At 40.2% G+C, this 71,322-nt stretch overlaps 5 protein-coding genes and 1 long non-coding RNA gene across 8 annotated transcripts; 5 read left to right on the forward strand and 1 right to left on the reverse strand.

Annotated features, from left to right (window-relative positions):
* Window positions 1-708: 708 nt before the first annotated feature.
* Window positions 709-18,988, reverse strand: LOC119499040. Its single transcript, XR_005209235.1, has 3 exons — window positions 18,881-18,988; window positions 14,230-14,232; window positions 709-719 (listed from the first exon to the last, which is right to left on the reverse strand). It is a non-coding gene; the product is annotated as an uncharacterized LOC119499040 (long non-coding RNA).
* amotl2b (angiomotin like 2b) lies at window positions 2,916-10,581 on the forward strand. The gene is made up of 10 exons (XM_037788183.1): window positions 2,916-3,142; window positions 3,723-4,520; window positions 5,028-5,187; window positions 6,567-6,711; window positions 6,816-6,905; window positions 7,553-7,848; window positions 7,937-8,112; window positions 8,219-8,517; window positions 8,656-8,787; window positions 9,261-10,581. The coding sequence occupies exons 2-10, from the start codon at window positions 3,805-3,807 to the stop codon at window positions 9,344-9,346; spliced, it is 2,100 nt and encodes a 699-aa protein (XP_037644111.1). The 5' UTR covers window positions 2,916-3,142; window positions 3,723-3,804; the 3' UTR covers window positions 9,347-10,581.
* LOC119499004 (zinc finger protein 436-like) lies at window positions 18,011-22,083 on the forward strand. Its single transcript, XM_037788185.1, has 5 exons — window positions 18,011-18,480; window positions 19,793-19,832; window positions 19,913-20,006; window positions 20,091-20,340; window positions 20,561-22,083. Exons 1-5 carry the CDS (start codon window positions 18,181-18,183, stop codon window positions 21,866-21,868), a joined length of 1,992 nt encoding a protein of 663 aa, XP_037644113.1. The 5' UTR covers window positions 18,011-18,180; the 3' UTR covers window positions 21,869-22,083.
* A 1,643-nt stretch (window positions 22,084-23,726) lies between these two features.
* Window positions 23,727-29,312, forward strand: LOC119499000 (zinc finger and BTB domain-containing protein 24-like). Its single transcript, XM_037788182.1, has 5 exons — window positions 23,727-24,395; window positions 25,955-26,054; window positions 26,139-26,241; window positions 26,323-26,587; window positions 26,935-29,312. Exons 1-5 carry the CDS (start codon window positions 24,117-24,119, stop codon window positions 28,333-28,335), a joined length of 2,148 nt encoding a protein of 715 aa, XP_037644110.1. The 5' UTR covers window positions 23,727-24,116; the 3' UTR covers window positions 28,336-29,312.
* Window positions 29,313-30,679: 1,367 nt separating this feature from the next.
* On the forward strand, window positions 30,680-38,129 carry LOC119499002 (zinc finger protein 649-like). Its single transcript, XM_037788184.1, has 5 exons — window positions 30,680-31,118; window positions 33,670-33,769; window positions 34,713-34,815; window positions 34,899-35,163; window positions 36,618-38,129. Exons 1-5 carry the CDS (start codon window positions 30,840-30,842, stop codon window positions 37,914-37,916), a joined length of 2,046 nt encoding a protein of 681 aa, XP_037644112.1. The 5' UTR covers window positions 30,680-30,839; the 3' UTR covers window positions 37,917-38,129.
* Window positions 38,130-41,234: 3,105 nt separating this feature from the next.
* Window positions 41,235-52,692, forward strand: LOC119498998 (gastrula zinc finger protein XlCGF66.1-like). 3 transcript variants are annotated; one of them, XM_037788178.1, is made up of 7 exons: window positions 41,235-41,490; window positions 43,307-43,604; window positions 45,132-45,176; window positions 47,060-47,147; window positions 47,288-47,414; window positions 47,504-47,753; window positions 49,887-52,692. In XM_037788178.1, exons 1-7 carry the CDS (start codon window positions 41,312-41,314, stop codon window positions 51,243-51,245), a joined length of 2,346 nt encoding a protein of 781 aa, XP_037644106.1. In that variant the 5' UTR covers window positions 41,235-41,311; the 3' UTR covers window positions 51,246-52,692. The 3 variants fall into 3 exon arrangements, with proteins under 3 accessions (XP_037644106.1, XP_037644107.1, XP_037644108.1); XM_037788180.1 differs by having other exon boundaries at window positions 41,356-41,490; window positions 43,312-43,604; XM_037788179.1 differs by lacking the exon at window positions 45,132-45,176 and having other exon boundaries at window positions 41,240-41,490.
* The last annotated feature ends 18,630 nt before the right edge of the window (window positions 52,693-71,322 follow it).

Genomic DNA, 71,322 nt, shown 5'->3' on the forward strand with positions numbered 1-71,322 from the left:
GCGCTGATCAAATATGAATCAATATTCTGTTACTGTAATGCCTATTTCTCACCTTAAATGTGTTCAGAAACATCTTGTAGTGCACGGTTTAGCTGTAAAATGAGAAATTTTGCTCCGGCTGGTGAGCGGTGCTTGGTATTTCCTCAACCGATCTCAACATGGCTGCCAGGTCACAAACTTTCTCATTAGATTACTTGTCTCTTGCACTACTTGTCAGGATATAATGACCGTTTTATAAAAATAACTTGCTCCAATTTTACCCCCTGCAGCTTTAACTGTCAATACATGTTGTGATTCTGTCTCTCAGCGGGAGGACGACCCCTGCATGTTTGAGATTTGTGCCCATGTGTGGCGTTCTCCAGGCTCTGCTATGCACCATGTAGTGTGATGTCGGGTACAAAGAGCCACTGTATTTGTAGTAATGGGGCACACGCAGACCTCAGATTCCAGTGGACAGCTGCCACACACACACACACACACACACACACACACTTAAGGCATGCACAGTCTCAACACACTTTCACAGACAAGAAGAGTCTTTACTTATCCATAGTGTCCTGCGGTGAATGCAAGAAGCTGGAATTCCTCCAGGACAGCAAAATTACAAGCAACCAAATTTTTCAAGGTGCAGAGGTCAGAGCTGTGGAGCTCTGTCTTCCTCTATCAGTCATACATAACACACACAACACATTAGAGACACACCTAATTAAGTGCATTTACTAGTAGTACAATTTTGAGGTACTTTACTTGAGTACTGTATGTCCATGTTATGCCTCTTTATAGCTACTTCTACTACTACTACCACTTTTGAGAGAGAAATATTGTAGTTTTTACTCCACTACATTTCACAATGTAGCTATATTTAAGATTTGACATGCGAAACGTGGTCAGTTTATAAAATATGAAACATGTTTCATATCAGAAAGTGTATGAAACCAATGACCAAAATAGTCATACATTCAGTCTCTGTGTTACTTGTGGATGGAAATATAGTGAAAATAAATTATTCCCCTTTTTGCCTGGGACCCCCTCAAGGACCCCTGGGGGTCTCCAGACCCCACTTTGAAACCACTGGATTAAACACCAGCAGTTTATAGAATAGATCAAATTAGTTCCACCTTGGTATCATTAAAGTCAAAGTTTTAATAATAAAGATAACACTTTATTTTACCTAATTGTACTTTTGTTATGTCTGTATATGTATATGCATTTGTATATGCTTATATGTGGTGACGCATGTGTACAGAGCATGTGTGTATGTCTGTATACACTTGCTTGTGTATGCATGTTTTTACACATTTATGTATATATATGTTTTTATCACCTTGTTCTACCATTTTACTACTTTATTATTATTAATTGTTGATATTTAACTTGTTTTTGCTTTATTTATCTGCTTTTGTTGTCTTGTGAAGCACTTTGTAACATCTGTTTTGAAAAGTGCTATATAGATACATTTATTATTATTATTTATTATTTTAGGTCAGCATTTCTATTTTGTTACTTTATACCACATAAAGATAAATTATTGTATATTATTGTAAATTATGTTTATTTAATATTGCTTACTGTTACTTTCCAGATTAAGATTTTACATGCAAAACATATTGTCAGTTTATAAAATTATCAAATATGAATAGATGTATCAATCATTAAGGCCCAATTATGTAATCATAAAGGTTTGACAGGGGTAATTTTGCATATTGAGGACTTAAACATGATTTTACTGATACTTCTGTACGTCTACTTGAGTCACAGATTGAATACAGACTTAATTTCTGACAGTGTATTCCAGCTTAATTAGGCTAAATGATCTGAATACTTCTTTCACCACTGAATGAGTTCATCAGAGAAACAAAAAATAGTGCAAGAAGAAGCACCAAAGCTGCCTCTGAAAAACGTACGTAACGTGCGTAAAAAGGGTGGAAAAAAACTAGACCCCCAGATTTTATAAAATGGTAAAGTGTAATTCAAGAAGTAAAAGCTGTGGAAAAGGGAACTCACAAAATAAGGAATATGGAGGATGTTTTTGAGAAGAGCTGGAGTCTAACAGAAGGAAACATATAGCTACATGGGTTAACATGCATGCACATATACATATGCTTGGAGGTGACCTGACCTTAAGGAGGATGCATTTGTGCCAATGTAAATAATATTACTATATATTTCCTTTTTATTTTCTATTAACCTATTTGTTGATTTCATTTATTATTACTCTCGCATTTTTGTATTATTATTATTTTTTTTTTGTTATCTGTGTTTTTTTTTGTTTGCTTTGTTTTTTTGTTTTTTTTAACTCTATTCTTTCTTTTTGTCATTTTTATTATTATTGTTATTTATTTTTCTTGGATTTTGATTTTATTTTCTATTAACTTATTTGTTGATTTCATTTATTATTACTCTCGTATTTTTGTATTATTATTGTTTGTTTTTTTATGTGTTTTTTTGTTGTTTTTTTGTTTGCTTTGTTGTTGTTATGTTTTTAACTCTACTCTTTCTTTTTGTAATTATTATTATTGCTATTTCTTTTCTTGGTTTTGCTTTAGTTTTGCATGTTGAGGTTGTTTTCTCTATAGTATGGGTTTGTCTGTAAAGCTCATCTACTTAAAAGTTGGTTTATAGACTGTTGTAATTACAAACAGTGGATTGTATGAAAACAGCCCTGAAAAAATGGAAAAAATAAAGTATAAAAAAAAAAAAACGTGCTTAAAGTCTCTACTAGGAAGGAGATTCTGTGCCAGAAAAACCAGACAGATAATTCCCTGTTTCTCTGAGCATTGATGCATCTATTCTCAAAGCTCAATGCCCCTGTCCTAAACCTCCTTTTAACTCCTCATTGGTAACACTAAAGCTCACTGCAGCCTCCTCCTCCTCCTCCTCCTCCCTCCAGTGTGGTTTTACGCTTTTGATCCCAGAGGGACCTCGCGTTTTACATTCCTGACATACCGACCTCAGTAGTCCCTCCTCGGTTACTTATTATCACCGCCTGCTCTCCACACAACCAGTTCACAGCGAGAGGACCGGGGGGGAGCAACATGAGACACGTTTGACTCTGAAAAACTCATGGAAATAGTGGATTTACTCTGAATTGTTTCACTTCGACATCGAGAACAACGTTTGGATACGATGAGAGCGTGAGCTGGTAAGAAGAGCGTCTCTTTTTCTTTCCTTTGGCACAATGGACAAAAAAACGAGCACAAACATGAATAAAGTAGCTTCACTTCATTTCTGGCTCAAACTGTTGAGATTATAGTGTGTTGTGAGGGAATTAAAAGCTATTTACTGTGTTTTAAAAGACGACAACTGTGCTATAAAGAGCAGAGATGTAAAGTTATTTTACAATGTGTTTTTTTTTGTGCGCTTTTGCTCCCCCGTGAGATTGGAATTTTTGGCGCATGCATTTTTTTTTGCCTGCTGTGGAAAATGTGTCCACATCTCTGTGTTGTCGCTGTTGGGGAAGAAGACTCAAGGCTACACTGTTATCATATTATACTCCAGTTGAAACATTAATGAGACATTTATTTTGATATATAAAAAGGTATAATGTTTACATCATATTAAAGTCAGTGTTTCCAGTGTTGTTGTTGTTGTTGTTGTTGTTGTTGATGATGATGCCTACATGCCTCTTTCTTCTGGATGTGACTTTATTAATATTTAACTTTAATCAGTTGTCTTGTATTAAATATGTTTTGACTTTATTCTCTCATTCTGCTCTGTTCCAGGTTCACAGCTGATTTATTTAAATATTTTAAAAATAAAAAAAAGAGCTCAACAGGTCTTTTAGAGAAGATAACAAACAAAAGCATGATGTCGTCCACTGAAGAGCCGTCTGGCACGGTCCTGCACAGGCTCATCCAGGAGCAGCTGCGCTATGGAAACCCCACAGACACCCGCACCTTATTAGCCATCCAGCAGCAGGCCCTGCGTGGAGGCAGTGGAAGCAACAGTGGACCCAGCAGTGGAGGTGACATGGGCAGGAGCCCACGATCCTCCTTGGAGAGCCTCACCCAGGAAGACCCTCAGTTCCCTCAGCTCTCTGCCAGGCAGGAGCCCCAAGGCCAGGAGCACCAGGGTGACTACCACCACTCAGAGAGTGGCTACCAACTCTACCAGCTGCACGGGGAGGAGCTGCCCACGTACGAGCAGGCCAAGGTGCACTCTCAGTATCTGGCCTCTCACTGGGTCCCCATGGGCCCCGTCAGGCAGCTCCACGAGGGGCTCCTGCATGAGGGTGCCTTCCACGAAGAGGCCGATCTGATGGAGCTGAAGTGTGGCCATGTGCGGTCGCTCAGTGAGCATCGCATGCAGATATCTCTGGAGAGGACCGATGCAGTGGCCAAAGCAGGGGCCATCAAGTGCAACAGTTACCCCGAGCTTCCTTACTACACACCGCAAGGCCTCCAAAGCACGAGGCAAAGCCTGGACAAGCGCAGCCCGCCTCCAGAGTACTCAGCCCCCATCCAGAGCCAAGGATTTATCACTCACCAGGTCCAGGAGCAGGTTCAAGCCCAGCAGCACAGGTACAAACACAACTTAAGAGGATATAATCATGTGTGTGCATGTTTTTCTAAAGCGATTACATCATGTTCTGTGGTGTAGTTTCTGTATTAGAGCCAGACTGGCGATCATCTTCCAGGACTCGTCATTGTGTTTCACATGCGTAAACACATACTTATCAATGTGAGTCACACCATACGGATATGCTTTTTGAAATACTTAGACGAGAACAGGTCCAGCCCTGTAGGTGTTTGTAATGCCTGGCATAGTGGAACAGGATAGTTTCACATGCTTGTGGATGCTTTCACACAAAAGTATGTTCCTCATATAGGCTTTTACATTCTTTACGTCCACTGGAGTCGACTTGTCTGCTCGCTGATAGACGGGGATAGAATGATATTTCAGATGCCTCGCTCTAAAATAAAGTTCTCACACCTTTTAACTTGGAACTGGCCGCCCCTATCTTTCAATTCAGCCACAAATTCAAATGCACAATTAAGTTATGAGTTTGTTTTTACTCTCTCCGATAGGTATGTCCAGCAAGCTGAAGTCCCCTGCTACAGCGCGTTCACCAGCCTGCCACCTGCTGGTTTGGAGGAGCCCAACCAGGTGGAGCTGCTGCTGATGGAGAACGAGAGGCTGAGGCAAGAGCTGGAGGCACACAGGGAGAAGACCGGCCGAATTCAGAAGGTACGGAGAGGATGTCCATGAGAGAAAATCTTAAACTCAAGCTAGCTTTACATTTCATTTAGGGGAGTTTCACTTTACCCACAAAACTCAACACAAAACAAAGGTGTTGTCACAACATCCGCGACTCAATTTCAGAGGGGAATACTCTAAAGTTATTTAGTCGCTGACCACATTGCATACATCATCCTCCCGTCTCAGCCACCTGTCTACGAAACACAACCCCAGTCGACAGTTGTCTCCCCCGACGTCCAGCTCCAGGCACGCTCCCTCATCTGGACGGGACAGATGAGATCAGCAGCTGCTACCTTCCATACCACAGAGGCACAAACAGAGGTCGCAGCCTGCTACTGTGTTTACACACTCCTTTCATTGTGGAGCTGACCTTGTGGAGGCCAGAGAGCGTGTGTGTGTGTGTGTGTGTGTGTGCGCGCTTTAGTTCCAGGGAGGCCATAGATTTTCGCCGTAATCTAGGCTTGTCAGGAAGCAGTCGATCGGGTTGTGACCCGCACACACAGCTGATGGGGGGTGGGGGTCCGTGGCAGGTGGTGGGCTGCTGTGTCAAAAGTGAAAGGTCTCTTTTGTTGTTTTAGAACCAAACGGCACCTTTTTCTACTGTTCTTTTGCCTTTCGTGATCGACTCTCGAACCAAACAGGCCCTAAAATAAATGAGCATATTTTCTTGATCAACATGGCGGAACAACAGCTTCATAGACATTCGACACCTCAGCCGATCTTTGTGAAATCCACTCCGCTCTCTGCTGGAGTTATGTCACATGGCCGTTGCCTTGTCTCAGCCTTAAAGAATGATAATTGCCGGGGTTGGAAAGTTTTCTCCGTCAGGCCGCAGCCCTGAGTAAACATGCCTGTGTGACTGCTATAATGGTGGGTTTCTCTTTGCCGTTTCCACAACCCAGGCACAGGCATGCACACCTTCCCTCCGCTGGCAGCCTTCCCAGACCTCTCTGTGTGTGTGTGTGTGTGTGTGTTAACTTGTGCTTTGCGGTGTGTTGTGTACGTGCGCGCTCCTGTGCGCTCACACACCTGGAACTAGAGCTATCAGCCCTCAGGAATGTAGATATAAATCAGTCTCACAGGGAGTGGTGCGGGTTGAATTCCTTCTCAGAATTATACCACACACACACACACACACACACATACTGAGTGTACTGTACACACACAGGCGCATATGTACCCATATCGTACTTATATGTATATCTATGTGCTGTAACAACATGAATCAACATTCCAGCTCCTCCCTGGCATGTCAAGTAGGTTAACCAAAAATTCCTCTTCTCCTCTTCTGTGCTCCTCTCGCTCTCTCTCTTTCTTTCTTTCTCTCTCTCTCTCCAATCCTCCTCTTCTTCTCTTCCCCTTTTCAGTTGGAGCAGGAGATCCAGCGTATTTCGGAGGCCTATGAGACACTGATGCAAGGCAGCTGTAAGAGGGAAAACCTGGAGCAGACACTGAGGAGGAGGCTGGTGGCTGAGATCAGGAGGCTGCAGGATTTCAACAGAGACCTTAGAGGTATGGACACACAGACATACTCAATAGAGAATTGAAATACCATAATAACAGATCCAGACATATTTCACAATGTAGTCTAACTCCAAAACTTTGTTGCATTACAGAAAACTTGGAAAATGCCAGAACGCATGTCGCAAAAGAAGTAGAAGCAGCCGACCATAACCAGCACATCATGGCGAAACTCCTCGAACAAAGTAAGTATGCCACTCAGTTCGGCTACACTCCTCTCCTCCTTTGTAATCAACATGCTTGATTGGATCGGATCACAGCATAGCATGGGGCCCTTTTTGTAGCTAAGGGCATCCTGCATGCAGGAATTTCACTTGCATAACCTCGGCTTATTTGGTGAGAAGGCTTAATAACGGGGAATTCAATCCACGCACGCTCTTTGCAAAAAGGGAAATGAGCGAACCTCTAAATCACAGAGCAGCAGTGGAAGTGGTGGAAATGAGGTTCCCCCCACCTGTTGTTAGTGTGATTTATGTTGTCTGTTTAAGGAACTGGACTCAAGCAGAGAGCTGGTGTTTGTATGGCCTTGATGAGGAATGCTCTGTGCTATGTGGGTCAAAGGGATAGGGCGGCTTTATCCCCCTTCCTCCTCCTCCTCCTCCTCCTTCCTCTCAGCATTCCAGGAGTGCTTCGCTAAATGAAGAACACCGGCCACCACCGGCAACTCTGGTACTTATTACTGTGGTTGGCCTCAGGAGGGAGAAATTAGGGATTGACGCTCATATGTGTGTTTGAGAAAGAACCTTGGAATGATTTCATCTCATAGTGTCCAAACTACTCCTGAGATCATGTCCACATTCATTAAACACCTTTTTCTTTTCCTTTCCTTCAGATGAGGAGCAGAACCTAGAGCGAGAGCGCGCGGAGCGAGAGCTGGAGCGACTGAGATCCGCGGCGGAGGAGCAGAACTCCAGGGCGAAGCGGCTCGAGGAGGCTCTGGACACAGCTCGCGGACGAGGTCGCCAGCTCGAGGAGGAGCTGAGGAGGAAGAGGGCTTACGTGGAGAAGGTGGAGAGACTTCAGAGTGCGCTGGCTCAGCTGCAGTCCACCTGTGAGAAGAGGGAGACCCTAGAGATGAAGCTGAGGACGCGACTAGAGCAGGAGCTGAGGAGTATGAGGGCGCAGCAGGTAAATATCCTGTCCTAGGAAAACCATCAAAAAGCCTGATTCTGATTCTGTACTGTAGTGTTTACAATCCTCTCTCTGTCCACCTCAGAGGCAGTCTCAGCCACCGGGAGTGACCATGAGCTCCCTTCAAGAGCGTCTACGTGAGCGCGAGGAGCGAATCCTGGCCCTCGAGGCCGACATGGTGCGCTGGGAGCAGAAGTACCTGGAGGAGAGCACCATGAGGCAGTTTGCGATGGAGGTGGCTGCCACCGCTGCCGCCCAGAGGTAAAGATTTTTAGCTTGACATTTTCCCAGAACATCCTACGGACACCAATTTTTCTAGCTCATTTGAACTTGAATTAAACCCAGGACGTTATCTTTTCCCTTGCAGAGACACCACCATCATTAACCACTCGCCTTGCCACTCCTCTAACAACAGCTTCAACGATGACCTGCCGGTTGCCGACTACAGGAACCAGGAGATGGAGAACAGGATCCGCGCCCTTTACGCTCAGATCTTGGAAAAGGACGCTGTGATCAAGATCCTCAACCAGCGGCTGCATCAGGACCAAGGGCGGAAGGACGAGAAAAGTCCCCGCACGAACCTACTGAACACAGCGGGGGCGCCTCTCCGACCGGCCTCTTCCACCCCCTCCATCAGCACCGCCATGAGCAATGCAAGGACTAGTGGTGAGGAACTTAATGTTGCCTTTTTAAAATAACTGGTACTAAGCAAATACACTTCTGATCTAGTGCAAGTTGCTAAAAAGAAAGATTTTTAATGGAAGAGAGTTGAGAGCACTGCTGACAGATACTTTTGTCCTTCAGGTAAGAGTCTTTCAGATGATCTGACGTTGCCGAACCGTCAGTTCTCCGCTCAGTCTGAACCTGGAACGCTAGAACGACAGGTGGAGGGAACGAAAGCCAAAGAGGCTGCCAGCACAACTAAGCTCAACAGTGGTGAGTGATATATCGAATATGCCCGAGTGCGTTTGTTTACAAGGAGCCGATAATCCATCCAATAACGCTGTCAGTATGAAACTCGAATGATAAATGATTTGCACACATGAATAAACAAGCCTCCACGAGCTCAGACAAAACACACACATTTAAGTATACGCTTCATGAAAGGAGTTTTGGACCTCGGCTTCATGGATGCTCAGATTGATTAACCATGCTGCTGCTGAACCAGCCAATCAGATAGCATCCGTCCAGGTCATGGTTCATAATGTGGGCTTTGAGGAATGTGCATGGTTGGGAAATAATGTGGATCTGTTGACTGAGCATATTCACCAGACTGATGTGTTTTGAGTGTGGAAAATCTCTGTTATCCTTTAGTCGTTGATAGCTGAGCTGTATCTGGGACATTTTTCCACTGTTTTAGCCTTAAAGCATTTATATAATTATTCATTTTCTTCTTCTTTTTTTTCCAGACAAGGCAGCGCCTAAGAAGTTGCTCTTAAACCCTTTCGGAGGCCTGGATGAGCTGGAGTCAGAGGCAGTGGAAATCTTCATTTAAAAGAAGGTGGATTTTGAATGAAAAAAAAAAAAACAATTCTGAGAATCTGTGAAGAGTGCAAGTCTTTGAATAGAGAGTGGATTAAATATTGGATGCAAGAATGTCGTGGAAAGAGGCCAACGCACGAAAAAAAAGGACTGTTTTCACATTTTTTAGAGCCAGAGCTGTGCTCCGACTCACTCCCTCTCACTGAGCCGGACAGCTGCAGGCAGTCTGCCCGGCTCGGAGAGAAAAGATGAATCTTCTGAGGTACTTGGACAGTATTGTGGATTGTAATAGGGCAACATGTTCTCAGAGAGTGTATGCCAAAATATTTATATAAATATATATATATAATTGCTGCTTTTCCCCCCCTTTGTTACCCCCGTTATCTCCTCTCCCAACCCAGTGAATTAAGAAGCTACATATTTATCTTATCTGGTTTCCACATTCCCCAAATATTAACTTAAGCCTCATGCTCTTCTAGATAAATATTCATTAAAAGGTTATCTATGTGACCTCCTCTCCCAAAAAACAATATCTGAGTAACCTCATTCCCATCACATGAATCTTATTTGTTTGGAAGACTTCCCTTTTTGTTCAATAATTTAAGCTTATAACACATGAAACACTGCTGATGTAAATGCTCTCACGGTCCATATTATCTCTTCAGGCCGAGCAGCCGGTTCTGCAAAGGCTCCTCAGAGGTGTGTGAGCAGTGAGATGCATAATATATAAAAAGACAAACTGATGGTGTTTGTAATGTTGGAAGAGTGTCGCATCAAGATTCATCATCTGTTTTTTGTCTGATGACTTTTTCCTTCTCAAAGTATGTTTGCATGTGTGATGATTACCGTATGTGAGTGTGTTTCCTGATGCGGTGGTTCTGCTGGTTCAGGCCACCATTGTGGGATAAAAGTTGAAAACTACATCCGTGTTTTTTTGTTTACTGTGAGCTTTGAACTAACAAACAGGTTAATTATTATTATTATTATTATTATTATTATTATTATTATTAATATTATTATTATATATTTTCTACAGATGTTTGTATTGTTATTTTAGATAGTGCTTTGAGCAGGACGCCAAAGAGTTTTATGTATGTTTGTTGTAAGTTATGTGCCGACAATCACGGTCATGTCAAGCTGTACACAACCAAACAGACATTTCTGTGAACTTCAAAACAATATGAAGGTTTTTACAGTTGAATTCATGCAACATTTCATAAAGCAATAAAATATTCTAATATACATTAAGTGGCTTGTTGACTTGTGAATTGCTTCAATCTATCTAGCTATTTTCTATTAGCTGACATCTCAAATATGCTCGTAATTGTTAAAGTTATTGTGGTAAACGTTGTGTTCCTGTTCCACTCCCTCCTCCCTCTCACGTTGTCACCCTATCTCCTCATTCCTGTCCTCTCGTTCCACCACAGAGAAGAGTGCTCTTCATTAATGAATACCAGAGCTGCATTCTTTTGGGTTCAACTTTCTCGGGTGGCCTGCTCTCTTGTTCTCTTCTTGCCATGAAGAGCGTGCTTGACATAGATCACATTCTCGTAGGGACACGTAACCCTAGAAGTGACAAAGACAGGTTTCTCCCAGATTAGCCTCTAATGCCTTTTGAAATTCCCCTGCTGCGCCTCCATCAACCTCTGCTAAACATGTGCTGCATTCCTAAATGCTTTTATTGCCTATGATTGAACTCACACACCCACAGAGGTGTTTATGCACTATTTCTGGACGTGCCATTGGATGTGAAGATGAGAGAATGGAGTGCTTTGTCATGTGGTGTCTGTTTCAGGATGGATCTTTCTCTCTAACACACACAACAGAGCCACAGATATTGACGTGTTCCAGTTTAGGGCGGTTGAGCAGCGATGACAATGAGACTTCACAATGCAGCAGGACAAAGAGAATGACAATGAACATTGTGGCGTCATCAGTGTCCACTCACATGTTTCACCAGTCGTCCTGCTGCGTTCAACATGTGTGTGTGAAATATAAAATATGGCTGTGGTAGAGAAGATTTCACAATAATGATAATGATAACAATGATAAATGTGGCGCAATAAGTAGTGAGACTCCTTCAACCTAGAGGAGCTGGGTTACATTTTTGGTTCGGTTTGCACACGTCACACTAAACTTCTTGTACTCGCTTGCTTTATTCACCAAATGTTTTCAGCCATCTTGGTTGTTTTGGTTTATTGTTGACAGTGACAGTGTGACAGTGTGTAGGATTTTGTGACATCTAGTGGTGTGGTTGCAGATTGCAACCAACTGAGTACCCCTCCGCTCACTCCTCCCTTTCCAAGACTGAGGTAATGTGAGCTGCCGAGTGCAAAACTGTGGTAACGCCGTTCGCCTCGCTCAGAGGCCATCCTTACCATAATAACACTACTTTAGGAGCAACGGAAGTCAAACGGTGGCTGGCGGTACCACGGTTTTGCACTCTGTGTCTCACGTTAGCGCAGTTTCACAAGCGTGTCGGAGAACTACGGTGGCCTTCAGGTAACGTAAAAACATGAAAGACTCTCTAGAGTCAGTGTTTGGTTTGTCCGTTCTGGGCTACTGTAGAAACATGGCGGACACTGTGAAGAGGACTATGTAGATATGAAGGGCTCATTCTAAGCTAACAAAACACAACTATTCTTAGTTTCAGGTGATTATACACCAATGAAAACATAGTTATAAATATTATATTCTGCTAATAGATCCCCTGAAATATTACACACTGTTCCTTTAATATATTTGTAAAGTGCAACAGTACCATTTCCTAACAAGGCACCCTTTATAAAGAAGCTTTAAGTTGAAACTCGTGTCTTTAAGTTAGACAAATTACCAATAGCTCCAATATATAAGCCATTAATAAGAACAAACTTTGGGTTGCCAGGTAGTGAAAACTAGAAAAGACTAGAAATAGGCTGTAGATGTTCACACCAAAACCCATTTATCAACAACTTATTAACCCTCACATCTGCACACTATATATTAAACCCCTTTATTTATGACTTATTAACATTGAAGACATGACGGCTTATTAGAAAATGAGGAATCATTGGCATTGATTCATTAATTACCAACATTTATAACTAGATTATTTTCAATTAGAAAGAATAAACACTAGACAATGGGATTTTTTTGCACAATGTGGCTACCCCAAATTAACTCTTAATAATGCTTAGAACTGATAAGCTGATTAATCATTGATTAAGTAATTAATCACAACCTATAAACCCTTCATAAAGAGAAATACTGTCTTTTCCTGCAGAGCTTGGTTTATGCGAGCGACTGACAGTGTGCTATTTTTCTGGTTCCTTTTGATCTTAAACATCTGTCAATAAGACTTTAAAGGAACAGTGTGTAACATTTTGGGAGATCTATTAGCAGAAATGGAATATAATATTCATAACTATGTTTTCATTAGTGTATGATCACCTGAAACTAAGAATCATGTTTTTGTTAGCTTAGAATAGGGAGCAGGTCTCCTCACAGAGTCCGCCATGTTGCTCCGCCATGTTTCTACAGTAACCTAGAACGGACAAACCAAACACCTTAAGGATGGCCTCTTAGGGAGGAGAACAGCGTTACCGCGGTTTTGCACTCGGCGGCTCACGTTACCGCAGTCTTGGAAAGGGAGGAGTGAGCGGAGGCGTACTCAGTTGGTTGCAATCTGCAACCACACCACTAGATGTCACCAAATCCGACACACAGTACCTTTAAGGTGTGCAAGCCATATGCTGTACATCAAAGCAGAGCTGTTTTTTACATTTCTAAACTGTTCTGACAGCTCCTGATTTAAAGTAATTGAGTGGTATTGTGATACATAATCTTTTAATATTATCCATTAACGTCAATTTTCTGTGCCAGCTTTGACACATTTTCCATTTCTTATTCACACCTGCGCAATCAAAGGTTGAATGCATCCTGCGGTAGTGTGGTTTGATAATTGGATGGGGGAATATGTTAAAACACCTGAGCATGCCTGGACTTGGGCAGAGAGGATATGAGCTGGTGAGATAGCGCGGATGCTTTTGACAGAGAGGCTTGTATGGGAAAACACAGAGCAGGAACTGGTGGTATGCGAGATGCCATCAATCTTATTTATGAACTGAGAGCTCTTATCTGGCGTGCTGACTGACAACATTGTGAAGCCTCGCCAACATTCCTGTGAGAATGTGAAAGGCAGCTGACATGTTTCGACTGCAGCTCTCTCTCTCTTTTCCCAGAATTGATATGATGAAGGAGGAACAGAACGTGAACGGGAGTCAGAGGTCAAATTCCTGTAATGCAAAAAATATCCAAGAAAATTTCATTTTTGACACTTTTTGGAAGAGTTTTCCCTCCGTTTTCTGGCTCAGTCACGAGGGGACTTAATATTGATCATAATCGCTGTGAAAGGATAATAACCGTGGAAATGATCTTCTCACACTGGGTGTTTGTGTGCACTGACGGGTTTATTGCCCCGTCCTAATGTTTTCAGTTTAACAGCACATTCCTACTAAGCATCAGCCTTTGAAGTCTCAGCACATTCAGCAAATATGCTGATGGTGAATGATGATATCAAAGTAAGAGAGTGAGGGGAGAGGTTTTAGGAATGTAGATTGTCCTCGACTTACATTGGTATGGTAATTAACATGACCTTATTCTACCAAACGCTCATTAAAGCAGCAGTGGGTAGAATTAGAGCAAATATGATTAAAAAAAGTTATTTTTATAAAATGATCACTACATCCTGACAGTAGTGCATGAGACAGGTAATCTGAAAGCAATCATGTACCTCTGTGTCCTCCGGTGTCCTCCGGTGCTCCTAATGGCATCTGCAAGATTTCACAGTGGGGAGGAAAACAACCAATCAGAGCCGAGCTGGAGCCTGTTGTCTCTGAGCAGCTGTCAATCACTCACAAACTCCGATCACACGGTCAAACTAGGCAGCGCTGATCAAATATGAATCAACATTCTGTTACTGTGACACTTATTTCTCACCTCAAATGTTTTCAGAAACATCTTTGTATTGTTTAGCTGTACAATGAGAAAGTTTGCGACCCGGCAGCCATGTTGAGATCAGTTGAGGAAATACTAAGCACCGCCCACCAGCCGGAGCAAACTTTCTCATTTTAAAGCCAAACAGTACACTACAAGATGTTTCTGAAAACATTTAAGGTGAGAAATAGGCATTACAGTAACAGAATATTGATTCATATTTGATCAGCGCTGTCTAGTTTGACCGTTTGTTCAGAGTTTGCGAGCAATTGACAGCTGCCTCCGTTGAATGAACAGCCAATAAGAACGCTCTCTCTCTGAAATGACCTGTGATTGGTCAAAGTCTCCTATCACGGGCTAGATTTTCTAAAGCCTGAAAACAGAGCCATGAGGAGGTACAGAATTCTAGTTTTCTCTCAGAACACTTGAATTACAATATGCTGAAAGATTATTATGGTATTTTGCCCAATGATGCCAAACACATTCTGCCTACTGCAGGTTTTAAAAAAGAAAAACTATAATTCAGATTTCTGTGGACTAAATAATAGCTACTCATACCACAAACATGTACAAACAAACACAATGATAGATATGGCAGCGTGATGAGCTATTGATGGACTGGCCTCCTCAGGGCAGATATACACAGCTCTGATTAATGGACACGTGGAAGAACTTGTCAGATATGCAGGAAGCAGACATCCTCTAAACACCCAGCGGGAAAGTAAGTCAATCCACACAAAAAGCCCTCTTTCTCTTGTCGTATGTTTTTGGACATTAGTGATACACGTGTCATGCCCAGAGGGACCCAGGAGTGTAACTTGTCACCACCTGCTACACAGGCCTGCTGCAAAGGCTGCAGTTGTGAGTGACATTCCTGTTTGTTCAGGGGCCACATGTTTAAAACCACAGACATGACCCTGAGCACATATTTCAGCCACACGTCCCTGCTGCCAGTGGTAGAATGTAACTAAGTACATTTAGGAAGTACAGATTCAAGGTACTTGCACTTTACTTGAGTATTTCCATTTTATGCTACTTTATACTTCTACTCCACTACATTTGTCTGGCAGCTTTAGTTACTTGTTACTTTCTATCCAGTGAAAACTATGTATCTCCAGATGTGTTGATTTTGAACGTTTGTGATAAAGTGAAGGACGTAGTGTTCCTTTATGGGTTGAGATATTTCTTCTACTTTTTAAGCTAAATAAACTACTTAAAAACCCTCTTGGATCAGCTGGAAAAAAATGCATGCAAGACGGCTATTTTTTTTTAGCTCATGAAAACATCTACAGCAGCAAAACGCATCATTCATATGAATGCAGCACTAATATTAATAATAAAAAATATATAATAGTAAACAATGACAGTGAACATTTTACTGCACAATGAGTACTTTTACTTTTCATACTTTTTGCTGATAATACTTACATATTTTTACTTAAGTAAGGTATTGAATGCAGGACTTTTACTTATAGTGGAGTGTTTTCACAGTGTGGTATTAGTACTTTTACTGAAGTAAAGGATCTGAATACTACTTCCACCACTGCCTGCTGCTGTGGACTTGAAGTGAAAAGTCAGTATTATAAGATGTAATGTCAGGCCAGGATGTCCACTGGTTTTTAAAAGAAAGCAGGTGTGCTAAAGTTTACAGCTGCTCTACACAAAAAGGCTTTTTAAAAGGTAAATATCATTTCACAGATGTTTCAAAACAATTAGGAAACGGACATTACTGGACATGTACAAGATGCACAATGTGGAAATAAATGGGCATGTTTTGGACTCCTGACAAGTGCCCCTACAGACATTAAATAGCTAAAAGACAGAATTCAATTACACTTGCAGATCCTCTGAGACACAAAACACGAGACATGCACTGTAGCTACAGTATGTGCTCCACCTCCTGGAAAACATGTGTTCTTTGACTTGGGGGGGGGGATTAGATCTGTTAACTGCTTTACGAAGACACACACAGGTCATGTTTTGGGAATGTGTGACTGGGGAACTGGGTTGGTGTGTGTTTTAAATGTAGGTTACAACTGCTTCTGTAGTTAGGTGATACACAGGTAACTCATTATGCTCTCTGATACAATACTTTATACTTTATAGAAAAGCCTTTCATATATATGCATGGTTCCAAATACCATAGTCTAGAAAATAAGGTAATATAAAAGGATAATATTAACAAAAGCACACAAAAAAAGGAAATCCTACCAGTTACCCAAATGAAAACTGAGAAGGGATTTTCAATATCACTATAATAGCCAACTGGCATGTCAGTCATGAAACTAAACTTGTGAAGCTCAACGCTGCCTCTTGCTGGCTACTTCTGGGAAGTTCCTACATGTTTGTAGCTACGTGTCTGCACTTGGCCATTATTAGTCTGTTTTGAAACTTATATGGGTTATAAATCAGTGCTTGAAGTGGAAAAACACAAGTGCCAGTACTCCCCTTATTCATATGTCGGCGTGTTTATCGGCCGGTATCAGCAATCTCTTGTTCCTTGTTTATTTATTTATTATTATTTTTATGCATGTTATACTGTGCCAGTCATAGTCAGTTGTGATTGTATTGCTATTATTATACTTGGGCTATGCATCTTCTAGCTATAGTAGGCCTTTAATACTCTAATAACATTTCTACTGGAACATTTTAGAGTTAAGTTGGCGTGTTTGTACCCATAGTGTTAATACATAAGTGCTTTCCTGTGTTATTTGTAGTCTTTTGTATCTCTCTATAATACATTAGGATGCCTATAGCCTGGAATCAACATCAGCTAGACAGACAGACAGGTACTAGGGTGAATTAGCCTAATGTGGGACATTTTTTTGCATTTCAGACTTCTGGATTATATTGCAATGTGAAGCCAATATATTAAATCTACACCAGTACCACTCTGAAATCTCCAAGATGTGTCCTAATCAAACCAAACAAGAAAATGCAGATATCACACTCATAAAAGAAAATGGTAGGCATATTAGTACTCTAATGCCAAGATGTCCGAAATGTGGGACACTGCAAAGTTTGTTAAAAAGGCCTCAATCATCTTAATTAATGTAACACTCAAGGCTAAATGTGCTATCCAACGTTCAGTAATTTTACCGCTTACAATGTTATTGCTGTTACAAAACCTAGGCTTATGTCATTTCATTCATTCATTTCAAAATGTATTTCGAACATGTATAATACAAAAAATAAATAAATAAATAAATAAAGAAAAAGAGAATGATCATACCAACAAGTGGACAGTCAGAAACAAGTTACATACAATGAAAAGCATAAGAAAAATAAATTGTCAAACACTTGATGCCTTGATTTACATATTCGAAAAGGAGTGAGAAGAAGTATAAACTTATTTAAAACTCCATACATTTCCATAAATCAATTATTAATTATTAACCAGCTCCCTTATTGAGCCATACATATACTCTAATTAAATGTTCCTAAATTCCTATAATTATTATTATTTATAATTATAATTATTTATAATCATTCTAACTATAATTATTACCTTTAATCTGTGTCATACAGAAATATAAATTAACTACTGATATAATTATCCTTATCAAAATATAAATGTGTTATCAATCCAGAATACCAATTAATTACTTATAATAAACCTGCTTCATCCCAGTAAAACTTTATTATGACTCACGCAACACTAGCCGGTGTACGCCCAACAACAAACCGAGCGTACCTCTCCGGTTAAGCCCCGCCCATTCTGTCGCCACCACGTGACCACTACCGTAGCAACAACAGCTAGCTAAGTTACCCTCGCGCTGTCGTTAAGGCTGGAAGTTAAGCTCGTCTGTGTTGTACTCTTGACGCATATTAACGACCTCGTTCAGAGCTGTAAGGACATCATTCAGCTCCAGCATGTGCTCCGTGGTCGGGTGTGTTTCGGGTCCTCACGGTGCTCAACGGTTCAGGTTACCGGAGGATCCTGAGAGGAGACTGGAGTGGGTTCAGTTCCTGGCTGCAGTCAACAAGCAGCGGTTCAAAGAGGCGTCCTGGACTGACATTACAATATGTAGCGAGCACTTCAAAGAGGACTGCTTTGAGAAGGTGTTATATTCTTCAGGTGTGACTGTGAAGGTCCAGAGCAGGTTAAACCCCAGTGCTGTCCCATCACTGTGTCTCCAGTCAGAGACACATCTGGAGAGACCAACACATGTGGTGAGTGTGCTCATAGGCTCAACTAAACATCATCACTATCATCATCATCATCACCTGATGCTGCTTCCTCACATATAACAGTACCTCTGATCTGAGGTTGTTTGTTTTGTTTTTACACTGAAAGCAACATTTGATGTATTTACATCATCAACATCTGGTTACTAACAAAACTACATACATAAATGAAAATTAATAATTATAAAATGAACAGGTCAGGTTAAAGGGACTGTTTGTAAGAATCAGAAATGCTTGTTAACTGCGACACCTGTGGCCGTTAAGTTAACGAAAGTCAGCGTCGGGTTCGCGCTTGTGCTCGCTCTATATAGACGTGAACGAGCATCGCTCAACACAGTGAGGCGACACACGTCAGCTAAAACCACAATATCACTCTATATTTCACCTGCTTGGCAGTAATGTTAGCTGACCAGACGAAGGTCTCTCCATGAATCACTGCTGATCCTAGTGTTGGCTTTTCCTGCCTCAGCCTCCCGGCCGCGGCCGGATGGAAACAGGGGGGACACCGGAGTTTTGGGTTACCTCTGTTGGTCTGGAGGAGTTGCAGCAGTTATTTCTGCACAAACGTCCACTGTACATTCACTAGATATTCTCAGAGCTAAACTAACTCTTCTGCAGTGTGTAGTGTGCGCGCATAAACGTGAGGTGGAGCGAGCTGAGCGAGAACGAACGCGGTGTGTGAGTGAAGGCAAGCAGGCAGAGGAGCAGAGTGCAGCAGAGACTCCGGCCCTGGAGACCAAAGCTACGATCTCCCCCGCGTCTTCCGACCGCGGCCAACACTGTTTAACAGACGGGCTTCACTAGATATAACTATAGCGGTTTTGGTGCTTCCGTGTAGTTTGTGTTGGAGTCTTGTCTGAACAGCGTAGCCACACGCGAGCTCGCATGGGACACCGAACCGGATTGATTTATATGGATAAGAAGTTACAAACATTCCCTTTAATGAATCTGTTTGAGTCATTTTATAAGGAAAAAAGGTCAAACTTCTCTGATTGCAGCTTCTTAAATGTGAATATTCCCTGGTTTTTTTACTCCTCTATGACAGTAAACTGAATATCTTTGAGTTGTGGACAAAACAAGACATTTGAGGACGTCATCTTGGGCTTTGGGAACAACTGATTGATATTTCCCTATTTTCCTGGCGTTTTATAGACCAAACAACTAATCCATTAATCCAGTCAGATTAATCAACAATGAAAATCATTTTTAGTTGCAGCCCTACCAAACTCAGTTTTTAATGTATTGTTTGTTGCTTTTGGTTACAACTACAAGCTTTTACTTTTGTTACTTTGTGTAGGAGCCTGAGGAAACAACAGAAGTTGATCAGACTTCAATGGGTAAAAAATGTTTAATTATAAAATAAAAAATGAAGGAAAGTGAAGTGAAATTTTCTGACACTTTAAACTTAATTTTGCAGCTGCCCAAGGAAGCCCAGTCCCTTTAGATGCTTTTATATCTGTACCCGGCCAGATGCAACCAAAAAATATAAATTTTGATTTGATCCGAGAAAAGTAAGTTTTCTTAACTTTTTGCTTACTTTGGCTAAGTTTTACACCACGTTGGTGTTTTAATATCTCATTTACATTAATTTTCAGAGCTGGACTTCTGCACATGAAAGGGAAGTACGTCGTGAACGAAAAATGCCTGTTCCAGTTGTTCAGCCACAAGTGCCCGTCATGTGGCTCTAAAGTGAAGATGGAGAAGGTCACCTATGGGGTGCTCATCATCTTGAACCAACAGTGCCCTCAGTGTGACTACAGAAACCAGTGGAAAAGCCAAATCAACGCCAGTGTCCCAGGAGATGGAGATCAACACCTGACAGAAGTAAAAACAGAGACCCAACAGGTAGGACTTTAACAGTCAGAATCGTGCATTGCAGAAAATGTCTATAAGAAAACCATACACACACACACACACACACACACACACACACACACACACACACACACACACAACACTGTTCAGTATTATCTATGCCATATTTTTTTAGCTGTAATATTTATAACAGGCTGCCGTACAGACTTAAAAGTGTTTAATTTGACTCTTTCTTATCATTGTTTCACAGGCAGTGCCAACTGGGTTCACGGGGGTCCCTGAGATTGTTGCTGTTATTGATGAGGAGATGGATGATCCCATGGATGAATTGAGTGATCAGGGGGTCATGGATTCAGATGAGGACTGGAAGCCAAAGAAGGGTTCCTTTCATGCTAGAATGCTTAAAAAGATACCCGATACCGAAAGCAAAGATGAAGATGGTAACGATGATCCTCCACTTGCCCGCCGACATGGTCAGCTCTGCACAGAGTGTGGAAAGTTTTTCAATAATCAGTGGCCTCACACATGCGAGCACAAAATTAAACCCTATTCTTGCAATATTTGCGGTAAGAGATGCGTCAGTGAGAACGCTCTTAGAACTCACAGCCGAATCCACGATGAAAACTATGAGTTTCGGTGCAAATACTGTGAAGTTAAGTTCAAAAGAAAGGCGGACAAAATGACTCACCAGCAGATCCACCTAACTCAAAAGAAACCCTTTAAATGTCCCGACTGTTCGGAGACGTTTGCCACAAATCAGCAACGCAAAATCCACCTGGACGATCACAGAGGCCCTCAACAGTTAAAATGTCACATCTGCGGGGTTGAATTCCTCTGGCCACTTTGTCTCCAGAGACACTTATCTGTGCACACAGGAGCGAGGCCGTTTAAGTGTTCAGTGTGCCAGCGTGGCTTCAGCCAGGGAAGCCACCTGAAATCACACATGCGTCTGCACACAGGAGAGAGGCCTTTTAAGTGTCAGCACTGTGACGAACGCTTCAATCACAACGTGAGCTTGAAGAGTCACGTCCAGCGTTACCACTCATCGAGCTCCGGACGTGAAGAGAAGAAAGAAAATGAAAGTGACACCGGTGATGCTCGGGAGAATGGGAACAAGAGAGGTTCAGTTTCAGGGCTTGACAATGTAGAGGAAGAACATGATAAAGAAGAGGAGGTGCAGAAGGAGAGGAAAGATATGCCAAAATGTAAAAAGAGAAGCACAGGTAGACCCAAAGGAAGGCCGAAGAGCTATGAATCGGGCAACTCAGTGGAAGGCCAGTGTTCAAACACCAAGACTGTAAAACAACAGTCAAAGAGAACAAAACGCAGCGATGAGGAAAGTGAGGATGAGCCGAGTGACACTTACACATCCTTTGATTCAGCAGAAGAGGAAGAGGAGAGCTGCAAGAAGGCGATGAAGAACACAGCGAGATCAAGGGGAAGACCAAAACATTGTGATAGTGATTCTGATTTTGACCCAGCAGAAAGAAAGAAAAAGAGGTACAGCTCAGGGAAGCGTAGGGGAAAACCAAGGAATAATGTTAAAAAAGAGTCTTAAAGGTGCTGTTGATAACAGTCAGCCACTAGATGTATTCACTTCACAACAAGTGGATACACAACCTGCAGATTTTTTGTTCGAGAGTCAGACACGTGATACCAACGTTGTTGTATTATTGTCTCACAAGTCTTGTTAGAAGTGGGATCCAAATGTTGGATATCTTCCACAGAGATAAACAAAACATTAATTTTGGACCCGTCAAGATTTTTTAAATGATTAAGTCACAATCATATTTTTTTTTTAGGAAAAAAACGCTACTTTTATTCGGCACCTTTCTAAAGGGTCTGTGGATGTATTCTTTTTTTATTTGTATTATTATTTGCCTACATTAAAATGTTATCAATAAGACCTTTTAAAATGAACGGAGCTAAAGAATTAATTTGGCTTTAATAATTGTGAAGAGAAAGGAGCCACATAAAGTGGATTTTTTATACAGAACTGGACTGTTTTCCTAGAAAATGACATAATATGACAGGAAATGCATATCCACCTAAAGGCCAGGGTGCAGGTCAAATGAAATTGCCTTTTACCGTTAAGAGAAGCTGTTGCTTTGATTTCCAAATACTTTTGAATCATGTTACCTGATGTGTCTATTATGGGATTAGGGGTGTCGCTATATACTGGTATTGATATCATGTTAATAATACATATATGATAGTATTGTGTAAATAATCCAGCACCTCTTAAACCACGCTTTTGTACAGTTATGGTAACAGACTCTCTCTCTCTGTCCACCTCCTTACACTTGTATTTTGAGTGTAATTCATTTGCCAAAAACACACAATAAACAGAGTTAAAGATTAATTTGACTGCTTTAATTATTATTATTAGGGCCCGAGCACGAAAGTGCCAGGACCCAACGGTGTCCTGGCACGAAGTGCAAGGAACCTATTGTTTTTGTCGGTATTATTATTTTTCTGCTGCAAGAACGCGTTTTTGACGACCTTAGCCATCCCCAAAACTCACCAAAATTGGAACATGCGTCGGGAGTGGCGAAAATTGCAATGTTCTGTAGTGATTGGGAACGGGCGTCGCCAGCGGGCTCTATAGCGCCCCCTAACGCGTCGAAATCTAAAGTTGATCCGATATTCATGAAATTTGGTATGCATATCCCACTCATCATTTGAAACATATTCCTCATTGGATTTCATTAGCTCCGCCCACCCAGAAGTCGGCCATATTGGATTTCATGTCATTTTTAGCGTTTTATAGGCCGCGTACTTTAACGAACTCCTCCTACAGATTTGATCTGATCGACTTGAAATTTGGTCAGGACCATCTTAAGACCTTGAAGATGAAAAGTTATTAAAATGATGAGTGTTCACTTAACGACCGGACCGTAGCGTGGCGGCCATTTTGAGCCATTCGCCATGAAACAGGCAGTTATTGTAACTCGACTGTACATAGTCCGATCTGCCCCAAATCTCTCAGGTATGATGGTGGTCCAGTACTGATGACATGTATATGAAAAATTATACTCATAGCCCCGCCCCAAGACGTTAGCCCCGCCCCCTTTCATAACTCATGATCCGTTTGTCGTAGAGTCTTGCGGGAGGTGTCATATCACTCAGCAGAGAGTGCCTGTTTCATTGGTGAAGGTTATGCCCGCCCCCTACACATTAGCCACGCCCCCCTTCATAACTCGTGAACCGCTTGTCGTAGAGCCTTGCAGCAGGCGTCGTGGCGCTCGTCAGAGTTTCGGCTTCACGGTGCCCGGCCGCGTCGGTCGGCGTCCCGCCAGCATCCCCGACGCGCAAGTAGGGGCGAGGGCCCGTTCATCGCTGCTTGCAGCTTTAATTATTTTCAAATTTTCTATGGATATCACAATGAACCAAGCCAACTTTCCTGCACTCCCTTAATGAATCTCAACAGTACAGCACCATCATATCCAATATTAACAACAAAAAAGACTTTATTATAATATGATGTATATAACATAAACACAACCTCTGACATTATAACATTATGGTTTTTTTTTTGTACCTCAATTAATGAGCACGAGTTCATTAAAGAAAGCATGGTAAAATGAACGGTAACTCCCTCAAGCAAGACAAGCCGGGATACGCCTGGTGCCAAACTACGCGAACCCCCGCCGTTAAACCCCGCCCACTCAGTCAACCGCCAACACTGAGCAGAGGCGGCTAGCCGTTTGTTAGCTTCTGATCACAGGAGTCCACACCGAGCTCCGTCTTCCTGTCCCCGTAAACATCAAACTGTCTCAACCTGGAGGACAGACTTTAACTCCAGGATGTGCTCCGTGGTCGGGTGTTACTCGGGTCGTCTCGGTGCTCAGCGGTTCAGGCTACCGGAGGACCCGGAGAGGAGGCTGGAGTGGGTTCAGTTCCTCCTGGAAGTCAACGAGCAGCGACTCAGAGAATCCTCCTGGACTGACATCACCGTCTGTAGACATCACTTCACCGAGGACTGCTTCGTTAACCTGACTCCGACCGGCCCGGTCCAGCTCAGGTCCGGTGCTGTCCCTTCAGTGTGTGTCAAGACAGAACCAGACGAACCGGAACCGGGTCAGGTGAGGCCAGAACAGATGTGTTGATTCTGCTTAATGACATCTTATGTTTACTGCTCTTTAGTACTCAATACACAAGTTACTCATTCCTGACCTGATGTTGACACCATGTCTTCTTTCAGGTGTGTTTGTTTTGATACACACGTCAGGCTGAGTGGACGGAGTTAACTCTCACTGCACTATTTTTATTGACACATGTGTTTTAAAGGGCCATTAATAGCTCATTAAATAAATACACAATTCAAATGAATCATTTAAATGTAGGCCATAGTACGAATATGATTGTCAAATAAAGCAAATGTTATATTTTACGGATGACAATTTGCTAGAAGTTAAAGGGACTGTTTGTAAGAATCAGAAATGTCTTGTTAACAGCGACACCTGTGGCCGTTAAGTCAACGAAAGTCAGCGTCCCATGTGTCTCGCGCTAACTGAATGTGAGCGAGCATCCGTCAAAACAGTGAGGCGACACACGTCAGCTAAAACCACAATATCACTCTATATTTCAGCTGCTTGGCAGTAATGTTAGCTGACCAGACGAAGGTCTCTCCGTGAATCAATGCTGATCCTAGTGTTGGCTTTTCCTGCTTCAGCCTCTCGACCGCGGCCGGAGGGAGACACCGGCATCCGGTCGGAGACGATAACGTTTCTCGCTGCGGAGCTCCGTCACTTCACAAGACACGGGAAACCTCTGTTGGTCTGGAGGAGCTGCAGCAGTTATTTCTGCACAAACGTCCACTGTACATTCACTAGATATTCTCAGAGATAAACTAACTCTTCTGCAGTGTGGAGTGTGCGCGCATGCACGTGTAAAGGTGGAGCGAGCTGAGCGAGAACGAGCGCGGTGTGTGAATGAAGGCAGGCAAGCAGAGGAGCAGAGAAGCAGAGTACAGCAGAGACTCCGGCCCTGAAGACCAAAGCTATAGTCTCCCTCGTGTCCTCCGACCGCGGCCAACACTGTTTTGCAAGACGGGCTTCACTAGATATAACTTTACGGTTTTGGTGCTTCCGTGTAGTTTGTGTTGGAGTCTGAGTCTGAACAGCGTAGCCACACGCGAACGAGCATGGGACACCGACCCGGGTGATTTATACGTGTAAGAAGTTACAAACAGTCCCTTTAAATGGTGTTTAATATTTATTAAAGTAATGACACTAATAAACCACGGTTATATCAGCGTGGCAATTTAAACAACATTAATTAACATTACAAGTTATTTTTCAAGAGCTTTGATTTTATTACCCCTATAAACATATATGCTAGGTGTTTATACTGTAGGTATTCACACTTTTCTTCATTACAAATAACTGATTTATCCAATCAGAAACACATATTAAGAGTCATAACAGGAGTGCTATATGCAGCATGTAGATGCAGGCATATTGAGACATTCACCATTAATATGGACAGTAAACTTAAATTTATTTTCATATAGAATAAATCATGTAGTACTGTCAGGTGCTTTCAATTGAAACGTCAACCAAACACAACTTTTGGTGTATTGTATATACGTCTTGTTACGATGCTGCAACCACAAGTTTTTACTTTTTGTTACTTTGTGTAGGAATATGAAGAAACCACAGAAATTACTTTTCAATATGACGAATTTAAATCGTGTGGTAGTCCATCTTCCTATTCTGGAGAATCAGGACTAACTTCAACAGGTGAGAAGCTTGACATTGTATATTGTATAGTCACTCAAATGTATTCTTTTCATGTGAATAATAAACATTCAATTGAATTTGCAGCTGCCCAAGAAAGCCCAGCGCCAAGTGACGGTTCAGATGGTTTCATGTCAGATTATGGTCAGATGCTTCAAAAAGTTGAGAACATTGATATGATCAGGAAAAAGTAAGTTGATCTTTTTCTTAACAGTTGTACTTTGATCACACCAGGTTCGCTTTTTAAAGCATGTTTTTCCTCATATTTCAGAGCCGCACTTCTGCAGATGAAAGGGAAGTACGTTGTGAACGAAAAACGTCTCCTCCAGTTGTTCAGCCACAAGTGCCCGAAATGTGGCTCTAAAGTAAAGACGGAGAAGGTCACCTGTGGGGTGCTCCTCGTCTTGAACCAACAGTGCCTTCAGTGTGACTACAGAAACCAGTGGAAAAGCCAACGCAACGCCAGTGTCCCAACAGATGAAGATCAACACCTGACAGAAGTAGTAGAAGTAGAAGTAACTCCAGAGACCCAACAGGTGAGACTTTAATAGTTAGACATACTACAACATATCCAGACACGATGCTATCTTAAGAGTTGTGCATCCAAGAAAGCTTCTCAAATGGGAGGTTTTGCTGCTTATTGTTGTCATATATAATTGTAAACTAAATGTCTTTGGACTTTTGGTCAGACAAAATAAGACATTTTAAGACATCTCCTTGGACTCTGGGCGGTTATGATTGATTTTCTATACTATTTGTTGACATTTCACATAGACTAAATAATTACTTGATTAATCACCTCTTTGTTTGTTTGGCTGTAATATTCATCCTGTCCAGACTTTCACATTACTCATATCCATTCTTGTCATTATATCTTTGACAGACGGCGTCAACAGATGACAACGGCAGCTCTATCGCAGGCATGCCTGAGATGGTTGCTGTTAGTGATGACGAGAGTGATCCCGTGGATGAAACGGAGGAATCAAATAACGAAGGTGGCACGGATTCAGACGAGGATTGGAATCCAGCGGGGGAGGTTTTACTGGCGGACGAGCTTCTTGATGAATCTGAGGAGGAAACCGACGATGAAGAGGAAGAGGAAGAAGAAGAAGAAGAAGATGGTGATCTTCCACTTAATCCCAAACACGGTCAGCTCTGCACAGAGTGTGGAAAGTTTTTCAATAATCAGAGGCCTCACACATGTGAGCACAAAATTAAACCCTATTCTTGCAATATTTGCGGTAAGCGATGTGTCACTGAGATCGCTCTGAATACTCACAGCAGAATCCACGATGAAAACTATGAGTATCCGTGCAAATACTGTGAAGTTACATTCAAAACAAAAGTGGACAAAATTACTCACCAGCAGATCCACCTAGCTCAAGGGAAACCCTACAAATGTCCCGACTGTTCAGAGACATTTGCCACAAATAAGCAACGCAGAATCCACCTGAAGGATCACAGAGGCGCCGTACCGTTGAAATGTCCCATCTGTGGGATTGACTTTACCTATACCACTTCTATTCAGAGACACATGGCCGTGCACACAGGAGTGAAGCCGTATAAGTGTGCAGTGTGCCAGCGTGGCTTCACCCAGGCAGGCCACCTGAAATCCCACATGCGTATGCACACAGGGGAAAGGCCTTTTAAGTGTCAGCGCTGTGACAAAAGCTTCAATCACAACGTGAGCTTGAAGAGTCACGTCCAGCGTTACCACTCATCGAGCTCTGGACATGAACGGAAGAAGGGTAAAATAAACAAAACTGTAAGTGATGCTCAGGAGAATGGGAACAAGAGAGGCCCAGACTCTGGGCTTGACAACGTAGAGGAAGAACGTGATAAAGAAGAGAAGGTGCAGAAGGAGATGAAAGATATGCCAAAATGTAAAAAGAGAAGCACAGGTAGACCCATAGGAAGGCCGAAGAGAAATTCAGCAGACGACAAAGGGGAAACACGACGCCGGCGTTCAAACACTAAGACTGCAAAACTTAAGGTGCAGATGTTAAAGAGAACACGCTGCAGTGATGAAGAAAGCGAGGACGAGCACGTGGAAAGTGACATGTCCTTTGACCTGACTGAGGAGGAGGAAGAGGAGAATAGTGAGAAAGTGACATCGAGCACAAGCAGAGCAAGAAGAAAGGCAAACAATTCTGACAGTGACTCTGATTTTGACCCAGAAGAAAGAAAGAAAAGGAGGTACAGCAGCCAGAACAGGGGTAAAAGCTCAGGGAAGCGTAGGGGAAGACCAAGAAAGAATCAAGTCGATCAAGACGCTGAACATTGAAGAAAAAAAAAGTGAGCATTTATTAAAAGAAAAACAATTTAGAGTGTCCTACAGAAGTGGACTGTTTTCCATGACATATTTGAACATTTGAAGAGAAACTAAACATGCTCACTTAGGCTCGGGTCCTTTCAAACTTCATTAAGACATGATGTCACTTTGATTTCAAGCTGCGTTTGAGTGCTGTTCACTGTTGTATATACTATGGAATCAAACTGAATACATTAGATCAAAGGGGAATAATGGACATTTTTTTAAAAATTATATTTTGGAGGCCTTATGACATGATGGCAAAAATACTGCAGCTTGCTCACGTAAGCGCATATTGTGAAGGTGCGCCAGGAAACCACAAGGTGGCAGCGTTATCGCGGTAAACAGTAACGGCCTGTCAGTGGCAATATGAGTGGAGTGTTGAATTTCAACAACATTTGCAATATAAATAAACAAGCTGTCACTTTCTGAATCTATTTTATGTTGACAAGAAACACTTAGAAGACCGGGAAACTGTGTCATACCATATTGCCACTGACAGGCCGTTACTGTTTACCTTGATGACGCTGCCACCTTGTGGTTTCCAAGCGTGCCCTCGCAATATGCGCGTACATGAGCAAGTTGGAGTATTTTTTTTCCATCATGTTATACAGCCTCCAGAATAATATCAATGTTTTGAAATTGGCCGTTGTTCCCCTTTAAACTGTGTTGCTGTTAAGTGCCTGTTTTCCTGTGTGTTGTAAATGTTCAATAATTCCTGTTATATGCTTTATTTGAAGACAATACAGTGTTTTAATTGGAAAGAAAATGTCTCTACTTTCGGTCTTTATATTATTCTGATACTTGTGTTATAAATGGCAGATTATCAAAATTCTATAAAACTAATTGTGGCAACTAAATGGATTGACTAGATGGATCATTAATTGTATTACATTTACATCTGTGCTTTTCCTACTGTGACGTCAAGATATAAATTATTTTGTGAAGAAGGCCTATTGCTTCTGTGTTCGACATTCAAATGACACTTAAAAAGTTTGAGGGGATTTTGAATAGTGCTTTATCACAGACAACAACTGGCAACACAGAAACAGGCAATGCAAAATACATAACTATATAAAGAATAGATAAACAGTAAGGTACAAATAAGGTGCAATCCACATACTGTACAGTACAACAATGCCCAAAACAGGTTAACAGTATGGATGATAATATGGTGGGGTTGTATATAAAGTGCTCCAGGGATGATGTATTTTTGTAGGCCAACTGTCTGAGGTAGTTAGTGTAAGCTTCCACCATGTACACAATACTTTAACAGTTAATGTGTCAGTATTTCTGAATCTCTCACACTATTTCAGTCCCGCCTCAAGACCCATCTCTTCTCCTCTGCCTACTCTTAGCCCCCACACTTACCCATATGTGTGTGGGTGTGTGTGTGTGTGTACATCATTTAATTGAAATTGCGTTCCTGGACCTCCTCGGCAACCTTTGTGTACAAAATGTAAGAAGTGTTAATGTAAGTAATAATAACCACAAAGGATAATTTCAAATTCAAATAAGCTTTACTGGCATGAATGTTCAAGTTACATTATTGCCAAAGCGAAATTACATATTAATGAATATTTACATTTCACAAGAAATAATAACAAAATAATCACAATCTCAATATACCAAATACATTTTAAATATACATTCTTTTACAGATGTAACGTTAGTTAATCAGAAACATGTTCGGAGCTTGTAGCACCTCTTATTGTATGGCAACAGTCGACATGCAGCTCTGAAAAAAATTAAGAGACCACTTCAAAATTATCAGTTTCTCTGGTTTTACTATTTATTGGTATGTGTTGGAGTAAAATTTAAATTTTAGTTTTATTCTATAAACTACTGACAACATTTCTCCCTAATTTCAAATAAAAATATTGTCATTTAGAGCATTTATTTGCAGAAAATGACATCTGGTCAAAATAACAAAAAAGATGCAGTGTTTTCAGATCTCGAATAATGCAAAGAAAACAAGTTCATATTCATTTTTAAACAACACAATACTAATGTTTTAACTTAGGAAGAGTTCAGAAATCAATATTTGGTGGAATAACCTTGATTTACAATCACAGATCAATCATAGAATAAATCAAACATTTTAATTTTACTCAAACACATACCAATAAATAGTAAAACCAGAGAAACTGATAATTTTGAAGTGGTCTCTTAATTTTTTCCAGAGCTATATTTTGCAGCTATTATTGCACATAGTAGTAGGTGAAGCCAGAATATGAGGTGCTTTGACATCTTATATTTCATATTGGGCCTAAAGCCGGGATACGCCGTGTAACAAACCACGCGAACCCCGCCATTAAACCCCGCCCACCCTGTCACCACCACCACAGCTACTAGCTAAACTAACCGTTAGCTTGTCACTGATGTTGGAGATCAGTCGACCCAGAAGCTTCATCCTCTTCCAGCTCGTTTATAAACATTAAACTGTCTCAACCTGGAGGACAGACTTTAGCTCCAGGATGTGCTCCGTGGTCGGGTGTTACTCGGGTCGTCTCGGTGCTCAGCGGTTCAGGCTACCGGAGGACCCGGAGAGGAGGCTGGAGTGGGTTCAGTTCCTCCTGGAAGTCAACGAGCAGCGACTCAGAGAATCCTCCTGGACTGACATCACCGTCTGTAGACATCACTTCACCGAGGACTGCTTCGTTAACCTGACTCCGACCGGCCCGGTCCAGCTCAGGTCCGGTGCTGTCCCTTCAGTGTGTGTCAAGACAGAACCAGACGAACCGGAACCGGGTCAGGTGAGGCCAGAACAGATGTGTTGATTCTGCTTAATGACATCTTATGTTTACTGCTCTTTAGTACTCAATACACAAGTTACCCATTCCTGCTTACACAGCAGATCAACCACAGACTGATGTTGACACCATAGCTTCTTTAGGGTTTGTTTGTTTTCATACACTCATCAGGCCGAGTGGACGGAGTTAACTCTCACTTTGTGTAACACTGTTTTTTTAATTGACAAAGGTATTGTAAATTGCACATTAATTGCTTATTAAATAAATATATAATTCAAATTAAGCATTTAAAAGTAGGCCAGAGTCACAGTACAGTGCATTTAACAGTGTTAAATGGGGTTTATTTCTTTATTATTATTATTATAATTAATATTACTATTATAATTAATATTACTATTATTATTAATATTATCAATATTATTAAATAGTATTATTATTATTATTAATAATAATAATAATAATAATAATAATAATAATAATACTAAAGATAAATAAACCCCATTTAACACTGTTAAATGCACTGTACTGTGACTCTGGCCTACTTTTAAATTATTATATATATAATATATTATTATTATATATAAATTAATAATAATAATACTACTACTAATACTACTACTACTACTACTAATAATAATAATTTATTAATTACACACTACTAAACCAGGGTTATATCAATATTATTATTATTATTATTATTATAATTAATATTACTATTATTATTAATATTATCAATATTATTAAATAGTATTATTATTAATAATAATAATAATAATACTAAAGATAAATAAACCCCATTTAACACTGTTAAATGCACTGCATTATTATTATTATTATAATTAATATTACTATTATTATTAATATTATCAATATTATTAAATAGTATTATTATTATTATTAATAATAATAATAATAATAATAATAATAATAATAATACTAAAGATAAATAAACCCCATTTAACACTGTTAAATGCACTGTACTGTGACTCTGGCCTACTTTTAAATTATTATATATATAATATATTATTATTATATATAAATTAATAATAATAATACTACTACTAATACTACTACTACTACTACTAATAATAATAATTTATTAATTACACACTACTAAACCAGGGTTATATCAATATTATTATTATTATTATTATTATAATTAATATTACTATTATTATTAATATTATCAATATTATTAAATAGTATTATTATTAATAATAATAATAATAATACTAAAGATAAATAAACCCCATTTAACACTGTTAAATGCACTGCATTATTATTATTATTATAATTAATATTACTATTATTATTAATATTATCAATATTATTAAATAGTATTATTATTAATAATAATAATAATAATAATAATAATAATAATAATAATACTAAAGATAAATAAACCCCATTTAACACTGTTAAATGCACTGTACTGTGACTCTGGCCTACTTTTAAATTATTATATATATAATATATTATTATTATATATAAATTAATAATAATAATACTACTACTAATACTAATACTAGTACTAATAATAATAATAATTTATTAATTACACACTACTAAACCAGGGTTATATCAGTATGACAATCTAATCAACATTACAAGTTTTCAAGAGTTTTGATTTGATTCCCCCTCCCAGTTTCAAAGAGATAAATAAGAAATTTAAAGGTAAGCCAGAGTCAGTTAAAGGTAATAATTAACGGTAATAATTTATAATTAGAATAATTATAAATAATAATAATTATAGTTAGACAAATTTAGGAAAATTTAATTAGAGTATATGTATGGCTCATTAAGGAAGCTGGTTAATAATTAATAATTGACTTATGGAGAAGGGGTGGGGTTAAATAAGTTTATACTTCTTCTCACTCCTTTTTGAATATGTAAATCAATGCATCAAGTGTTTGACAATTTATTTTTCTTATGCTTTTCATTGTATGTTAATACTACTTGTTTCTGACTGTCCACTTGTTGGTATGATCATTCTCTTTTTCTTTCTTTATTATTATTTTTTTTTGTATTCTACATGTTCGAAATAAATTTTGAAATGAAATGAAATAAGCTGGTATCTTAGGTGTTTATACTGTAGGTATGGGTATTTCCACATGTTTTTATTACTAATAACTGATTTATCCCCAACAGAAACACATATTAAGATCCATAACAGGGGTGCTATATGCAACATGTACGTAGAGTAGGCCTACGCTATATGAAAGTGATTCACATCTGCATATTTTCATTGCCCCAGTTGAACAGTTGTTTGTACTGACAGGTGTCAGATGGGCCTTTATTCACGTAGCCCTATAGTACTGTTGATACTTTATAATGAGCATTGTGATAATAACATTTACAGGCATATTGAGCCATTCACTATTAATATGGACAGTAAACTTTAATTTATTTTCATATAAAATAGTACTGTCAGGGGCTTTCAATGGAAACGTCAACCAAACACAACTTTTGGTGTATTGTATGTAACTTTTGTCACTACACAACATAGACAGTCTATGCTACAACTACAAGCCTTTACTTTTGTTACTTTGTGTAGGAGCCTGAAGAAACCACAGAAGTTGCTTCTGAGTGTGATCAACTTAGAACATGTGATAGTCCGTCCTCCTATTCTGAAGAATCAGGACTAACTTCAACAGGTGAGAAACTTGACATTTTATGTGTGATAAAAATAGAGTGGGTATTCACTATGGGGCCGTTGCTGTTGCAGAACTATTTGCAAATGTATGTAGAGAGTTGTGTCACTTTATCGCAATCTGTGTGTGCTTAATCAGATTTGTAAATGTGTAAAAGAATCTCTAAATGCGTACTGAGATTTGTGAATGTGTACATGAATCTGCAGATGTGTATTCAGAATCTGTGTTTGCGTCATCAGATATGTAAAAAAAAAAAAAAAAAAATATCCAAATCTATATTCAGATTTGCAAGTGTATTGAGATTTGTAAATGTGTAGACAAATCTATAAATGCGTAAACAAATCTGTAAATGCGTTAACAAATCTGTAAATGCGTACATACATAGATATTAATGGCTGAAAAGTATTTTGGCTGTCTTTTAACACGTGACTTACAGATTTGTCTAAGCATTTACAGTATTATATTATATAGTATATATTTACAGATTTGTTTACGCATTTACAGATCTATGTACACATTTACAGATTTGTCTGCACATTTACAGATTTGTTTACACATTTACACATTTGTTTACTCATTTACAGATTTGTTTACGCATTCACAGATCTCTGTACGCATTTACAAATTTGTCACACATTTACAAATCTCAATACACTTGCAAATCTGAATACAGATTTGGCATTCTTTTTTTTACACATTTACAAATCTGATTACGCACACACAGATTCTGGATACACATTAGCATATTCCTGTACATATTCACAAATCTCAGGATGCATTTAACGATTCTTTTACATATTTACAAATCTGATTAAGCACACACGGATTGACATACAGTTACACAACTCTCCACACACATTTGCAAATAGTTCTGCTACAATAATGGCCCCATAATTTACTCAAATGTATTTTTTTCATGTGAATGAATGTTAAATTGAATTTGCAGCTGCCCCAGAAAGCCCAGCGCCAAGTGATGCTTCAGATGCTTTCGTGTCTGATTATGGTCAGGTGCTGCAAACAATTGTGAACATTGATCTGATCAGGAAAAAGTAAGTTAATATTTCTTAACAGTTGTACCACGTTAGCTGTCTAAAGCTGCATCTCACTGTTTTTTTGTTTAACAAATTTTCAGAGCGGCACCTCTACAGGTGAATGGGAAGTACGTTGTGAATGAAAAACGCCTCCAACAGTTGTTCAGTCACAAGTGCCGGTCATGTGGCTCTAAAGTAAAGATGAAGAAGGTCACATGTGGGTTGCTCATCATCGCGAACCAACAGTGCCTTCAGTGTGAGTACAGAAACCAGAGGAAAAGTCAAGTCAACGCCAGTGTCCCGACAGCTGAAGATCAACACCTGACAGAAATAATAGAAGTGAGAGTAACTCCAGAGACCAAACAGGTAGGACTTAAGTAGTCAGACATACTACAACATATCCAGACACAATGCTATCTTAAAGGAGCAATATGTAGTACTGACAGCTAGCATTCACTACCTTCACCGGCTGTGTGTCTCATATACTCGCTGCCTTGATAACCCAGCTGCACACGGACCACAGAGAGATGTGGCGAGGCTTTTCAGGTCGGGTAGGATCTATTGTTAACGTTATCTCTGTTGATCCAGTTTGTTTGCTTGCTTCCATGGCTGCAGAAGGCTGTGTTTAGTGTGCCAGTTTGTTTCACATGTGGCAAGGCGGTGTTGAAATGGACAATAGACGGTATCACACCGGCCAACACAAAAACAGAAGTTGAAAATTTCAAAGGAGAACATACTGGTTGTAGCGTTGTTACCGGAGAAGCTAGTATTTCAACTCGGCATGTTTCCTTAATCTCTGATGACATATCATGGTCATTTTATGATTTATCACAGTAAATATATTACATATTGGTCCTTTAAGAGTTAACTCTCCTTTTTAATAGAACTCCAAGAAAGTTTTTATACTGAAACCATACACAATACACACTGTCAAATATTTTGACAATTTCATGATTATATATTTTGAATTTCTTTTTTATTGTTTTGCAATTTTGTGCTGTTTATTCTTTTTTGTTCGGGCTCTTGTAACATAAATAGGTAGAGCTGAAATGATCAGTCGATTAATCGATTAGTCCAATGTCAAAAAAAGTCAAAAGCAACTATTTTGATAATCCGACAGTATAATTGTTAAAGTCATTATCAAGCAGTGAAAGAATGCTACAATTTCTCAGCTCCCGGCTTCTCAAATGGGAGGTTTTGCTGCTTCTTCTTGTCATATATGATTTTATACCAAGGTCTGGGTGAATACTCAATTCTGATTGGCTGCAGGGTGTCCCATTAATTCCTGATAAAGGACACCTACTACATAGATCCAGTGAAACTGTCCTGTTCGCTGTTCTAATTTAATGCTCTAGCTGTATCTAAAATGAGTAACCATAGCAACAGGGATGCATCCAACGCCTCCATTTACAATTTATTGCAACACATTAACAAGCTAACATTAATAACAACAATGCTTGACTTCAACATTTCATTTCAGTGCCTCTTCCTCTGAACACCACCGTCTGTACACAGGATTATATCTATCCATAATCAGGAATTACTGGCCTCCCCGTTGTTCATTGATTCCTGATAATGGACACCACAACGGGCATTATCCCTCACGTAAACTGAATATCTTTGGGTTTTGGACTTTTTGTCAGAGAAAACAGCCTTGGACTCTGGGCAGTTGTGATAAGCATTTTATACTATTTTTTTTTACATTTCATAGACTAAATTATTAATTGATTAATCACCTCTTTGTTTGTTTGGCTGTAATATCCATCCTGTCCAGACTCTCACATTACTCATATCCATTCCTGTCATTCTACCTTTGACAGATGGTGTCAACAGATGACAACTGCAGCTCTATCCCAGGCATGTCGGAGATGGCCGCTATTGAGGAGAGTGAAACGGAGGAATCATCGGATGAAGGTGACATGGATACAGAATATGATGAATCTGAGGAGGAAACCGACAATGAAGAGGAAGAAGATGGTGACTGTCCTCCACTGCCCCTCAAATACAGTCGGCTCTGCACGGAGTGTGGAAAGTTTTTTAATAAGCGGAGGGCTCACACATGTGAGCACAAAATTAAACCCTACTGTTGCAATATTTGTGGAAAAAGATGTGTTAGTGAGCACGCTCTGAATTCTCACAGCAGAATCCACAATGAAAACCACGAGTATCGATGCAAATTCTGTTACCTTAAATTCAAAACAAAGGTGGACAAAGTCACTCATGAGCAGATTCACGTAATTCAAGGGAAACCCTATAAATGTCCCGACTGTCCGGAGTCATTTCCCACAAATAAGCTACGCAGAATCCACCTGGAGGATCACAGAGGCCCTCAACAATTAAAATGTCACATATGTGAGATTGAATTTACCCAAACTGGTCATCTCCAGAGACACTTAGCCGTGCACACAGGAGTGAGGCCGTTTAAGTGTTCAGAGTGCCAACGTGGCTTCAGCCAGCCAAGCCACCTGAAATCCCACATGCGTCTGCACACAGGGGAGAGGCCTTTTAAGTGTCAGCAATGTGAACAAAGCTTCAATCACAACGTGAGCTTGAAGAGTCACGTCCAGCGTTACCACTCACCGAACTCTGGATGTGAACAGAAGAAGGATAAAATAAATAAAACTGTAAGTGACACCGGTGATGCTCAGGAGAATGGGAACAAGAGAGGCCCAGACTGTGGGCTTGACAATGTAGAGGAAGAACATGATAAAGAAGAGGAGGTGCAGAAGGAGAGTAAAGTTATGCCAAAATATAAAAAGAGGAGCTCAGGTAGACCCAGAGGAAGGCCGAAAAGAAATGCAGCAGACAACGTGGATCTGGAAGGTGAAATGCAAGGCCAGCATTCAAACACTAAGACTGCCAAAGTTAAGATGCTGAAAGAGTTAAAGAGAACACGCTGCAGTGATGAAGAAAGTGAGGACGAGCTGACCGAAAGCGACCTACCGGACGAGACATGTCCTTTGAGTCCACAGAGGAGCACAAGCAGATCAAGAGGAAGGGCAAAAAATTCTGACAGTGACTCTGATTTTGATCCAGAAGAAAGAAAGAAAAAGAGGTACAGCAGCCAGAAAAGGGGTAAAAGCTCAGGGAAGCGTAGGGGAAGACCAAGAAAGAATTAAGAGACACTTAGAAAGACATTGGAGTCATTAAGTTAAAAATACAGTTAGTGTCCTACAGAAATGGGCAGTTTTCCATTATATATTTGTATAATTAAAGGAACGGTGTGTAGGATTTGGCGACATCTAGTGGTGTGGTTGTAGATTGCAATCAACTGAGTACCCCTCAGCTCAAACGTCCCTTTCTAAGACCGTGGTAACGTGAACCGCCGAGTGCAAAACCGTGGTAACGCTGTTCGCCTCGGTCAGAGGCCATCCTTACCATAATAACAGTACTTACCACGGTTTTGCAGTCTTCAGCTCGGACTCTGTGAAGAGAACCCACTTCCTGTGTAGATATGAAGGGCTCATTCTAAGCTAACAAAAACACAACTTTTAGTTTCAATTCTTAGTTTCAGGTGATCAGTAATGTAACTAAGTACATTTACTCAAGTACTGTACTCAAGTACAATTTTGAGGTACTTGTACTTGAGTATTTCCATTTCCTGCTACTTTATAGTTGTACTCCATACATCTCATATTGTACTTTTTAGTGTATTACATTTATCTGACAGTTTTAGATTTAAAATGTAAGATTAAGATTTAACCAGCTGCAATATTAATATGATGTATACAGTAATTTAGCAATAATTATAATCCAATAATATAATATATATTATTATGACATGGGCCATAAGATTTTGAATGCAGGACTTTTACTTGTAACAGAGTATTTTCACACAGTGGTTTTACTACTTTAACTTAAGTAAAGGTTCTGAGTACTTCTTCCACAACTGCTGGTGATTATACACTTATGAAAACATAGTTATGAATATTGTACTCCATTTCTGCTAATAGATCCCCCGAAATGTTACACACTGTTCCTTTAATTATTATGAGAAACTGAACATACACATTTAGGCTGGGGTCGTTTAACAATTCATTAAGACATAATGTCACTTTGATTTCAATACCCTTTTAGTGCCTGTTTCCCTTTGTGTTGTAAATGTGCAATAATTCCATAACACTGTTATATACTGTATATGAGGACAATACAGTGTTTTAATTGGAATGAAAAGGTCTCCACTGTAGGTCTTTACATTATACAACACTTGTGTTAGATAATTATAATTCTACACAACGGATTGCTTGAAATTGAAGTAACAAAATGCAAGTCAGCCACCATTCATTTGATTACATTTACATCTGTGCTTTTCTTACTGTGACATGTCAAAACATCTTTTGTGAAGAATACCTATTGCTTCTATCTTCGACATTCAAATGACACTTCTGAAAACTGTGAGGGGATTTTGAATAGTGCTTTATCACAGACAACAACTGGCAACACAGAAACAGGCAATGCAGGTGTATATCCAATATATCTGTCTCCACCCCATAACGGGAGTGAAAGGATTTTGATTAATTTGGGTTGCTCCGAGCATTGAGAAAATTCATTGATTCAACTGCATTGTTTGGAGGTGGAGGCAGAAATGCCATGTTTCAAAACAAATATAAATAAAACCAAAATTCTCTGCAAGGTTAAACACCACTGGGGCCAAGTGTTGAAATGTTGTTTTTTTTATATTTGCCACTAGGTTTTTTTCCAGAATTTATTTTGAAAGTTCAATACAGTAGTTACATAAACATGTTCTGATGTTCAGAAATTCTGCAAATATATTTCACAGTATAAAAATAAATAAATTACACAACAAATAAAATGTAATGAAAGGAATTGATGAAAAAAAAAGAAAGAAAAAAGCAATTGGGGTCTGTTAGTAGATAGTTTTTACCAATTTAGAATTTTTGAGTTTTAAATTTTCAATCGTACTCATATGTTTTAAAATTCAGTATCTTTAAAAGTATTAAAGGAGGGTATTCTTTTAAGCCACATCACATTTTATGGTTATAATATTTTGCTAAGATAATAATCAAATTAGTTATGTAAATTTAATCTGCCAAAAAACTGGGATTGTTTAAAGTGAGTAATATCTCAATCTTTGTTAGTATGATATCCTTTTCAAAATGTTTTGAGAAGTTCTTCTGTAAATTTAACCAAAAAGAAGTATAGTATGAAAACAATCAAGTTTCCCCTTCACATTTACAAAAAGTGCATCTATTGTAAACATTTGCAAAGAACTTACAAGTATTAGCCTGCGCACAATCTTAAAGGTCCCATATTGTAAAAAGTAAGATTTTGATATCTTTTACAATATAAAGCAGGTTTAAGTGCTATATAAATACGGTTAAACTATCAAAACGCTCAATATACGGAGAAATACACACAGCCCGTATTCAGAAATTGTGCGTTTGAAACAAGCCGTTAGGATTTCTGTCCATTTGTGAGGTCACAAATATACAATATTTAGACCATTACATGGTTTTAAAAGTAAACATTCTAAATGTGTCCCAGTTTATTCCTGGTTGCAGTCAACGCCTATGGAAAGGAAGCTGGGTCACGCGTCATCAACGCGTCATATCTTTGGGGGTATAACACATGCGCAGTAAAATCTGGTCTGCACTCGCCGAAATTGATCCAATCGCGACGCACGACCGTAGCTTCAGTTACACTGCCCATACCCCAAGACCTATGTCGGCCCGTGACTCGGCCTCCTTTCCATAGGCCTTGGTTGCAGTGTATGTTAATGACATCAGCTGACAGGAAGTAAACATGGACCCAAACTGTTGCCAGGCAAAGCAATTCTGTTGCAATTCTGTTAAAATGCACCAAAACGGAGCATTTCAGATAGAGGGTGGTATATTCAAGCAGACAGTATGAAGAAAATAACGTGTTTTTTTTAACATTACAGCATGTAAACATGTTCTAGTAGAAACGCAACATACAAGTATGAACCTGAAAATTAGCATGATATGGAACCTTTAAAGGGACTATTTGTAACTTTCAGAAATGCTTGTTAACAGCGACACCTGTGGCCTTGAAATCAAGTCAGCGTCGAGCTCGCGCTTGCTCGCTCTAAATAGACATGGACGAGCATCGCTCAAAACAGTGAGGCGACACACGTCAGCTAAAAGCACAATATCACTCGAACGCGCATGTGTGGTGACCCGCTACATTTATACGCTTAAAAAGTTACAAACAGTCCCTTTAAATATAATTATAAATTAAATAAAATGTGCCACTAGTTTATTATTAAACCATCGTAAGACTATTTGTTGTGTATTAAAGGCTGAATGAGTATGATTTCCCTAAAAAAAACTATTTCTAGACTCATACAAAAACGTCCCTCTCAATCATCACTTGCCCCATTAGACATGTGTGTCTGTCTGTCCTCTACCTGTATAAACTCTCTTCATTATGCTGTGTTCAGGGACGTTTCTGGGTGTCAGCCTTTTGGGCACTTTTTTCCAATAAAGTTGTGGGGTGTGATAAACAACATCCACACGGGGGGGAGCTACGAAAAATGTCGCACAGGGCGCCGAGAGGGAGTAAACGGACATATAGCGAGGCGAAACGTAACGCGGACAAAGCTCGTTCCCAAACGAGAGTGAATCTGGGGTTGGCTTTCACCCGCTGGCGAGCACTGAAGATGAAGATGGGGATGAAGAGCGACGAGGAGTTGGCCTGTTGTCTGCTGGACAGGTATGTTAGCTTGTCTGCGGGCGGAGTTAGGGGTACTCGAAGAGAGGGGCTTGTACACAATGCTTTTACAGTTACTATTTGTTGTCACCTTACACGCTTTGAGGTTGTCTCAGTTAAAAGTTACTAAGTACAGCATTTTTATGTAAACAATCACCTCAAAAAGATAATTCTGCTAATATTGGACCTAAATGCGGGATACGCCTTATAACAAACCACGCCACCCCGGCTACATAACCCCGCCCACTCCGTTACCACCACAGTAGTGATGGGAATTCCGGCTCTTTTTAGTGAGCCAGATTATTTGGCTCAGCTCACCAAGAAGAGTCGGTTTTTTCGGCTCTCAAACGGTTCTTCATTTTATCACTTCTGCCTTTTTATAATTCAGCCAAATTTAGCGCTGTTTTGACCTATGATTAGTATGTGTGCACATATATCACTTAAATTATTCAATATAATTATACTAAACCTTATAATTTCCAGAATACCACCATTTTACATGCTGCTTCGTTTCCGACTGACACTCATCTTGTCTGCTATTCGTGCACCGCACTCCTCTTTCTCTTTCTCTCCTCCTCTTCCTCCTGCTCTGTACCTGTAAACCGTCAGCGCGCCGCGCATCCCTGCCCCGCCCCGCCCCGCCCCGCCCCTCCCTGTTTGATGGTATGATCCTTGTCTGTCATCACCTGATTGGTCGCACGGACATCATTAACACAACATTCAGTCACAGTCAGTGCATGGCGTGCCCGTGGCGCGGAGAAGAGCGTCCTGTCATTCTGCCTTGAATTAATTAAAGAAAGAAGAGAAAAAAAAGTCTCTCAGACGGGAGCCGGCTCTTATCGTTCACTTAAAGGAACTGTTTGTAACTTTTTACACGTATAAATCTACTGGGTCGGTTTCCCATGCGCGCGCTCGCATGTGTGCGCTCGCGCGTGGCTACACTGTTCAGACTCCCTGTGGACACGTACCATCAAACACAAACTACACGGAAGCGCCAAAACCTCAAAGTTATATCTAATGAAGCCCGTCTTGCAAAACAGTGTTGGCGGCGGTCGTAGTACACAGGGGAGACCGTAGCTTTGGTCTCCAGGGCCAGAGTCTCTGCTGTACTCTGCTCCTTTGCCTGCTTGCCTTCAGTCAGACAGCGCGCTCGTTCTCGCTCCACCTCACGTTCATGTGCGCACACTACACACTGCAGAAGAGTTAGTTTAGCTCTGAGAATATCTAGTAAATGTACAGTGGACGTTTGTGCAGAAATAAATGCTGCAGCTCCTCCAGACCAACAGAGGTTTTCCGTGTCTTGTGAAGTGACGGAGCTCCGCAGCGAGAAACGTTATCGTCTCTGACCGGGTGCCGGTGTCTCCCTCCATCCGCAGTCGGGAGGCTGAAGCAGGAAAAGCCAACACTAGGATCAGCAGTGATTCACGGAGAGACCTTCGTCTGGTCAGCTAACATTACTGCCGAGCAGCTGAAATACAGAGTGATATTGTGGTTTTAGCTGACGTGTGTCGCCTCACTGTTTTAAGCGATGCTCATTCATGTCTATGTGGAGCGAGCATGCACAAACCCGACACTGACTTTTGTTGACTTAACAGCCACAGGTGTCGCTGTTAACAAGCATTTCTGAAAGTTACAAAACAGTCCTTTTAAAAAGAGCCGGCTCAAAAAACCGGCTCGTTCGCAACCCACACATCACTACACCACTAGCCGTTAGCTTGTCACTGTAGTTACCGTTGGAAATCAGCTAACACAAAACAAACCATGTTCTAGTTTACTTGTAGTAAACATTAAACTGTCCGACCACTTTTATAAACTGGAGGGCAGACTTTAACTCCAGGATGTGCTCCGTGGTCGGATGTGGTTCTGGGCGTCGCAGTGCGCAACGGTTCAAGTTACCGGAGGACCCGGAGAGGAGGCTGGAGTGGGTTCAGTTCCTCTTTGAAGTCAACGGACAGAGACTCAAAGAATCCTCCTGGACTGACATCACCGTCTGTAGTGAACACTTCACCCAGGACTGCTTTGAACCCCTGACCTGGGGCCAGCTGAAGCCCGATGCTGTCCCATCACTGTGTGTCAAGTTGGAGGAAGACGAACCTCTGGAGAGCCTTCAACATGTGGTGAGTCTGCTCTGACAGCTGTAACATCTGTAACATCTGTCCTACCTCATCAACACATCAACCACATCACACATGTCACACAAAGTCCAGCTGAGTGGTTTATTTCTTATGCAAAATAAGTGATCAATCATAAAGACAACTCGTCAGAGCTCCAATTAAAAGGAAATAAACTTTGCTTTTCTTAATTGATGAAGTGTTTCTCAAATAAAGAAATGACACTTAAATAATTCACTACATGTTTTATGTCAGTCAGGCAAACTCATTTAAATATGCAATAATTAAAGTGATAGTTTGGGTGTTTTTGAAGTGGGGTTGTGTGATGTACTTATCCATAATCAGTGTATTACTTATCATAGGCTTAATGAATTAATGAATTATCTTTGTTTACATTGTGCTTTTAGGAGTTGAGTTGATTTAGTAGATTTGCATGATTTGTTATTTTAGAGTTGTTTTTGGCAAATATTTATTCCATAAATAATTAATTCAAAACCAATACAGGCTAGATAAAACATGGGATTAAATACATGTTCCCCCTTAAAAAAACATTGTTTATTTTCGTTCAATTAGAGTGCATTTAAGTTCCTAGTAAAGCCATGCATTAACCATGACTGTGGCATGTCTTGATCGAACTTACAGTGAAGGTGACAATACATAAATAAGAAAATAATAAATAATTTTAATTACAAAAGTTGTGATCAGTCAGGAATAAGTGTGGTTTTAAATATTAATAGCTATTTACAGACTGTGTGGTCTAAAACACACTAGAAGCCTAATTCTCCTTTACAATAATTCACTACATGGTTCATGTCATTCAGGCAAACTCATTTAAATATGCAATAATTAAAGTGATAGTTTGGGTGTTTTTGAAGTGGGGTTGTATGATGTACTTATCCATAGTCAGTGTATTACTTACAGTAGATGACAGCCACCGTGCAACCAGCTTGGAGAAACAGTCAGGAGCTATAACACCAGAGCAAAGCAATACAGTGCTGGGGACAGCAGAAAAACATATTTTAACCACCTAAAAGAAAGGCTCACCTAACAAAATTAAAGGAAATAAACTTTGCTCAATTAAAGAAATTACACCCTAATAAAGCATGATAATAGCAGAATGTCAGGACATATTAAAAAGCTTTTATTGTAGTTGTTAAATCATAAGAAAAGCCAACATGTTTCGACCACGGTAGGTTTTTATCAGGGCATTCAGCAAACAGACAAAGGGGATGTGGCCTCACTTACATGGTATCATAATACTACAAAGTATTACGAAATATCATGAAGAAATAACACAGAAACAAGTAATTTATGTACATCATCAATTAAAAAAACTCCTAGTTTTTTTTAACATAGGCTGTTAAACAAACATAGGAGCCTATACAGAGAGAAGAAAAAATATATACATTTTGCTTATTTACAGAAAGCATGCAAAGTCTATATACATCGTTAAAACTAGGATACTTTAATAGCAGAATGTCAATTTAATCATCATGTGCATAATTAAAGGAGTTTTGCGTGTTTGCTTTTCAGTATAACAGCCTAAATAAACAAGTGTGTAAGGTGTTTACACTAAAGGTAATTCCATACTAATTTATTCCATATAATTAACATCATTTCGTCAGAGGCTCATACTTGAGACGCATTAAGAGTCATAACTATACTGTAACTATGCCCTTTGTGCATTCACATAAACAATCAACTTAGTATATGACACAATAATCACAGTGAACTGTACAAATCCTTCATTTTATACAGATTTACTGTCCACTTCCTGTTACACAACAAGCAGCCTATATGAAGTAAATCACGTCCACATTTTTAGTATTCATAAATCGGTGTCCTGCTCCACGTCTTGTGTGTCCTTGTGCAGCCTGATTTAAATGCTGCTTGTATTGACAGGTGCTTAAAGGAATACTTCACCCTCAAAATGATCATTTATATATCAATTACTCACCCTGTGTTACCTTGAATTCTTAGAGAAAACGCTTTCTCTCATGTCTCCACGGTGAATGCAGAATCCTAAAAAAAGCGTGAGGCTTTTTATGCAGAAGTGTTTTAAATAGTAAGGTTTTAATGAAAATGCATGCGTCTGGGAAGTAGTGAGCATAAGACTGAATGAACGAGACTCGGATTATACTGCATGAGTTGTGAGAGAGTTTGTAAACGGATGTTTTGATATAGTTTTGCTGTGTCAACGCGGCCCGCATTTACTTCAATTCACCAAGAATTTTCTCTGTTTTTGGATTCTTCACCGTGGAGGCATGCAAGAAAAAATTCCTTCACAAATTGGAGGTAACACGGGGTGAGTAATTGATATATAAACAATCATTTTTGGGGTGAAGTATTTCTTAAATGGCACATTGGCTCATCCCTACAGTGCTGTAAAGGTCACACAGCATGATGAGCACTTCCACTCTACAGGCTAATGTAGCCTTTCACCATGCAGTCGTTAAGGATACACATTGTCCAGTCAGTGCACACACACAGCTTTCATTTATTTTAAGTCAAAACGGATGTATTCATGGTACTCTAAGGAGCCCTGAAACACAATTTTAGTGTGGTGGCGCAGTGCCTGTTCAAAACATGTCCGTTCATAACGGGCTCAATGCTTGGCCTGTGGTGCTGCTGCTTGGAGCTTTCTCGAGAACCGCTCAGACAACTTCACACTAGGGCTGTCAAAAATGCTGTTCGAATATTAGTTTGAAAAAAAAACATAGGTTCGAACTATTCAAATATCTATTTTTGTGCATTATGTCCATGACACCATGTACAAACTGGTCCCGAGCGACGAAGCAATGTACAACGCAGCGTTTTGAGCTGAACTTTTGTCAGACGCGGGGTTTCTAATTAATCCTGTCGGTTCGATTTAAAGTGCTGCAATAGAAAAGGAACGTCTGATTCATGAAGTTATCCAAACAATACCTCCTCATTTCACTACAAAAACCTTTTTAAAATACTAATTTTCATGTTAAAATGTTGTTGTTTTTTTACTATTTTAATATATATATGTATTAAAATTTTGAATATTCGTTGAAGCCTTCATTTCTACACTGCGCTTCTTTGGGTCCTGAGCAATACACCTGTCATGACATAGTTACATCACACACCCAAGTCGTGGCTACTCACGGTCAGAAACACAAGTGAACACTTGGGGAAGTATTAATTTCCAAATAGGCATATACTGTAAGTTGAACTGCAGTCAATGAGCCGCGGCCTGTAAAGGCCTGTGCTTTCTATTCAAAGTTTATTAATTAATTTATTAATTATGCGTCCAAATTGCACCAAATTCGACACTGCACGTCCTTGGGTCCCCAGCAATACACCCGCTAAGTGTGAAGTAGATTGAATGAATGATTTTCGAGATATGCGAAGGACACTTGCAGAGGTTCCTTGCTTTATTGTTAGATTGTGTGTAGCTTTTGTTTAACTACAAGTTTTTACTTTTGTAACTTTTGTAGGAGCCTGTGGAGACCACAGATGCTGCTCGACAGTGTGACGACCTTAATTGTCCAACTTCCTCTAAAAAATCCAGAAAAACTTTAACACGTAAGAAACTTTACATATTGCACACACGTGTGTGTGTGTGTGTATGTGTGTGTGTGTGTGTGTATGTATACACATATATATTATATAGATGAAGAGGGTATTGATTTTGTTAAATTATTTCTTTATTCTTACATTTGTAGGTTCGCAAGCAAGTCCTATGTCAAGTGGTATCTCCATGTCAAATTCATCTGATGCTTCAAATGCTGTCCGTTCTGGATCTGACCAGATGCAACAAAATATCATGGATATTGATTTGAACATGGAAAAGTGAGTAACGCGTTCTCATTTTTGTTTATTTTCTTCACAGCTTACATTATAGGTTGGCTTTTTAAATCTTCATTTCAATTGATTTTCAGAGCTGCGCTTCTACAGATGAAAGGAAAGCATGTTGTGAATGAAAGCTGCCTCTTCCAGTTATTTCGCCGCAAGTGCCCGTCATGTGGCTCTAAGCTTCAGATGGAGAAGGTCACCCATGGGGTGCTCATCATCCTGAACCAACAGTGCCTTCAGTGTGACTACAGAAACCAGTGGAAAAGCCAAATCAGTGCCAGTGTCCCAACAGCTGAAGATCAACGCCTGAAAGAAGAAGCAGTAGTAATCAAACAGGTAGGACTTTAATAGTCGGATATATAACAACATACTCAGACTGTAGTATAATGACCTCAGAACCTACTCCATGCTACGGAGACACTAGTCTTGCTGCACCGTGGCTGACACAGCAGCCAGCAGCGAGTGGAGAGATTACCACACATAAGCGGCGGCTGCCGGCCAAACAGCCGACTACTACTATATTATTTTTGGGATTCTAATGAAATGCTTTTGATTAACAAGTTACGATTCGCTATGCATGTACATTTTACGACCACTATCCTCGGCTGCAAAACAATGCGAGCATGATGATAGAGAAACGTGCCTATCTGTCTGTCAGTCCCGCCCCCACATACTCTATATGAATGCGTGTGTGTGTGTGCACGCGCTCAGCTGAGAGGTTGCGTCCCACTGAGTTGAGAGCCGAGAGTCGTCTTCACTGTTTGACAAATATTGGCAAAGTAATTGATGACAAAACACATTAAGAATTAGCATTGATTGCACAAACAGGCGACATCCTCATTAGACGCTCTACTGTGCAAAACACTGGCGGAAGCAACGTGACGATGGCATAGTAAGCTTTAAAAAGTACCCTGAAAGAGCTGCATTTTCCACATCCGCCACTCACACGTTTATAGTCTTAATGAATGAATGAATGAAGGAATTATCTTTATTTACATTGTGCTTTTAGAAGGTGAGTTGGTTTAGTAGATTTGCATGATTTTTTATTTTAGAGTTGTTTTTGGCAAATATTTATTTCATAAATAATGAATTAAAAACCAATACAGGCTAGATAAAACATGGGATTAAATACATGTTGCCCCTTAAAATACCATTGTTTATTTTTCACTGAATTAGAGTGCATTTAAGTTTCTAGTAAAACAATGCATTAACCATGACTGTGGCATGTCTTGATTAAACTTACAGTGAAGGTGTCAATACATAAATAAAAAAATAATAAATCATTTGAATTACAAAAGTTGTGATCAGTCAGGAATAGGTGTGGTTTTAAATATTAATAGCTATTTACAGACTGTGTGGTCTAAAACACACTAGAAGCCTAATTCTCCTTTACAATAATTCACTACATGTTTCATGTCAGTCAGTCAAACTCATTTAAATATGCAATAATTAAAGTGATAGTTTGGATGTTTTTGAAGTGGGGTTGTATGATGTACTTATCCATAGTCAGTGTATTACTTACAGTAGATGACGCTCGCCGTGCAACCAGCTTGGACAAAACAGTCAGGAGTTACCAACACCGGAGCAAAGCAATACAGTGCTGGGGACAGCAGAAAAACATATTTTAACCACCTAAAAGAAAGGCTCACCTAACAAAATGAATATCCGTTTTAAGTGTACACTATATTTAGAATATTTTCACCGCTTTATCTTGCTGTCAGATGAACCTTACCTTCTCCTTTCTGATGGGGAACTGAATTGAAAGTGAAACTTATCTATGCTCTCTCCAAAGCCAGCAGGCTCAGATGACAAAAACAGTAGAGATACGTTTCACTTTCAGTTCAGTTCGCAGTCGGAAAATAATAGCTATAGCATACACCTAAACGGATATACATTTTTTTTAGGAGAGCTTTTACGGCTAATTTTTTTCTGACCACCATACTTGTGGAATTTCCTATTTATTCAAACATATAGCACAGGCCTTCGTCACATGGTTAGATTACACTGTCGCGTTTTGTCTTTCGACTTTGAGTGGCTCTCTCTTTATTCACCATACATGTGTTTGCATCCTTCTAATGTTAACAGGAGCAGTAAAGAGTAGTCTCAGTACTGCTGCATCATAGATTCAAACACAAATCTGAGCAAATCCACAGCTTCAAACATTGCTGCCAGACAGAGCGGCTGCAGCTGTGCTCTCAGTGGCTGTCTACCGTCGGAGCTCGTTCTTTTGAATGAGAAATAAATGCGTAATATAAAGTGTCACATCGTCTCCTTTCTGTCGTACCCGCAGAGCGTTTCCCTAAACCGGCAGTGTAGTACTGCCTGGACTTTTTGCACATAGGCTGATCATAATGTTTCCTCTGCCTGCCTCCTTTTTTTGGTAATTTGGCTATAATATTCTGTGCTGTATAGACTTGGAAAAGTTTTACCCCTGCTAGGTTGTCATTCTTGTCCTTGTGTTGTTCACAGGAAATGCCAACAGATGACAACCCCTGCAGCACGGTGTTCTCTGAGATTGTTACTTTTAGTGACGAAGAAAGCGATCCGTCAGATGAAGGAGAGGAAGGTGATGATGATGGGTCGAGTTCAGACGGGGATTGGAATCCAACTGAGGAGGTTTTGCTGGCTGAAGAGCTCGCGAACGACTCTGAAGAGGAACCCAAAGAGGAGGATGATTCAGATACTCCGGGTGGCCTCAAAATTAATGAGCTCTGCACAGAATGTGGAAGTTTTTTCACTGTTCAGAAGCCTCACACGTGCGAGTACAAAATAAAGCCCTTTTCTTGCAACATATGCGGCAAAAGGTGCGTTACGGAGACGTCTCTGAAAAATCATAGCAGGATCCACGATGAAACTTATGACCATCCTTGTAAATACTGCCACGTTACCTTCAAAACAAGGGTGGACAAGCTTAAACACGAGCAGACCCATCAAGACAACAAAGATCCCTACAGATGTCCCGACTGTCCAGAGACATTCGCCACCGGTAAAAAACGCAGCATCCACCTGCTGGCAAATCACAGAACCACAAAGGAGTACAAATGTGGAGTTTGTGGGATTGTATTTCAGGATGTGCATCATCTTCGGAGACACTCTGTCGTGCACACGGGATTGAAACCGTACAAGTGTTCGGTGTGCCAGCGTGGCTTCAACCAGTCTAACCACCTGAAATCCCATATGCGTCTGCACACGGGGGAGAGGCCTTATAAGTGTCGGCATTGTGACAAAAGCTTCAATCACAACGTGAGCTTGAAGAGTCACGTCCAGCGTTACCACTCCTCGAGCTCTGGACGCGAGCGGCAGACGGTAGACGAAAGGGCGAGCGACACCGGTGACGCCGAGGACAGCGGGAATAAGAAAGGCACAGACTCTGAGTTTGACAACGTAGAAGAAGAACAAGATACAGAGGAGGAGGAGGAGGAGGAGGAGGAGGAGGTGCAGAAGAAGAAAACAGTAGTGCAAAAAAGTAGAAAGAGGATCACGGGTAGACCCAGAGGAAGGCCGAAGAGAAGTGCAGCAGATGGTTCGGTTCTGGCAGGGCGAAAAAAAGGCAAGCGCTCCAAGACTGCAAAATCAAAGGCGCAGAAAACGGGTTCCAGCGATGAGGAAAGTGAGGACGAGCAATCAGTCAGCGACGTGTCCTTTGACTCGGCAGAAGAGAAGGAGACGGTGAGGAAGAGAACAGGGAGATCAAGAGGAAGACCAAAAAATGACAGTGACACTGATTTTGACCCAGAAGAAGGAGCAAAGAAAAAGAAGTACAGCAGCAGCAGTAAGAGTTCAGAGAAACGTGGAAGGGGAAGACAAACAAAGAGGCTAGTGGACTGAAAATGCCTCAAACACACCGAGCTGAAGAATTATTTTGGTGTGCAGCAATTGTGAAAAGAAAGACGCCATATAAAACTGGATTGATATCTATTGAGTAGATAATAAAGGCAATGTGGAATATGAGAAACAAAACATCCACATGAAGCAGCGTCTTTCTGAATTGAGTAGTCTTTTACTGTGCAGTAATGGAGGGTCAGTCAGTAAATCATTCAATATTGAGTATTGGGTGAATTATAACAAGGAGACTATCAGTGTGGAGGAAGGTAATTGCAAATTACCTTTTGGAAAAATGGTATTACAGTTTGGGGAAATATGTATTATATTCATGTCTTCATGTAAGAATAATAGAGTTTCAAGCTTAAACAAACATGTTTATACTGAAGTCAGGGCACTGTGGCACAGCCAGTTTCTATCTTTTCTTATTCACTATAAAGCTACATAATTATGTAACTTCAGAGATTCGTCAGTCTATAGGGAAATCTAGAAGCATTCAGATATTAGGGCTGTCCTGAATACCACTTTTTGGTCTTTGAAAAAACAAAGCATTTGAATGCTGATTTGAAGGTCAGTTACCATGGAAACGGTCAAAGCTTCGAAGCATTCGGGTCAGCCCTATCAGATGGCAATTCATTGTTACATTGTTCAGTTTTATAAATCAATATTCCACAGTTTTACCTGTTGGCTAATAGATAAATAAATCAATAAATGCTGTATAATGTTCTTTTACACAATGCCTTTAAATGTCTAGAAAGATCATTTAACAGTTTGGTATTTACACCTGATTGTACATTTTGGAGTGTTGAAATGTTGGTTCTCCGCTTAAGCCTGAGTTTCAATGATGATCCAGAGAATTGTTCCAGAGAACAATGACCACACCAATGGTTGTGTACTGTTTATCCCATTAGCTACACATTGATATTTACATTGCTGCTGACCATTTTGGATTGATTTGCTACTTAACAGGTTGAAATTGGTTTTCAGTTTTCCTAAAAAAATGCTCCAATAATCCGCTTACTGAGGCTTGAAACTAGTTGGAGATAGAGCAGCTGATTCATCACAGTGAAGATAAGTTAGTTATGGTGCTGTTACGGTTCCATAATAACACATTTATTAAGATGGACTGTTTTGAAACTCATCCTCTTGGCACGGTCAAGGACCTCAGAGTTTCCCTGAATGCACCACTGAGGCAGGCTTTGCAAATAGTCCTTGTTTGCAACTCTATTAGACCACAAGTATATAAGAAAGTAAATAAATAAAAAGCTGGAGATTTCTTCACTGTTTTGAATAACCTATCCCAAGTAAGTTTCAAGTCTCTGCAAGTTTATTACATACCATACAGAAACTACATGTTAAATATATGCAAGTGGTGTAAAACACCCAGTATGGGCCTTTAAGGGATGGCAGATTTTTTACATAAAAAATTCAAAAATAAATGTGTACAACGGCCGTTTTGAGAGTCTGTCATGTTATCTTGTCCTGTCTTGAGTTTATTCACATTTCTGCTTAAAAAAACTCAGACAAACTGGTCTCTGGCTGGTTCCAGTGGAGCTGCTGTGGGTTTAGTATCTTTCCAAAGGAGAACGGTTGACTTTTCCCTACCTTGCATTTCTTGAATTTAAATGTACGAGTGTATCTGGGCTCAGAGTTCCCACTTTGATCAAAGACCCTGAATGAATCCCCTCTGCTTACATGTTTATCCTCTCTCTCTGCGAGCAGGTGCTTAAGATAGCTTCAAGGCCCACCAAGTTTTTTTGAGTGTTGTCGAAACTTCTTCAGCTTTGCTCTCTGAGAGAGAGTCAGCCTGATGTGGGGTAAACACAAGGATGCACGATTAGACACGCCGACAGTCTGCAGATCTAAACGAGGACTAATGTTTGGAGAACTGAAATGAAAGGAATTTCTTTTGACTTTTAATAAGCTGCACACCTTGAGTGCTTTGAGGTTGTACTGATACACTTCAGAGCGACAAACGAGGATGTGTGCACAAGAGGTAGAGGAGTCTTTTTTAAAGCCTCTCATTTAACCAGTTCTGTGAATCACACACTTGATGGAGTTTATTTAAAGCGCAGTGTGAATACTCAACAAGCCCTCAATGGCAAGATTGCAGATTTAATAAAGGTCAAAAGAACAAGACAGGTGAGCCTCCTGTTTGGTCGCATCACTTTGTCATGTATTATTGGGACTTTAATTTCATCTTGTAAAATTATTTTATCTGATTGCACTTTGGCTCACGAGTCATTTTCCATCACAGTTTTGAAACTAAGGACAGACTGCTTGTAACTGATAAAGCAGTAAGTGGCTCAGCGTGCATAATAGATTTATTCAGCAAATTGTATTTTTCTAACTCATCCGTTTAGGGTGAATTGCATCTTGTACAATTTAATAAGAGTAAGACACGATCAGGCCTCTGACATCAGCACATACAGGTACAAACTTGTCTTATCTAGGTGGTTAAATACATTTTTCGATTATTTGGTATTCAGGATTTTTTAGGATTTAGGGATCATCGGCTCAGTAATGGCACAACATAAGAAAACTGTATTCTGTTAAATCCAGATGACATCCATTTTCCTTTGCAAAAGCAACTTTTATCTAAACATATGAGAGGAACAATGCAAGATGAGAGTATAGTTGATCATTGGCGATTCATCAGTTCACAATACTGTAAAGTTAGGCCAGGCAGAATCACTGAAACATAGATAGAAATAGTTATTTTAGTTCAATTACTTTTTTAGAAGGTTCAGATTTGAAAAAAAGTGAAGTGCCAAGGATTCAACGGACATTTACATTTCCTATGTCTGATCTGTCACTTGAAAACAGTACACTTTTTTTTATCTTAGTAGGTTGTTGTTTCACTAAACACAATTTTGTATTCAGTTTTACTCTCCTAAATTTCCTCTGCTTTAACAGCCTGGGTTAAAACATTTTAATAAAATAAGTATTTCTGTGCTTGGCATCTATACATAAGTAATGAATGGGCTAATTAGCCCACTAATAAAATGATGATCTTCTAATAATCAATGTAAACACCCGTTAACTTGGTGTTATGTTAGCAGGTTATTTAAATAAAAACACAACCGTATTGCTTTTAACAGTCTGTAACAGTGTCAATGGCGTGAGTGGACATTGATGAACGGGAATAAACTCTCTTATTGGAAAGAGTTATTATCATTTTAATACTTTTTTCATATTTATAAATGATCAAAGGGCCAGATTCGGCCCACAAATCACTGATAGAATAGGCCTGAGTTACAGTATTTAGTCCAGGGTGATAACCGTGTGCTGCTGGTTACAGGTTTACCACTAGATGTCCTCCTTGTGCCACAAATACTGACTCATCTTGCAAAACAATAAGTGAGACCACAGCCATCTCTCCAACACACAATTACTATGGTAACTGTTATTTCTGCTGCAATAGGCTACCTGAGCCGGTCTGTTGGACGAGTCAGAGATGTGCCTTATCTCTTATCTCCCGTCTTTCCCTCCTCCTCTCTCCTTGTCATCTTCCCTGGGAATCACTGTATTCTCCCGGGAGAAAGCAGGATTTTAGTGCAGCATCTCTCCCTCTCCATATGTACTCTATAGGCGACCTGATCTTGCAGATCAGAGAGTATGTTTTAAATAAGAGCTAAGACGTCAGAGCCAGCTTTATATTAGGTCATGGCTATATACTGTATATTTTCCTCCTCTTTCTACTGGTATAACTCTCCCTCTCTGCCTCAGATGATTTGAAGCTAGTCTTTTTAGATGTCAGTTGGATAATCTGAGCTGCTCGCCGTTGACAGAAGATTAGATTGATGCTTTGAGAAGACTCGAGACGAAGAGTGCATCTGCTGTGGCGCCATCAGTGTGAGGATAATATTTATTTGGCACCATGAATTCACTCTGTAAGATACGGTGTAGATGGCCTGTGTTCAGTGCGAATCAGAGAGATGGGAACATTAGGAGAAAGAGGAGTGGTAAAATGACATGAGCTGAGATTAGAGAGGAAGGAGTATATCCACAAGCAGCCATAGAGCCACTGGAAACTTATTTATGGTTTCTGTATTTCCTTTAAGAAATCAGATTTGAAAATGGGTTTCCCACACGGGAGCTGAAATGCCTTCCAAATGTCATAAGCCAAGCAGATAGGAATCCACCTGGGCCAAATGACATTTTCTCACTTACCAATTCCCAGACAACATTACATGTTTGTTTATTGAAATTCACCCAGTCTTTTCTCCTTTTCTGTCTTCTGCTCTCTGTGTTTAAACATCCAGGATTTGTTTTCAGTCTAAGTTTATGTTCCCATTCAAAACTGATGTCTAATATTCACGTTCTGTGTGAAAGTACTCATGACAAAAACAACAGTTTGAAAAGGTATATTGATGTGCAAATTAATCGCAGGAAAAAAAAGCCGCTGGTTTGTGAAGGCTTTATCTCTCGACAAGAAAACAAATTAGTATATTTCACAAGATGTCAAACTGTTCCTTTAATGGGAGGATTATCCTACCGAACTGTTTAAAGATCCTACGATATGAAAAAATGTCCTGTTGTGTATCTTTAAAGGTTTTTTACAGAATTGTTCCTCTGTATATTTCTTCTTCTGTAAAGTTTCACTACTTGTCATTCATTGATTTAGATTAGCCTCCTTTTCCGCTGACTCACAGGGAAGACAGAGTGCTGTCACACAGTATTTATCAATCACACAGCATTTGTATTCTGTTATTCATCGTAACCCACCTCTCCTTCCACCCCCTATCTGTGCAGAATTACCCCCATCAACTGTGCAATCACTTGTCTCCTGCTATCCAGCCTGGTTGACTGGCAAGTATTAGTTTGCTCTCTCTGTCACAGTGCGCCATCGTCAATCCAAAACAGCAGGGACTGAGTAGTGTGTCAAGGATGTCTGCGAGTTTTCTCCCTGAGTTGGGAGATGTGTTAGATCTTAGTCGGAGCCGAGCATAAATTTGATGGGAGAGGGGCCAAAAAATCCATACTGTTGTCAGCTCAGAATATAAATCCACATGTGAAAGCAACACTATGAAACCTTTCACAGCATCTGTGTGTCAAATTGTCTATTATATTGTTTAAAGCAGAGGTACATATATGTAAATGTCTCTGCATGCATTCAGGGAGCATATTTGATTTGCAGTAATGGCAACTTCCTCATGAAACATTCATTTAGGTATTTTTATGCCTCCGTGCCGGCAACATCCGTGACAGGAGGCATTATGTTTTCAGGTTGTCCATCCGTCCGTCCCATTCTGATTACAATTTGGTTGTCAAAAGTCACTGTGACCTCACAAGACATGGTTTTGGCCATAACTCAAGAATGCATATGCTTATTATGACAATTTCACACAAATGTCTAAAGGCCCTGACACACCAAGCCGACAGTCGGCCGTCGGACAGTTTGCGGCCGTTGCTGAGCATCTGTCGCCCTAGTTTTTGCGGTGTGTCCCACATGCTCGGCTCGAGGTTTTTCGGCCGATTCAGCATGTTGAATCGGCGGCGGTGCCCATCGGTGAGAGAAATACTGCAAGGTGGTAATAGAGTGCTACAGGAATGAGTCCTAAAACCCAGAGATGAGTTAGCATTTTAGCACTTCCGGTTCCCGCATCTGGAATTCAATGGGTTTTTAGTTAGATGCCTGAAATAAGGTCTGTGGTTAACACAAGCTTAAGAGATTTTCATGTTTTGTTCTACGATATAAAATACATCAATAATACCCCACTCATGAATTTTGAAGCTTTTATGTGTCTTAAAAAAGGCGGTTGCTATCAAGTGACTAAATGAGTCTATAAAACGTCATCACGCTGACTCGTCCACCTTGTTGTGTATACTCGCGCTCATGCGACCGTGCTGTAGTTTGTTTATAGCCTAACGTTAGCTTTTTACTGCTGGTGATTGCATTTACACTTCAAAAAAACAGTGGTGTTCATGTGGAGATTATCTTGCAGAACAAAACGTGTAAGTATCATAAACTGTTGTTTGCCACAGAGCTTATTTTCTGCAATAATCCAAAATCCATTGTAAAAATCCCATTGGCTTTTTGTCAAGGGAACCTAAGGGGTTATTTATTTCCTGGTTGGCCTACAAAATACTTCATCCCTGGAGCACTTTATTCTACTTAGAACAGAGCACATTGACTAAACACTAACAATATAACAAGAAGTATTGATAGTCAGTCGGCAGCGCTTGTTGCTGTCTAGTGCTAATTCCATGATTAATCTAATCTATTCACGCCACAGAAATTGTAATATTTGTTACTGCAATTGAGAGATTTAATCAGACAAGTGATGTTTTAAGTTTTATGTGGCATATTTGGAGTCCACACGAGCCGCTGAACAGTTGATTTTCTCAGTCGACAAGTTTCCAGTGTAAAAGGAATGATACCTGACAGATAATATCACCATACTGGACCTCCTGCATATTGCATTCATTCGGCATCCTGTTGCTCTCCTCAGCAGGGATAAAACCCTCCGACACTAGCAGATAAAGAAATCCAGCAATGGGAATATTCCTAATATAAAAACATTTAGCACTCAGTGGCTTGCATACTAATGCACTCTGAAAACATCTCACAGAAACTAAATTTTCCATGTCATATTAATATTATAAGTGTGGAATCAGATTCCTAAAAGCATGTTGATTTGCAGGTACTTGCTCATGTTCATTCATAACTTTACTGTTTCCTCATTCGATCTGCAGTGCAGTGAAACGTTTGCACAGTTTGTAGTGCTAATTGGGAGCAAAACCTTTATTCTTACTGGAGACTTGCCTGGATAGACGGATAAAAAGAGAGAGTTGTTAATGTTTGCAAGACCTGACATCTGCTTCCTGTTCCGCCTCCCATTCCCGACTTATAGTCATTTGGATCATCATCTTTTGAAACATTTTAATCAACCCCTTAAATGTTAATCGCTCCATTACTCACAAGCACACGCGTGCAGAATGGCAGTCTGTGGAAAATCCGAGGTGACAGAAACCCCCGAGTGTCTGTGACACTGCCAGCCTCAGACAGACACATTTATCTGTACGAGGCTACTGTGTTCTTCCAAATCGACCCAGGCATGTTACATTTCCACTCACCGCCTCGCAGCAGATTAATACATCCCTCCAGGAGCCGTATACAGTACATGCAGACACTGTCACTTCTCCGTGTGCAACTTTGTTTTGAAATATTAATTAACTGGAGACAATTCAGGCACCGATATGTGTGTGTCTCACAGATGAAAGAGCATACTTTCACTTTTTTATTTGTGTGTTTTAGCCAAACTAGCAACATGACTCTGGGATGGTCCCGACTGAAATATCTCACTGTTATTGAATGGATCGCTATTAATTTTGGTTCAGACGTTCATGTTCCCCAGAGGATGAATCCTACTGATGTTGGTGATCTCCTGACTTTTCATCTAGCATGATTAACAGGTCAAAATTGTCCAATATTTTGGTTTATGACTAAATTCCTGCAAAACTAATGCAGCCTCAGATGGACTTTGTGCTCAGTGCTAATTAGCAAATGTTATCACGCTAATCTAAGATGGTGAACCAAGCCCCCAGAAGCAAATTTTCGTAGTGGCCAAATGGTGGTACTACAACTTCTGTGTCCATCACGTGATGCCATTGGGCCTAAAAAGACTTTTTCCCATAGACTTACATTGGGAAAGAGACGTCTGTAACTCGGCAGATTATTTTTTTTTTTAGGTGAATAACAAATAAATAAATAAAACACTTGAATAGCCCTTATTTAAGTCATTAGGTCCTAAAAGCTGTAAAATGCACTAATAACCGAATCCAGAGTTATTTACCTTCCTCCATTCATGTGAATGAGACCCAGACCATGGGCTGGGAGGCGGGGTTAAAGAAAACGCTAATGCGCCTGCTCTACGGGCCCAATGGATGCAGAAGAAGATCGCCGGATGATCCGGGTACTTTATCACTCGGCCGTTGAGACATTTTGGCTTCATGCGCCACTGAACATGGTAAACATCAGCATGTTATTGACATCGTGAGCATGTAGGTATGCTGATATTAGCATTCAGCTCAAGGCACCACTGTGCCTAATTACAGCCTCACAGAGCCGGTAACATGTGGCTGTACTCTTAAGCTTCATTCAAACTGGATTTATTTCTCTAGGGCAGCTGGAGTGATTTTAACATTACCTGCTCTGGTCAGTTTTTTCAACCCCACTTCAGTAATAATTACAGCTGCGATAACCTGCTGCTTTTCAGCAAACTCACTGGCTCTCCTGTAATTAAAATCCCATCCTTGTCCTTCTTCTTCTGCATTTTGTCAGCTCGCTGTGAAATTTGACTTTTGTGTGAAAATGGAGGAAGTCGAATATGGTTTTACTAATCTGATAGATGGAAACATGTTTGCATCTTGTAATTTCGTGATGGTTAAAAACAGTGGGCAACCTCCAGGTCTGAAAAGTGAAGCCAATGAGTTAAACTTGTATTCTTTCTAACAGCCAGCAGGGGGTGACTCCTCTGGTTGCAAAAAGAAGTCTGATTGTATAGAAGTCTATGAGATAATGACCCTACTTCTAACTTGATTTATTACCTCAGTAAACATTGTAAACATGAGTCTCAATTGCTAGTTTCAAGTCTTCTTCAATACATCATGATGTTCATTTAGTAAATTATGGTCCCATTTAGAGTCAAATAGACCATAAAGCAGGGGATGCTTTAGGGCGAGGCTACCTTGTGATTGACAGGTTGCTACTACGGCGTTGTCTGGTCTGGGTGTTGTCTGCATTTTCATCTAAGAACTTAAATGCTTTCACTGTGTGTTTTCAGTTCATGAAAGTTAATTATAACCTCTTTGGTTGCCTAAACATGTCTTATTCAGCATTAGGTTGTACTTAGCTCCACCCTCTCGTGTCACTTCAGATTGCAAAGAACCAACATGGCGACGGCCAAAATGCTGAACTTGAGGCTTCAAAACAGCAGGCCACAAACTAATGGGTGATGTCACGGTAACTACGTCCTGCCATGTATTTCATGCCAAAATGTCACAAAATGCAGTTTGAGTGGTGCTTTGATCCAAGTTTACCGCTCTGAAATTGTATACGCTTCTATTGTTCCTTGTCTTTCTAGATGATTCCTTTCCTTGTTCTTTGTATATTGGTCCCCTTTGATCTTTCTTCTACCTGCTTATTTGTGCATTTCCTGTTTCCCCTTTGCCACATTCATTGTACAATTTACCTTTTTATCTATCCATCATTCCCCGTCTCATGCATCTCTGCTCCCCGTCCTGTTCTACCAGCCACACGAGAAGTAATTGGATTTGATTGAAAAAATAGACATTTGTTGGCTCCAAGGCTCTGTGTGTGTGTGTGTGTGCGTGTGTGTGTGTGTGTGTGAGACCGTACTCGCTGCAGATGAGTTAGTGCTTCCAAGGTCACGAGAAGGATACACCATGGGAATCATGAATATGTATAAAATATCAATCGCTTTGAAAGGAGGGGTTGTCAGGCTAAATACCACCGCTGAGTACAGATAACAGTGAAAAAAGTAGCGCCGTTATCTTTCCATCTCAATGGAGTTGCTCAAATACATGTCGTGCATGCTAACGTCTACTACTGCTGCTACCTGTACTTAATTCTTATTCTCGTAATAGAGGTCAGCAGTATTTGGACATGAGGGGATGTTACTGCTCCAAACAAAGTACTTCTCTCCTGCTGTGGAGGTAAGACTGAGGCCTCCCCCCAGACAATAGCACTCTGAATAATATGATGGGAAGTGCAGAACACACATTTGTACGGTGTTGGCAATAACTGTTGTCAAAATAGCCCATTTCCATTGCCTCCTAATGTTGCTTGTCATGTCCTGAAGGTTTGTAGAAGTCGTGAGTGATATGAGGAGCTTGAATATTATTTATTCTCGAACGACACCTCTTCAAGGTCCATGGGTCGTTTCCTCGCAATGAACCCCGCAGTGAAATCACGGTGACGACCTTACAAGCATACATGCTGCTGCCCGACTGTGTGGGGAACCAGAGGGAGGAATATGAGACATCGGGCACATTACCGTGTCTGTAGCAATGACTCTATCAACTTGCAGAGCCGTTAAACCCAAGGACAAAGTGGACATCCTCCTCTGCGAAGTCCATTCACAGATCATATAAAAGGATATATGGTGTGTGTAATGGCATTTTATAAGCACTCTAAAATGATTATCATTGTCCCAGCCTGACCTTGTTGGCTTTACACTAGTTTCCAATGCACTGCTGCACTAAGATGAACTTGTAGCCGCTTTAAGAGTAGGAATACATTTAGAAAGTTAGGTTAAAGGGGACATACCATGCTCATTTTCAGGTCCATACTTGTATTTTGGGTTTCTAGTGGAACATGTTTACATGCTTTAATGTTCAAAAACACATTATTTTTCAAATTTTGTCTGTCTGAATAGGCCTTTATCTGAAAGGCTCCGTTTTAGCGCCTGTCTCTTTAAGACCTCCTCCTGAAAAAGCCCAGTCTGCTCTGATTGGCTTGCGATAAAAATACGGAGCACATTTGCAAAGATAGTTCTCAAGCTGTGGGTGATATATTATTATGAGTCTGCATGTGACAGGAAGGGGACCCAAGTCTGAATGGCTTGTTGAATCACATGTTTTCTGATTTATAGGCAGCCCCAAAACCTGACTGGGTTGTCTTATTTCACAGTTTGTGGGTTGGTAGGCACACCAGATACCCAAATGTATGTGCGCAAGCATTGAAAAAGTGAGTTTTTCATGATATGTCCCCTTTAAAAAAACATGTATGATGCACTGTCACTCAACAAGTTCAGAGGTTATGAAGTAAATACATCTTATTCTATACATACTGTATGAGCTGCATGGCTTCTATATCACAAAAATATCTCCGTTTCATCCTCCCAGTTCTCCGTCTCTTTTACTCTTGCAGGCAATGTTTTGCTTGAGTGTGTTGCATAAACAGCATACAGCTCCCAGTGGCATGAAATGCACTTAAAACCACATCTGCTCCACTGTAACAGAGCTAGTTAAGTCAAGATATAGACAATAAAGCCTCAGCCAAGATCCACTTGCTAGGTTTTAAGACCCGGTGGTTGAAAGACAGCAAGTCCAGAATTCCAAGGTCAAGAATGAACTTTGTGGCTCAAAGGGTTTTTCTTAGACACTACAGACACTAAACTTGAATTACTGTCATTTATTGTCGGCTACTGCTGTCTTGTACTGTATGTGAAAGATGAAATCAGTTTCTTACTGCACATTGCTGCAGTGAGGAATTATTGAAATTATGTTTTTGTTGGTGGAGTTGTTGTAGAAACTAATTAGATTTGCAGACCGTGAAAAATGCATTCAGCAATATGTGACCGATTGGTTGTTTTCTGTATCATGTCCACAGAACACCTTAAGACAGTGTCTGGACCATAGACTGTATATAAGAAGTGGATGTAGTCAACCTGACGTCACCCATTGGTTTGTGGACTGCCGTTATGAAGCCGTCGCCATCTTACTTTTTTGCCATCAGAAGTGACACGGTTCAATTTAAAAGGCAAAACCCAGACCAGACAACGCCTTTGTAGTGACCTGTCAATCACAACGTAGCCACGCCCTAAAGCATTCCCTGCTTTATGGTCTATTTGACTCTAAATGGGACCATAATTTACTAAATGAACATCATGCTGTATTGAAGAACACTTGAAACTAGCGATTGAGACCATAAACTCATGTTTACAGTGTTTACTGAGGTAACAAATCAAGTGAGAAGTAGGCTCATTTTCTTATAGACTTTTATACAATCAGACTTCTTTTTGCAACCAGAGGAGTCGCCCCCTGCTGGCTATTAGAAAGAATGCAAGTTTAAGGTTATTTCAGACCCGCAGGTTGCCCACTGGTCGGGGCTTTTTAGTCACACTATTAGCTAAGTTTCCACTTATCTCAACATCTCGATTAGTGCAAAATTTTGTACAGACATTCATGGTTCCCAGAGAATGTATCATACGGACTTTGGTGATCCCTTGATTTTTCCTCCAGCGCCACCATGACGTGTAGTTTTGTAATTTTGAGTGAAATGTCTCGACACCTATTGGACGGATCGTAATTACATTTTATACAGACCTTCATTCTCCCCTCAGGATGAATTATGTAAGAACTTTTTGTGATCTCTGACTAAAGATTTAAATATGTAACAGTCTTTTTAATGTGGCTGAATTTTAATTAAACAATGTGCCGGTTTGAAACATGTATGATTGAGTGGCTAGAATACAGTGATGAGTGATGTAACACATTTTCACACTCTTTGAAATACACTGTGTTTCAAAAGAGCAGTCCGTTATGCCTATATGTGTGTGGACATAACACGTCCAGCACTTCAGCTTTAAGGGACAATATGCATCTTATTTTCTTTGTAAACAAACCTAAAAAAAGGTAGAGTGCCAGCACAACACATGCAGCTATAGTCCCATTTGGCTTATGAGTTTTACATCAACTCAACTTCAGATCTCATCCTTGCAACACGGAAGTATGAATTCAACTCCAGGCTGGAGAGGTGAGAGTAGACGAGGGGAGGGAGGATGTTTGAGAATAACTGAGAGGAGGAGGAGGAGGAGGAGGAAGGAGGAAGGAGGGGGGGATAAATGGAAGCAATGTTTGAAATTATAATTTAGTTCTCCCCACACTTCGCTGCTTCTTGCCTGGAGCTCAGTGCTGCTCACAGTTTACTATTTGTTACTCTCTCTCTCTGTCTCTCTTATTACAGGGCTCTTATGATAAATCCTGAAGGTAAATCCCTGTCTATTAAACCAGCCTCTAAAGCTCTCCATGTGTGTGTGTAAGTCATGCTGATGGAGCTACTTGTGTATGTACATTGCATTTATGCAGGCATGTTTATGATATATCTGTGTGTGTGTGTCTTTGAACTCTATATTATCTGAGCCTGTTTTCACAGTTTATTTTCTCCTCACTATCACTAGAGGGTTTTGATAAGAGGCGTGTTTTTTTTTTCACATTTTAGATTATGCATGTTGTTGGGGGCAGAGTGAATGATCCCTGACAAGTTGGAAACTACTGGTGGAGCTTTTTTAACTGACAAAAAATAAACCCGCTAAGTGGATTAAGAGCTTGTTATCGTCAAGGAAGAGAGAGCAGACGGGCAAAATTAATACATTTTTTTTTTTTTAGCGTGGATTCAGTTTTCCCATGAAGTCAGGTTGGGAAATAAAGTGTATTCTTGCTCTCTCGCTTTTAAAGCCGGTCTTTGGCTGCAGCGCATCCTGAAGGAATATCTCAGATTTATGTTCAGCTGCTGCTCAGGGCGTGGTATTAACCGTGTAGCATGTTGTCTGTCAGTCAGAGAGTGAAACGTTACAGGCCTTTCTGTAGGGAGAGACTGTGAAGAAAGTGTAAGAGAGGAAGGATGAAGGAAGGATGAAGATAGAAGAAGAGAAAGAGAGAAAAGAGTATAAGCCTCATCTCCATTACATCCCATTATCTTCCCTCTAGCAGAAGGTCCCTTTAGGACACACTTACGTCCACAAATACCAGATACCGTACTGTAGTGTCATTGCAGCTGGACGTAAAGATTGATGGACTCTTTTCTCAATGAGGAGGTGCCGGGGCCATTTAGGGCGTAATCTCTGTGCCTCTGTCACATGCACACTCAGACTTAACTCCATTACCTTAATGGTGAAACTGCTCTGAGGAGAGAAGAGAACCATGAGACGGTGAAGACAAAGAGAAGTAGTTTATTTGAAGAGGTGAGGAGAAGCAAGATCAGTTCTTATGTTATTTCATGATTACTTGGGTTGAGAGAGTGTAATGGAGCTGATCAACTCTTCAGGTGATCCATGTAAGCGCCTGACAAGGTGTTCGTGGAGCTAACGTGACACTCGAAGGGGGCGTCATCCTCGTATAGTCAGGGTAAGTGAATGTGCACTCAAGTCGGTAGAGTGTAACAGCGTTCTGTGTCTAATAATGAAAGACCTGTGGCCCCCTGGCAGGTAGCCACATTCTCCCCTATTAGATGGTTTCATTTGAATATTTTAATACAGTTTTAAGAAGAAAAAGCTGTGTCAAAAATAAAAGCATAATTTTGTTTAGCAGGAATTATTTTTTTTCTTCTTGTTATCTGTCCCATCAATTTCACAACCTGTTACTTATCCAACACATTCTCATCCCAACTCGTCACATACTGACGCTTTGTCAGACCCCTCGGTGTCACTTTTTGGTCGCAGTAAACAGTTAATGTTGCTTAATGTTGTGCTTAATGTTGTGAATTAAACAAAAAAACTTGCTTAGGTTTAGGCAACAAAACCACTTTAAGAAAAAACAACATGGTTGGGCTTAAAATTACAAGTTTTTACAGTGAAAATGTGACTTGACGTTGTGAACACGGGACACAAACGAACAGCTGATTGTAACGTGAAAGTGAGACTTAACGCACGGCACACGGACAGCGGTCTCCTGGATGAAAGCCTTCTGTTTGTTGGACCGATCCACCTCCCTCTTTTAAAGCTTCCCAGTAATCACATGTAACACTTGTGACCCACAAGGGTATATATACTTTATATATATGTATAAATTAAATGGTTTAATGTTGAAGTTAAACCTCTGGGGTGCTTTTACTTGTTAGCCATGTATAGTTTCCTGTAGTTAACACTCTGATCAATGGTCACCTGATCACAGGTGTGAGAGGGCGTGGGCTGGAGGACAAAGGAAAGGGAATTGTTTGGGTGAAAAGGAAAATGCTTTAGGAGGTAAACAATTGAGTTATGTAAGATCCTGGCTGTCTACAATGGAGACGGGGAAAAGCATTTAGCTCTTTTTTTATGGTGGTTCCTGAAGAAAAAGTGAATTCTGTGAGATGTGAGGAGCATAACAATAGAGCAGAGGACTGGAGATCAACTGTAGGCCAGACCACCTTTTCCCAGTTCTACTTCTGGTGAGCTTGAGTCTTTTGTGTGGTTTTTGCAGTGCATTGCTGTTTCTGATTTATATTTTTGCATTTTGATGGGAGGATGTATCTTCCATTTTTCTTTGTTGGACATTTCGGTTGGACTATATGGGCTCTATAAGGAGGATTTGTTTGTGTTGGACAAACCTTGTGGACATTCAAGTGGACATTACAATTATTCCTTTGCATAGACAGCCTAGTTTTATAAAAAATTCAATAAGACCATCTTTCCAGTGGTGAAATACTTATTTAAGCATACATTTAAGTTTACATTTTGTACGTTCCTTCGTTGTTGTCAGGAGGACTTTAAAGGCACCTACATTATTTGACTGTCTTCATTTAACCAGATTTTGATAAATAGATCACATAGCTCTTGAATAGGCTTGAAACTTAAGCTGACTGGCCTAAACTGTCGGAGTCTACATCTTTTTCAGAGGTAAAAGTAAATTGTTAAGCCAATATTAAAACAAAATTTAAAAAAGTAGAGGGGGCACATAGCATTTCTACGCAGCCAACACCAGTTGTGTTGTAAGCATAGTAGACCTATTGCTTTTTTTTTCGGTTTGGTCAGGTTTGCATTTGTACAACCACCACCACTTGGAGAAAACTTGACATTTTAACCATTTATCCACTTGAGCTGTGTATTTTGATTTCTCTGCTCACCTGATAACTAGTTTTTACCCTCACTTGCAGCCGATTGCAGCACATAGTGTTCAGGTGTTACAACTGAAAGAGAGATTCTTTAATCAATCAATCAGGCCACAATGTTGTTTCTTATTAAAGGTGGATTTATTTCAACACACGTGCTGATGCTCAGACACAAGATGGACAAAGAATGCACAGAAAGAATGCAGACCCAGCTTTATAAAGGAAGTATGTATGGAAAATACAATATAGTAGGAATGCCTTTGTCCACAGTGAAAAAACATGACGTCAGTAATACCAGGTTCTATTTCTGGTTTTCCTACTTCAGCGTAATATAAGGACGTCTTTTCAGAGTGAGCCTTTGAGTCTCTTCATACAGACCTTCATAGATGAGAAATGCAGATATGGCATCTAAAGTTACAAACACTTTTAAAAGTATATAAAATATTTAAGTTTATATGGAAGTATTATAAAAATGTGATTATCTGATGTCATACAAAATCAACAACTTACTCAGGTTGTTGTGAGAAACATCTCCCTCATTTTTAATCCTTTTTCCTTTTCTTCCAAAACACAAATATGTAGACGTATCAGTATGTTTTATAACAAATCATAATGTTAATTTTCAAATCAGCTGAGTTTCTCCATAATCTTTCCACGTACGCCCTGCTACCTGCACAAGTACCCCCTGGGGTGCTCGTAACTCTAATTGGGAATCACTGATATAGAGCATAAAGCAGCTCATTATCACTTATGGTTTATGCTTTGGTGCCGACACAAGCGAACCGTCATTTAGGGGAAACTAAGGAGTAAGAAAAGTGCATACTACATCTACATTTCAAACATTTCATCCATCAGCTGTGTCCTAAAATGTATTCACAGTTTGACAGCGTTATTTGCTGCAGAAACACAAGCTCTCAAAAAATGAAACTATAAAAACATCAGTCAGAAAACTCTGATGTGTTCAGGACATTTGGAGCAGATTTCTGCCGTTTGTTCTACAGGAAGTTCATTACTGTCCTATCAGCCAGATAACAGATCAATAGCTGTCTGGAGTCTCGGATGTGTGCGTGACAGAGTGTATGTAGGTGAGAGGGTTTCGTGTCTGTGTGTGTGTGTGAGAGCTAGGAAGTCTGAACGATACCGTCCCACCACTCAGAGCTGTCCTCGTGGCACGGGTCACCCATGTGCTCGGGATGGGTGGGATGCACGGAGAGATGGATGGATGAATGACAGTGAGAGAAGAGGGAGGTTTGCTTTCGTGATCAGAGCTCTGACATCTGTAAATTTAATTAAATCTGTGTGTATGTGCGTGAGAGGGAGAGTGTGTGTATTTCTGTGTCAGTCCCCTTTCTGGCCGCCTGCAGGCACAATGCTGCCTCTGTCGATGGTTTGCCCTTCATCAGACAGCCCAAGGTTGACTAATTAGGACTGTGGCACATTTCCTCTTCTCTCTTCCTCTCCACCTTCATTTTTCTCATTCATCTTCATTTCTACATCTCTCTTCCATCTCTGCTTTTCTGCCCTTTTTTTTTACACATTTGCATCAGATATTCAATTGTTTCATGATCTACTGTATAATGACAGCACTCACTCTCGATTACACAGCGTGTCATGATCCCCTCTGGACCATTAGGGGGCACTCTGAATATCTATAATAAAGCCTGCTGCACAGAGCCAGACCTGTTATCCAGTATTTGGTACTATAAGGGTACATTTTGAGTTTGAATTGACATATTTTATGCGAGTGAACATGCACTCACATTTCCCTCATATTAAACTCATTTTCAGTTTATCTTAAAGTCACTGCAAAAAAATAGGTCCCATCACGGCTAATGGTTTAAATGACCTTTAGCGGTCCTTTTTACAACCATCATAGAACATGTAAGCATGCATTTAGAGCGTCCTTTCTTGCTGGGACTAAGTGAGTTATCATTTAAACAGAAAAAATATCCACCACTTCATCCATTTAGGTCAAGGACTCAGTGGGAAGTAGGTATTTTCCTTCAATAAATTTCTCTTCCTATCAACCCTATCACCCGACAAGAACACCAATATTGGACAATTCTCCAAAATGCTGGTGAAGTCCAAATACTGTGTTTTTAAAAGTCTTCCTTCCTTCAATTCTTTCTGCAATATCTGCACTTGGCAACGGCAGTGTGGTTAAAGGTAGGGAAAGATCATGGTTACGGATATAGTTCAGTTTACTCATCATAAGGAGTACTCAACCTGTGAAAACAGCTGCATTTGCAATTTTCAAGGTAAAAAGAAAAAGTATCTTCGGCTTGAGAAATCCTATGTTACAAACTAGAGGTGTAGTTTCTGAAGGTAGTTGAATTTTGAGAGGGAAGGGGATCTAATGAAAGCAGCTATGGAGTGCTACAGAAATGAGTCTCTTCCCACGTCTCAAAGTCAGTGGGTTTTTTGAATGGGTTTTTAGTTAGATGCCTGAAATAAGGTCTGCGGTTAACACAAGCTTAAGAGATTTTAATGTTTTGTTCTATGCTATGATATACATCAATTAATATCCCACTCGTGAATTTTGGAGCCTTTATGTGTCTTAAAAAAGGCGGTTGCTAACAAGTGGCTAAATGAGACTACTAAACGTCATCAAGCCGACTCGTCCGTCTTTACAGCCTTGTTGTGTATACTTGCTCTCATTCACACTTCTAAAATCATAAAAGTGGTGTTCATTTGTGAAGATTATCTTGCTGAACAAAACGTGAAAGTATCATAAACATTGCCGCAGAGCTTATTTTCTGCAATAATTCAAAACCCAATGGAAACATCCCATTGGCTTTTGTCAAGGGAACCCAGGGCGATGCTAACTTCCTGGTTTGCCTACAAAAATACATCATACCTGGAGCGCTCTATTGAATTGCATTATGCGAAATGCAGGATTTAGTGCTTTTGGTGCTTTACCTGTTAAGGACAAAAAGTCAGGATATCTCAGCCTCCACTTCTTCGGCTTTGTCTTGTGAGTCACCTAACTTTATGGAAGTGTAATAAATTGCTGTAGTATCTTTACCAGCCGCAACCAGGCAAGATGCAGTCACGAAACTTTACAGGTGTGTAGTTGAGATAAAAATGTTGGTTGGTTGAGTTTGAAGATGGGTGTGGTCCGAGCAAGGGCGCCGGAAGTAGGGGGGTAGGAAGTCGGTAAGGAGCTCCCCCCACTTTAAGCCCCTGGCTCGATTTGGCATCGTGACTATTGTGATTGCATCGCAAGATGGTTTCTAGTTTTAAGGTGTGGTTAGTTTTAGGCAACTAAAACAATGACTGACTGGGAAATTAAAAATGATGATATTGTCCACCTACACTGACAGGCCAATTCTTTGCTGGAGACACTATCTGAGCACAACTGCATCAAAACAAATGCTGCGTAGCCAACACACAGACAGTAACATTTCCTATTCCACAGTGTATAGTCACTCAAATTCATATTAGCAATTTGTTGCAACTGATCCAGAGTGGCAACAGCTACAAAAACGTGTCTGGTTTGGAAGCTAAGATTCTACATACAGTAGCTGCAGGAACCAGATGTTTCGGACCAGATCGTGGACTTCTTTGCAGTTCACAAGTGACACATAGAATAATGTTCAAGGGAGCAGAGCTTATACATTTCGCAGATTGCCATGGTGGACACCTAGTGGCAGCCTCTGACGCCAGTGTGTGGAAATCATCAAAGGCAGTTGCGTAACCCTTATTCAACATCACACCTTTGGTGACAGTAGGCTACTCCCCAGGTGGGGGGCAAAGGTGAGATGTTCTGCATGACTTTCCTGCTCTTTGATGGCCTGAATGGAAGTAACTTCAGACTCCAAATAAGTGTAGAAAGTGTGAAATTCTTTGTTGCAAAGTTGGAAGAGTATCCCAGCTGCTGACACATCCATCTCTGTCACCAACAGTAGAGAAATGCCACTGGAAAGAAGCAAGTGTACTCAGCAGAGTTTCCCTGGATAAATAAAAGTCTGAGGAAATCCACACAATGGTGTGTTATATGCTCTCTGGATAGCTAAAATCATTTTGTGAGGGATAGTTAAAGTTATATTTCATATTCTGCTGAGCATTGGAGAAACATTTTAACTCAAAGCACTGGGTTTATGTGACAGCTTGCTGTATTGTAATTACATCTAAAGTGCTGAGCTGCTGTTGGTTTACACTGCTGCTACATTTGGCGGCACTCATTGCCTTATTATATCATATACACGCGTAGGCAAAATTGTTGGTACCCTTCCGTTAAAGAAAGAAAAACCCACAATGGTCACTGAAATAACTTGAAACTGACAAAAGTAATAATAAATAAAAATTTACTGAAAATTAACTAATGAAAATCAGACATTGCTTTTGAATTTTGGTTCAACAGAATCATTTTAAAAAACAAACTAATGAAACTGGCCTGGACAAAAATGATGGTACCCCTAGAAAAGATGTAAAATAATGTGACCATAGGGACATATTAAACTAAGGTGTGTCCTGTAAATAGCATCACAGGTGTCTTCAAACTTTTAATCAGTCAGTCTGCCTATT

The sequence above is a fragment of the Sebastes umbrosus genome, chromosome 12 (genome assembly GCF_015220745.1).
Source record: "Sebastes umbrosus isolate fSebUmb1 chromosome 12, fSebUmb1.pri, whole genome shotgun sequence".
Classification (NCBI taxonomy): Eukaryota; Metazoa; Chordata; class Actinopteri; order Perciformes; family Sebastidae; genus Sebastes; species Sebastes umbrosus.

Bases quoted from the DNA above. Each gene is read 5' to 3' on its own strand.
- amotl2b (XM_037788183.1), top strand. From the start codon at position 3,805: ATGATGTCGTCCACTGAAGAGCCGTCTGGCACGGTCCTGCACAGGCTC. The intron at 6,906-7,552 runs GTAAGTATGCCA...CCTTTCCTTCAG, and splicing joins GGCGAAACTCCTCGAACAAA to ATGAGGAGCAGAACCTAGAG. The intron at 8,788-9,260 runs GTGAGTGATATA...TTTTTTTTCCAG, and splicing joins CACAACTAAGCTCAACAGTG to ACAAGGCAGCGCCTAAGAAG.
- LOC119499004 (XM_037788185.1), top strand. From the start codon at position 18,181: ATGTGCTCCGTGGTCGGGTGTGTTTCGGGTCCTCACGGTGCTCAACGG. The intron at 18,481-19,792 runs GTGAGTGTGCTC...TACTTTGTGTAG, and splicing joins TGGAGAGACCAACACATGTG to GAGCCTGAGGAAACAACAGA. The intron at 20,007-20,090 runs GTAAGTTTTCTT...ATTAATTTTCAG, and splicing joins TTTGATTTGATCCGAGAAAA to AGCTGGACTTCTGCACATGA.
- LOC119499000 (XM_037788182.1), top strand. From the start codon at position 24,117: ATGTGCTCCGTGGTCGGGTGTTACTCGGGTCGTCTCGGTGCTCAGCGG. The intron at 26,055-26,138 runs GTGAGAAGCTTG...TTGAATTTGCAG, and splicing joins ATCAGGACTAACTTCAACAG to CTGCCCAAGAAAGCCCAGCG. The intron at 26,242-26,322 runs GTAAGTTGATCT...CTCATATTTCAG, and splicing joins ATTGATATGATCAGGAAAAA to AGCCGCACTTCTGCAGATGA.
- LOC119499002 (XM_037788184.1), top strand. From the start codon at position 30,840: ATGTGCTCCGTGGTCGGGTGTTACTCGGGTCGTCTCGGTGCTCAGCGG. The intron at 31,119-33,669 runs GTGAGGCCAGAA...TACTTTGTGTAG, and splicing joins ACGAACCGGAACCGGGTCAG to GAGCCTGAAGAAACCACAGA. The intron at 35,164-36,617 runs GTAGGACTTAAG...TACCTTTGACAG, and splicing joins TAACTCCAGAGACCAAACAG to ATGGTGTCAACAGATGACAA.
- LOC119498998 (XM_037788178.1), top strand. From the start codon at position 41,312: ATGTCGCACAGGGCGCCGAGAGGGAGTAAACGGACATATAGCGAGGCG. The intron at 41,491-43,306 runs GTATGTTAGCTT...TATAAACTGGAG, and splicing joins GCCTGTTGTCTGCTGGACAG to GGCAGACTTTAACTCCAGGA. The intron at 47,754-49,886 runs GTAGGACTTTAA...TGTTGTTCACAG, and splicing joins AAGCAGTAGTAATCAAACAG to GAAATGCCAACAGATGACAA.